The 72,089-nt window shown below is 42.0% G+C and overlaps 3 protein-coding genes across 3 annotated transcripts; 2 read left to right on the forward strand and 1 right to left on the reverse strand.

Annotated features, from left to right (window-relative positions):
* Nucleotides 1-28,324: 28,324 nt before the first annotated feature.
* On the forward strand, nt 28,325-29,714 carry NAP1L2 (nucleosome assembly protein 1 like 2). The gene is given in 2 exon segments (XM_037129556.2): nt 28,325-29,404; nt 29,406-29,714. Coding segments are annotated over 2 exon segments (1,389 nt in total).
* A 21,577-nt stretch (nt 29,715-51,291) lies between these two features.
* LOC128626933 (polyadenylate-binding protein 1-like 2) lies at nt 51,292-52,004 on the reverse strand. Its single transcript, XM_053662403.1, has one exon. It carries the CDS (start codon nt 51,892-51,894, stop codon nt 51,292-51,294), a length of 603 nt encoding a protein of 200 aa, XP_053518378.1. The 5' UTR covers nt 51,895-52,004.
* A 15,598-nt stretch (nt 52,005-67,602) lies between these two features.
* LOC119037371 (polyadenylate-binding protein 1-like 2) lies at nt 67,603-68,318 on the forward strand. The gene is given in 3 exon segments (XM_037129555.2): nt 67,603-68,088; nt 68,090-68,236; nt 68,238-68,318. Coding segments are annotated over 3 exon segments (603 nt in total). The 5' UTR covers nt 67,603-67,713.
* Nucleotides 68,319-72,089: the final 3,771 nt, after the last annotated feature.

A 72,089-nucleotide genomic window follows, 5' to 3' on the forward strand; every position in this document is an offset into this window, starting at 1 on the left:
GCCGCTTTATCTTTACTCCAGTCACCAAAACCCCACTGACCTTCCGCTTTCTGGTGTTTCAGTGTCTGTCAGAATCTCTGTTCTTTTAATTTCACAAATGCTGGATAACCAATGGATTAGTGTGCTGCTTCTCTATAGATCTGCCAGGATTTTCACCCACGAGTACAGGAGCTAGAATCCACTCCATCCTACTCCATCGCCATCTTTCCAGCTTCTTCTGGGTCTCTCTTTATGGCCCTTTTTTTAAATTCTATTTTGTGTATTATGAGTCTTGCTACCCCGGCTTTTTTTCCTGTCTGTTTTCTTGGAAAATTTGTTTCCAGCCTTTCACTTTCAGTCTGTGCAGGTCTATTGTCCTGAGGTGGGTCTCTTATAGGCAGCATATATGTGGTCGATGCTTTCTTATTCATTCAGCTATTCTATGTCTTTTGATTGGAGCATTTAATCCATTTACGTTTAAGGTTATTATTGATCGGTACATATTCATTGCCATTTTTGTACCTGTGTTCCTCTCTGTTTCTCTCTTTTCCTTTCTTTCCTTAAAGCAGTCCTTTTAGCATCTCTTGTAGGACTGGTTTGGTGGAGGCATATTCTTTTAGACTTCTTTTGTCTTGGAAGCTCTTTATTTGGCCTTCTATCTTGGTTGAGAGCCTTGCTGGGTAAAGTAACCTTGGCTGCAGGCCTCTGGTTCTCATTACTTGGAATATTTCTTGCCATTCTCTTCTGGCTTGGAGCATTCCCATTGAGAAGTGAGCTGCTAGCCTATCAGAGCTCCCTTGTAATTTCATGTTTCTCCCTTGCTGCCTTTAAGATTCTCTGTCTTGGAATTTTGCCATTTTAATGATGATGTGTCCTGAAGTGGGCCTGTTTGGGTTCCTCTTGATTGGGACTCTCTGTGTTTTCTGGACTTCTGTTGTTACAGAAAACAACTCAGCAGTTTTTGGTGTACGGAGTGGAAGTTTATTTTTACGCACGTTGACCCAGAGGAGTTAATTTCCAAATTCTGGGCTCTCAGCAGTGGGGAAGCAGTTATTTTTATAGAGCAAGGGAGGGCCCATCCTTTGGATCCTTACTTCTGTCACAAAAGCAGGAGGCAGTTTACAGAAGCAGAAGGAGCAGAGCATTATCTCTGGCATGTAGACGATAAATAGTCCGAGACCCCCAAAGAGGCTTTTGGTCTCTTTGGGCCAAAACAAGCCCCCGGGCTGCAAAAACAAATCACTCTCTAATCACTCTGTTGTGTCTTAAAATGGCTATCAATTTCCTCCAACACAGTGATTTTTTTCTCTCATCCAATTAGGGAAGTTTTTCATCATTACTATTACACATAAGTTTTCTATGCCTTGCTCTTCTTCTTCTCCTCCTGGTATCCCTATGATATGGAAATTATTACCTTACATATTGTCTTGCATTTCTGTTAATCCCTCTTCATTGTTTCTGAGTATTTTTTCCTTTTCTTGTTCTTTCTGGGTGTTTTTTCTAATTTTTCCTCCAGCTCACTGATCTGATCTTTTGCTTCATCGATCCTGCTTTTGATTCCTTCTACTGTGTTCTTCAGTTCAGAAATTGTATTCTTCATTTCGTCTTGTCTCTTGTTGATAGTTTCCATTTCTTTTTTCACGTTCATATAGTTTGCAATGAGTTCATTGTATTTTTCCTATAGTTTCTGGTAATTCACTGTGAGTTAATTGAGCTTCCTGGTAACCATTGCTTTGAACTCGATATCTGATAGTTGAGTTGCCTTTATTCATTTAGCATTCTTTCTAAGGCTTCCTCCTTTCCTTTTATTTGGGGATTGTTTCTTTGTCTTCCCATTGTTTGTGAGACTCTTCTTGTTAGCCCAGCTTCCTAAATTGTGTTCTGGTTCCCTGGGTTTATGGAGTGATCTTCTGTGTTATAATACCTGTGAGATTCAGTGGTGCAGTCTCCTTGATCTCCCAAGCTCGCTGGTGTTGGGCTGTTTTTTACATTGTCTGTGTGTTTGTCTTTGGGTTTTTATTGTTTTGGGGTCTTTCTTTGATGTGTCCTTCCCACCAGCTGATTAACTGAGGGCCACTCTGTCTACCACCTCCTGTATTTTGTTTTGCTGGCAAGGGCAGGTTATGTTGAAGCTGGTTCTGTGTGTACAAGACTTTGAGGATTATCTCTTGCTCTTGTTCAGTTGTTTGTTCTGGGTAATTTCTCCACTAGTTAGTTGTATGTCCAGATAGGTCCTGGACTGAGGTTAGTGTGGCTTCCACTTCCTCCTTTACCTTCTTCTGTTGTTATCTGTTGGTGGTTCATTTATTTGTTGGGTTTCCTCTTCCAGTGGGTATCCTGGTGTTCACTGCTTCCACCTACCTTTTTTTTGTGATTACTTGGAGGGGAAGGCAAAATTTTTAATTACAGTAGGAGAGTATTCTTTTCTTTTTTTCTGCTAAAAATTTTTTTAAAAAATTTTATTGATTATGCTGTTACAGTTGTTCTATTCCCCCTTTATTCCCCTCCACCCTACCCCCCATCCCCACCATTACCTCCCCTTTAGTTTATGACCATGTGTCTCAAGTCCTTTAGATTCTATATTTCCCATGCTATTCTTGCCCCCCCATCTATTTTCTATCTACTGTCTATGCTACTTATTTATTGTACCTTCTCCCCCTTCTCCTCCTCCCACTCCCCTATTGCTAACCCTCCTTGAGATCTTCATTTCTATGTTTCCACTCCTGATCTAGCTGTCCTTTTAGTTTGCTTTCGTTTTAGGTGTGGTTGTTAATAACTGTGAGTTTGTTGTCCTTTCACTGTTCATGTTTCTTTAACTTCTTTTTCTTAGATAAGTCCCTTTAACATTTCATATAATAAGGGCTTGGTGATGATGAACTCCTTGAATTTGATCTTATCTGAGAAGCACTTTATCTGTCCTTCCATTCTAAATGCAAGTTTTGCTGGATAGAGCAATCTTGGTTGTAGGTCTTTGGATTTCATGACTTGGAATACCTCTTTCCAGCCCCTTCTTGCCTGGAAGGTCTCTTTTGAGAAATCTGCTGACAGTCTGATGGGGACTCCTTTGTAGGTGACTGTCCCCTTAGCTCTTGCTGCTTCTAGGATTCTCTCCTTCATTTTAATTTTGGCTAATATAATTATGATGTGCCTTGGTGTGTTCCTTCTTGGGTCCAAATTCTTTGGGACTCTCTGAGCTTCCTGGATTTCCTGGAAGTCTATTTCCTTTGCCAGCTTGGGGAAATTCTCCTTTATTATTTGTTCAAATAAGTTTTCCACTGGTGGCTGTGCCTTTCCCCCTTCTGGTACCCCTATAATTCGGATGTTGGAGCATTTAAAGATGTCCTGGAGGTTCCTAAGACTCTCCTCATTTCTTTGAATTCTTGCTTCTTGACTCTTTTCTGTTTGGCCACTATTTGCTTTCTTCTGGTCCACTCCATTGATTTGAGTCCCAGTTTCCTTTTCATTGCTATTGGTGTCCTGTGCAATTCCATTCATTTCAATTAGTTTCGCCTTCATATATTTGTCTAATTTGTCAGTATAATCAACCAGTTCTGTGAGGATCCTGATGACCAGTGTTTTAAACTGTGCGTCTGAGAGTTTTGCTATTTCTTCATCACTTAGATCTATGGGCTGTGGGGCTTTGAGATCTTGCGACATTTTTGGTCTGTTCTGGTCCTTTAAGTGTGAGAAGCGGTGCCTTGGACTTCCAGGTCGCTGGGTTGTGACGGCGTGTATGTGAGGGCGTGGTCAGAGCGGGGAAATGGCGGCACCCTCTGCTGTTTCTCACAGCTGGGTGTGGATTAGCGTCTTAGGTGGTTTACCTGGGCCGGGCCACTCAGAGTCGCTGGGTTATGACGCTGTATGTGGAGGTGGGGTCAGAGCGGGGAAATGGCGGCGCCCTCCACTGCCGCTTGCCAGGGATCCGCCGGGCCCAGGTCCAACCGCCCACTCCCTCGCCTGTCCGCTCGCGCACAAATGCGTGACCTCAGTCAATACGCAGCCCCGCTGCCCCACTGTCTCCCCCGCGGTCACTCGCCTGGTCGCTCGCTCGGTCGCTCACTACGTCCAACCCAGAGCCTGGATTCCGCGCCTGAGTCCGGATGACCGAGACCTCCTGTGCAATCCCGCTTCCCTAGCCGCTGGTTTCGCCCCTTACCGGTCAGGCTGAAGAATTTGTTGTTAACGGACTTCCGAAAAGTTCAATTTTCCTTGTTCTGGCTGTGTTTTCTGTTGCTAATATTTAGTTGTCTCTACACTTGGTTGTGTGAGAAGGCACGGTACATCCACCTATGCCTCCATCTTGTCGGAAGTCTCGACCTGCCTTTTGACCCAGCAATTCCACTGCTAGGATTATATCCTAAGAATCCTAAAACATCAATTTCAAAGAACCCATGCACCCCAATGTTCATAGCAGCACAATTTACAATAGCCAAGAGTTGGAAGCACCCTAGGTGCCCGTCAGTAAATGAATGGATCAAAAAATTATGGTACATATACAGAATGGAATTCTAGGCAGCAGAGAGAAAGAAGGAGCTCCTACCCTTTGCAACAGCATGGATGGAACTGGAAAGCATTATGCTGAGTGAAATAGGCCAGGAGTTGAAACAAAAATACCATATGATCTCACCTTTAACAGGAAGCTAAACAACAAAACAAACAAGGAAGCAGAATAAAAACAAAGACACTGAAATAGCGAAGAAGGGGACAGTGACCAGAGGGGAGAGGGAAGGGAATTTAAGGGGAAAAAAGGGAGGAAGTTGGAGGAACAAATATGAAGGACACAGGGACGGGAACCAAGGGGGGTGGAAATGGGAGGGAGGTGGGGAGCACGTGGCGGGGGGGGGCTGGGATGGGAGAAATAGACAAAAAACTGTACTTGAAAAATAACTAAATAAAATTAAAAATTAAAAAAAGTGAAAAAGAAAAAAAGAAAAATTAAAATAATAGCTCCTAGACGTATTAGTATGCAGATAGATAAACTTCACATTAATATCTGGTATACAGTACTCACAAAATGAATGGTAGATTATATTGTTATGTCACGTACCAAGTGTTAATAAATTAGTAAAAGTTTTGAAAAAAATAAAAGAGGTAAGAATAATGAAAAAATAATAATACAGATATGCAATAACTTGCAGATTTTCTATAATAGCAAAGTGAAATTTGTCTCACTGTCTCAGCTTGTGAGATGCCCCTTCTTTGGGTCCAACTTTGTTGTTTTCACACTCCAGGGTTTTTTTTTTTTGTCTCACTTGTGGGTATTTAAAAAAAAGCAGGAGAAGAAAGAAAAAAGAGATAAAATTGGAAAGAAAGGAAGAAGGAATAAAATAAGAAATGTAGAGAGAGAGGAAAAAGGAATTGAGAAATGAAAAAATAATGAAAATTAAAAATGGCTTTAAAAAAAAGCCTCTTGCTAGTTTCAAACTGGCCACACCTGTTTTTCTGATCTTGGTGGCTGCAGCAGGTTGAGGGGCTTTTCTCCCTCCCGAGCTATTTCTTCCCAGGGCTAGCCTGCCACCTCTCCATGGGACCTTGGGTGTGGGCTCTGGGCCTTTCACAGAGCCCACTCTACCCGGGTTGCAGGCATGTGAAATCAGCCAGGCTGCCTCTGGCCTGTTGGTTTCAGGCGCACACCCTTCCCAGTGCTATGGGGGTGCGCAGGGCTCCTGTTACCTTGGGAGCACTGCCTGGCTGGGTGGGGAGGAGGCTGGATTAATTGGTGCAGGAGAATTCCCAAAACAGTGTCTTTCTTCACTTTTTGTTTTTGAGAAATTCCTCCTGCTCAAGCCTGCCACTCCACACAGTGGCCTGGCCTCTCGCACAGCCCAATTCCCCAGCCATACTGAGGACTATTGGGGTCAGGGATCGTCAGGGTTCCACTCTCAACTCTCGCACGCTGGTGTTCATCAACTCCACGGGTGCTCACAGCCCCTGTGTGTTTGTTACTCAGTCCTTATTCCCCTCTTTTCGACTTCAAGCAACCAGGTCTCTCCCAGTGCTGCTCAAACCCTGTTTGGCTGGGGAGAGAGCAGTTGACTCAGCTCTCTCCCAAGAACCCTGTGGCAGACCAGGTGCCAGGCCTGGCATCGCAGCTTCCCTGGCCTCCACGCTGGTCCCTGGGACCTTATTGTCCTGAAGCACTCTCCTTACCATCTGGTTCTTCAATGTCCACTACAATTTTTGGTTTCCTATTTTCATATATGCTTGGGTACTGTTGGCTGTTTGGTCTGTTCCTCTGTAGATTGGCTAGGTTTTTCTCCCATGTGTAAGGGAAAGTGTAATCTATTCCCTCCTACCTGGCTGCCATCTTCCTCTGTCTCTTCATTCTTTTTTTTTCTTTTTAAAAATATGTTTTATTGATTATGCCATTACAGTTGTCCCATTTCCCCCCTTCATTCCCCTCCACCCTGAACACCCACTCCCTCCATTCCCCCCCTTTAGTTCATGACCATGTGTCACAAGTTCTTTAGATTCTATATTTCCATACTATTCTTGTCCTCCCCTATCTATTTTCTACCTACCGTCTATGCTACTTATTTTCTGTACCTTCTCCCCCCTTCTCCTTCTCCCAATCCCCTGTTGCTAACCCTCCATGTGATCTTCATTTCTATGGTTCTGCTCCTGGTCTAGCTGTCCTCTTAGTTTGCTTTTGTTTTAGGTGTGGTTCTTAATAACTGTGAGTTTGCTGTCCTTTCACTGTTCATCTTTTTTATCTTCTTTTTTCTTAGGTAAGTCCCTTTAACATTTCATATAATAGGGGCTTGGTGATAATGAACTCCTTGAATTTGATCTTATCTGAGAAGCACTTTATCTGCCCTTCCATTCTAAATGAAAGCTTTGCTGGATAGAGCAGTCTTGGATGTAGGTCTTTGGATTTCATGAGTTGGAATACTTCTTTCTAGCCCCTTCTTGCCTGTAAGGTCTTTTTTGAGAAATCTGCTGACAGTTTGATGGAAACTCCTTTGTAGGTAACTGTCTCCTTTTCTCTTGCTGCTTTTAAGATTCTTTCCTTATCTTTAGTCTTGGCTAATGTAATGATGATGCGCCTTGGTGCGTTCCTCCTTGGGTCCAAGTTCTTTGGGACTCTCTGAGCTTTCTGGACTTCCTGGAAGTCTATTTCCTTTGCCAGATTGGGGAAGTTCTCCTGTATTATTTGTTCAGATAAGTTTTCCACTTGTTGCTCTTCCTCTTCCCCTTCTGGTGTCCCTGTAATTTGCATGTTGGAACTTTTGAAGGTGTCCTGGAGGTTCCTAAGCCTCTCCTCATTTTTGTGAATTTTTCTTTCTTCATGCTTTTCTGTTTGGTTGCTTCTTTCTTCCTTCTGGTCCACTCCATTGATTTGAGTCCTAGTTTTATTCCCATCACCATTGGTTCCCTGTACATTTTCCTGTAAAAAAATTTAATTATTGTTCAAGTACAATTTTCTGTCTTTTACTCCCATCCCAGCCCACCCCCCCAGTACTCCTCACCTCCCTCCCATTTCCACCCCTGTTAGTTTTTGTCCATGTGTCCTTTATACTTGTTCCTTGGAATCCTTCCCTTTTTCCCCTGAAATTCCTTCCCCTCTCCCCTCTGGTCCCTATCAGCCTGTTCTCTATTTCAGTGTCTTTGGTTATATTTTGCTTGCTTATTTGTTTTGTTTAGGTTCCTGTTAAAGGTGAGATCATATAGTATTTGTCTTTCACCGCCTGGCTTATTTCACTCAGCATAATGCTTTCCAGTTCCATCAATGCTGTTGCAAAGGGTAGGAGCTCCTTTTTTCTCTCTGCTGCATAGAATTTTATTGTGTAAATGTACCATAGTTTTAGGATCCATTCATTTACTGATGGGCACCTAGGTTGCTTCCAACTCTTGGCTATTGTAAATTGTGCTGCTATGAACATTGGGGTGTATGGGTTCTTTTGGATTGGTGTTACAGGGTTCTTAGGATATAATCCTAGCAGTGGAATTGCCAGGTCAAAAGGCAGTACCATTTTTAGTTTTCTGAGGAAGTTTCTTGCTGTTTTCTATAGTGGTTGTACCAGACTGCAATCCCAGCAACAGTGTAGTAGGGTTCCCTTTTCTTCACAACCTCTCCAACACTTGTTGTTTGTTGCTTTGTTTATGATGTCCATTCTCACTGGTGTGAAGTGGTATCTCATTGTTTGCTTTCCATTTTAATTGAGAGCCTTGCTGGGTAGAGTAGTCTTGGTTTGAGGCCTTTGTTGTTAAGTACTTGGAATATTTTTTGCCCTTGTAGTGTTTCTTTGAGAAGTCAGCTGCTAGCTCTCTTCCATGTTACTCCTTGTTTTCTCTTGGTGCTTTTAAGATCCTGTCTTTGTCTTTAAAACTTGGCATTTTCATTATGATGTGTCTTGGAGTAGGCCCGTTTAGGTTCATCTTGATCTGGAACCTCTGTGCTTCCTGAACTTGTGTGGCTTTCCCCTTCTCCACACTCAGAAGGTTTTCTGTCATTATTTTTTCAAATAGGATTTCTATCCCTTGTTCCTTTTCTTCTCCTTCTGGTATTGCTATGATTCAAATGCTGCTGCATTTCATGTTGTTTTGCAGTTCCCTTCACCCATCTTCATATTTTTTTAGTCTTTTTTCATGCAATTGCTCTAGTAGGGTATTTCTTTGTATGCTGTCTTTTAGTTCACTAATTTGGTCTTCTGCTTCATCCAGGCTGCTTGTAATTCCTTCTAGTGTGTTTTTTATTTCAGAAATTGTATTCTTCATTTCTTCCTGGTTCTTGGTTTTAGTTTCTATTTTCTTTTTCATACTATTGTAGTTCTTACTCAGTTCCTTATAATTGTCTCTGAGTTTCTTGAGCATCCTTATAATCATTCTTTTAAATTCTATATCTTATAATGTGCTTGCCTCAATTTCATTTAGCTCTTTTAGTGAAGAGTCTTACATTCCTTTTAATTGCAGGTTATTTCCTTGTCTCCTCATTTGAGGTGACTCTTTTTGTTTGTTTCTGTGATACCTGGTGCTCTGCTTTGCTAGCTGTCTCGTAGGGTGAACTTCTATGGTGGGAATTCTGTGGGACTCAGTGGTGTGGTCTCTTTGATATCCCTTTCTGGATATTCTAGAGTTGCTCTTTCTTCCATTTGTGTGGGCTCTCTAGTTGTACTTAGGTTTTACCTGCTGGTTGCTCCTTTGTTGTGGATTCTTTCCTTCAGCAGGTATACTGGTATTCACAACTCCCACCTTATCTTGTATGTAATCTGGGGCAAGGTGAAGGTGAAATACAGTAAGACAGCAGGAGAGTATTCTATAGGATTTAAAATACCAATGAATAGGGAACAGACAGCAGATCCTTTGGAGAAGTACAGCAGTAACAGATATTTCACCCAACTAGCCACTTTTTATAAAAAGTGAAGAAGAGATAAGACTCTTATTAGAGGGGGAAAAACTCTAAAAAGGAGCATGCTACACAAGGTTAGATGGTGTGATATAGTGAGAATAAAGTCTAGAAACTTGGTATAGTGTGCGAAAGAATAAAGTTAACCACAAGAGTAATAAAGCTCAGGAAGATAGTGAAATGGACCATGACCAGGGAAGGGTGTTGTGTGGAATTTGGAACAACAATAATATGACAAGAAATATGTGATCTGAGTAAAAGGAATAAAAAGTAAAAGACCAAGGGTAGTGTGTTTTAGGAATATGAGTGAAATGAAAGAAGAAAAATAAAATGCAATATAAAAAGGAGAACAAAGACAACCAGTCAAACAATGAAATGAAACAGTACAAAGAAAACTGAATGGAAATAAGAGAAATAAAAAATAAAAATTAAATGCAAATTCTGTAGTATAGCAAAGTGAATTTTGCCTCAGTTGTTGGTGTTAGCCCTCTGATTTCTCTCTGGATCTGTCTTTGGTCTTTTCACAGCTCCAGGTCTTATTGTCTCACACTTGGGTGAAAAAGCCTCCTGCTTACTTTAAACCCAACAAGTGGGCTCTACTGATCTTCCTGGATACTGCAGGCACAGTGGGGCTGGGCTCCAGGGTTTTTTTTCCCTTTCCTGAGGTTGTGGGAGGATAGGGCCTCAGTCTGGGCTACAATATTCACAGGTTCCCCGCCTCATGTCCTCAGAGTGCTGTGTGGCCCTCACTCTCTATATGCACCAGGCCAGCACCTTTAATCCACCTGTTGTGCCACCCTTTGATTAGTCTATGAGGCACACGGAGTGGGAGCAACTTTCACTCCTCTTCTTTCTTTACTGGCCTAAGCCCCTTCAAGGAAGATTAGTTCCCCTATTGAATTAACTCTCTCTGGATACTGCTACCCCTCTGAGTCCCTGCTGCCCCACTTTGATCAGTCCCTGAGTTGCCCTGGTTTGGAGCAAATCGTGCTCTTCCTCCTCCCTCTTCACTGACCCTCTGCTGCTCCTGAGAGGTCCTTGCACAGGAGCTGAGGGCCTTTTTTTTTTTTTTAAAGTGAATTCCCCTTGGCTGCAGGTGGACATTCCTAACAAGAGCCTGGCTTTTCACACAGCCCAACTCTGACCAGTCTCGACACTATGTGGGTCACAGTCAATCACAGCCCACCTTTTCTCCCATCTCTAGGTGTCACCTGGCTCCCCAATTTCTCTGGTACTGTCCCAACAGGTGTGCATAGTCCCCTCTGTGTTCTTATTCTTCCAGCAACTTAAGGTATCCAGGTCTCTCCAGCCTCCGGACTGGCTTCCCTGCTCCGGGAAGGGAGGGAGCTGAAAAGTTACAATTTCTGACCTGGTTCTCCTCCAAAGTTCCTGGGGCAGCCCCAGTTCCTGGGTGCTGGTGCAGGGCCTAAGGACCATCCCTTTGGCCTACAATATCTCCTTACTGTCTATTTTTAAACATCCTCTACAATCTTTGGCTTCCAAACTTCATATAATCTGGGATTCTGTTGGCTGCTCACTCTGTTCTTGAGAAGATTGGCCAGGTGTCCCAGTTGGGTGCAAGAGCAAGTGGGTTCAGCTCCCACCTACCTTGCCACCATCTTCAAAGTCCCAGAGAGTCTTTTATTGATTTAGCAGGGAGAAAAGAATATTCTTGGGTCTGGATAATTTGATTCCTTAGTGCTATTTGATTTCTTTTTGCTTCCATATGGTAGCTATAGAATGTCCTGGAATTTTGATAATTTTCAACTGTCTCAGTTGCTGTATGGCATCTAATAATTCTCCACCCAGTTCTGCATTCTTTATAAACTGCATTAAGAAAGTTAAGAAGCCTTGGTACTTTCATAACATTTCGAAGTCATGAATTACACCAAAGGCATAGCAACTATTAGTGTAAATATTGGCTATTTAATTTTTGGCCAGTTGACAAGCTTGAGTTAGAGCAATTAATTTGTCCTGCTGTGCATATCTTATTTCTGGTAAAAACTTTCAATTACATCCACCATGGTAGTTACTGAATATCCAGCTCAGCAATGTCCTTGTCTTTGAGATAAGGAGCAAGAAGTTTGTCAATAAGTAAAACACTATCATGGATGTCTATATCCTATAAAGAAGGTAGTAAAGTTGCTGGTTTAAGAGTGTCATGCTGCCTGGTGTGGCTCAGTGGATTGAGTGCCAGCCTGTGAATGGTCACACGTTCAATTCCCAGTCAGAGCACATGCCTGGATTACAGGCTGGGTCCCCAGTTAAGGGTGAGAGGTAGCTGATTGATGTATCTTTCCCACATGGATATTTCTCTTCTTTGCTTTCTCCCTCCCTTCCCCAGTCTCCAAAAAAAAATCTTTAAAAAAAACTGTCACACTTAGCTAAAGTAGTATTAGGCACAGGCAACAGTAGTAATGCTGAGGACAGTGAGAGTTTAACAAAGGTTCAACAGAATGAGGAACATAAGTGATTAGAGAAGAACCCAAAGCTATTTTTTCTGTCTGCACAACATGGTTATAGCAGAGATGGCCCTCATATAGAGAGGGAGTCCTTTTGCTCTACTGAGTCTAATTGCAGGCTACAATATCCTATAGGGCTATAATGACCTCTATGTTTCTGAGTTAGAACCCCTAGAGCATTTACTTTATATTTATGTGTGAAAAGAAAGAAGGAAAGTTTATAATTAGGGTGCTCCAAAGTGTGAGCTTTAGCTTCTTTAGAGCTTCTACATCTTGTTTCCGCTTCAGGGTTTTATGAGATTGGTACTTCTGGTTTGAATAAGGCATATAAAGTTTGAGCCATTAATAAAAAGTTTGGGACCTAGTTGCAACAGTATGCAGTCAGTCCCACAAGTACTCTAAGATGCTTCTTAGTTCTTGAAAGAAGAAAGGGTAGGATTCCTCTGAATCTTTCATAGCTAATTAGTAGCACATTTTTTAGATATAAGATGGTCAGGGTATTTTACTTGGGGCAAACAGACTTAAAGCTTGTCCTTTGCGACCCTATGTCCTTTTAGAGCTAGCTCTGGTAATAGGTAAATTCTGTAATTTTGAGAGTCTAGTTATGTTCTAGAGCATAAAAGTAAATTATCTATATATTTGATCAGAGTGGATGTCTAGGAAAATCAACATCATTTAAAACAGCCTTTTGCATATGATAGAAATAGTCGGGATTCTGTATATCCCTAGAGCATTACAGTCCAAGTAAATTGGCCCTATTCCCAGGTGAAGGCAAAGAGGTATTGATTGTCTTTTTCTATAGGAATGTTGAACATTACATAAATCTATTACTGAATAATATTGGTAGTCCACAGGAATGACTCATAATAGGGTATGTGGATTTGGAATGATAGAATGTCTGGGAATAACTGTTATATTTGTAAATTTGAGATTCTGTACAAATCTCCATCCTATTATATTCGGGTTTTTTTTTTTTTTTTTTTTTTACTGGAAGGATACGATTACAGGGGCTCATCTTTCAATACATGGAAATTATACCCCCCTTTAAGTAATCTTGTAAAATGGGATTAATTTTAACCAGTGCAGCAGGTCTTAAAGGATATTGGTGAATATTAGGTAGAGGCAAAGTGTTACCAATAGTTATTTTGATAAGAGTGGCTGACTTGATCTTTCAATATTTTTACTGGGAATAGCCCAGAGCTCTATAGAAACATGCTGCAGCAAATGTTCAGTTTCAATATTAGTTTTCTTTTTTATAATTTGCTTTAAAACCATGATTTTCTCAATTGGTTCAGTATCTGACCCATTTAGTTCTAAATACATTTCACCATTCTGAGAAAAAGAAGTATGAGTATCATGTCAGCTGAATTGGGGCAGATTTGACTAGCAAAAATGTATGTTGCTTCATAAGTGTCTCTAGTTAAAACAAAATAGGTTCTCATTTAAAAATGGACATTGGTTAATTATTTATACCTACCATTTTTTTTAATTGGGAGTTTTTATTTATTTTTATTTTTTTAACTTTTTTTATTGATTATGCCATTACATTTGCTCTACTCCCCCCTCCATTCCCCTCCACCCTGCACACCCCTCCCCCACCATTTCCCCCTTTAGTTCATGAACACGTGTCTCAAATTCCTTAGATTCTGTATTTCCCCTACTATTCTTACCCTCCCCCCCATCTATTTTCTATCTACTGTCTATGCTACTTATTTTCTGTACCTTCTCCCCCCTTCCCCTCCTCCCACTCCCCTGTTGCTAACCCTCCATGAGATCTTCATTTCTATGGGTCTGCTCCTGATCTAGCTGTCCTCTTAGTTTGCTTTTGTTTTAGGTGTGGTTCTTAATAACTGTGAGTTTGCTGTCCTTTCACTGTTCATCTTTTTTATCTTCTTTTTCTTAGGTAAGTCCCTTTAACATTTCATATAATAAGGGCCTGGTGATGATGAACTCCTTGAATTTGGTCTTATCTGAGAAGCACTTTATCTGTCCTTCCATTCTAAATGAAAGTTTTGCTGGGTAGAGCAATCTTGGTTGTAGTTCTTTGGTTTTCATGACTTGGAATACCTCTTTCCAGCCCCTTCTTGCCTGTAAGGTCTCTTTTGAGAAATCCGCTGACAGTTTGATGGGAACTCCTTTGTAGGTGACTGTCCCCTTAGCTCTTGCTGCTTCTAGGATTCTCTCCTTCATTTTAATCTTGGCTAATGTAATTATGATGTGCCTTGGTGTGTTCCTTCTTGAGTCCAACTTCTTTGGGACTCTCTGAGCTTCCTGGATTTCTTGGAAGTCTATTTCCTTTGCCAGATTGGGGAAATTCTCCTTTATTATTTGTTCAAATAAGTGTTCCAGTTGTGGCTGTTCCTTTCCCCCTTCTGGTACCCCTATAATTGGGATGTTGGAACGTTTAAAGATGTCCTGGAGGTTCCTAAGCTTCTCCTCATTTTTCTGAATTCTTATTTCTTCATTCCTTTCTGTTTGATCATTTTTTTCTTCCTTCTGGTCCACTCCCTTGATTTGAGTCCCAATTTTCTTTCCATTACTATTGGCATCCTTTGTATCACCATTTATTTCAATTAGTTTAGCTTCCATATGTTTCTCTAATTTGTGACTAAAATCAACCAGTTCTGTAAGAATCCTGATAACCAGTGTTTTGAACTGTGCATCTGAAAGACTGGCTATTTCTTCATCACTTAGGTCTATCGGTTCTGGGGCTCTGAGTTGTCCTAGAGCCATTTTTGGTCTATTCGTGCTGTTAAGTGAGCGGAGCGAAGCCAGTTGTTTACCAGGACGGGGGAGACCCAGGTCGCTGGTTTGTGACGCTGTGTGTGGGGGCGTGGTCAGAGAGGGAGCAATGGCGGTCCTCTCCGCTAGCCCAGCGCATGGGGCTTGTTTATCCGATTGGAATTGTGCGAGCCTGCTGCTCCGTGCCGGCTTCCCTTCTCACTGGTTTCTCCGCACATAGATGTGCGCGACCGACGGACCGACCCGCTGTACGCTCCGGCAGCCAGCTCGCTCGCGATCAACGCCCTCGGTTGCCTGCACGCACCGCGCACCGTGCACCGCCCCGGGAATTTTTTCTTGCTAACCTGCTCCGCTGCTGGCCTCGCTCCTCGTACCGGTCCAGCTGAGTATCTAGTTGTACTTTGGACTCCGTATTGTCGATTTTCCGTGTGGCTTGGTTGTGACTGCTGTTAAAAATAGTTGTTCTTAGATTTGGTTGTGCACAGGGGCGAGGTGTTTCCTCCACCTATGTCTCCATCTTGGCGGAAGTCCGTATACCTACCATTTTTACCAAAGTTTTAGTCCAAGGGAGAGGACAACCTATTGGGTAAGGTGTGGAACAGATACAGTAGCCCAGTGTCTATAAGGGCCTTAGCAGTTGCCCCTCTTATGGTAATTTCAATGTCTCCTAAAGTATTGGTAAGGAGGAGAAATGCCCCCTTGCAACCTTTGGAACAAATTTATGTTTGCTCCTATCTCCTTTCTTTATCTAAATCCCATTTCAGTTTTCCACAATCCTTCTTAAGGTGACTTAGTTTTGTATAGTAAAAGCAGATCTTCCTTTCACCTTGTCAAATAGGCCTGTGGGAAGATCTGACCTGATTGTTTAGTTCCTAAAGCTGTAAGTTCGTAGTTTTGTAGCTTTATCCTTGTGTTCTTTTTGAATAGTTTAAGTAATTGATCAGCCAGAGTTGCTAATTTATCAGTATTTGTGGTCAGCCAATTCAGTTCAAGTTGTTTAATGAGAGCTACAATCTTTTCATGTCATTCTTTCAGAAATGCCAAATTTAGCACTGGATCACTTGATCATCCTTAAAACTGTCTGAAGACATTCATGAATATTGTTTGAAAGTTTTTTCAAAACATTCAAATAAATAAAATACAGGTTCTTCAGATTTTTTTATGAAGCCAGTGGGCTAATTCCTTGTCTTTTGCAGGTCTCTTTTTCTTTGTTAAAAAAAATCTGTATAGGAGTTTTTCAGCAGACCTTATCTAGCCATTCTGGTGCTCTTCTCTCAGAAACCAATAGGTATATTTACTAGAATGGATCAGAGTAGCCAGGATCATATTGATTTAATTCTAACAATTAAATAACATTCCTTTGTAAATAGAACAGTGCCTTGGAGAGGATCAGAGAAATTTTAGTTAGATTCCTTAATTTTGCTTTATTCCAAAGTGAACAAATTACTAGTTGCTCTCCTTCTGAGACTGGCTTTTCTCTAAAAGGAGCTGCTACAATTTCTGTTTTTTTCCTATCCTATCCTGGTCTGGATTTCTATTCTTATTTTCCTCTAATTCAGTAGATAGTGATAATAGAGTAGGTAGAGAGGATGGAGGAGTGAAAGGGAGGAAAAAAAAAGGAAGAGCCTGGAAAATGGAGCTCAGAAAGTAGTGGAGTGATTAGAATAAGGGGAAAGTAGCTGTTGGCATTGAGTAGTTTCAGAAGCCTTCTTTAACTCAGAGACATCCCCTAAAAGTTTATTAACTTCCTGAAGAGAGGAAATTTTATCTGAGAGTTCACGGTGTTTAAAATGTTCTTATTAACTTCCTTAATAGAATAAATATTATTTGTGCTCCTTTTAGAAGCTTCTGTTTTCCAATCAAGGCAAGCATTCCATTTATTCAGTTTGATTTTACAGCCTACTTATTCCAACTGAAAATTTACTTAGCACAAAAAATTTACTTAGAGGTATCAAAAGAGCCCCTTTTCAGCCTTCTTAAGCTGATATTGTTACAGGAAAATGAAGCAACCAGACACTGAGGGATTCTGGAGTATGAGGTTTATTAATGTGCATGGGCCCAGAGGAGTCTGGGCCCCGAATTCTGAGCCCCGAACAAAGGATTCTTGGGGTTTATATAGTCTACGGGGTCTTCCTGTCTACGTAGCAAAGCGGGATATAGGAGCGGAATGCGGAAGTTAGTTCTAGCTATGCGGTAGAAGCAGAGTACAAAGGCTAAATGTGAAAATTAGTTCTATCTGGGGGGGTGCTAGCCCCAGTCCTTGTGAATATCCTGCTGTTTGCTTTTCCCAGACAGCCTTATCGTTCTCCTAGGGTGCCTGGGGTTTTGGGTGAACAAAGGCTTTCCAAAGCTTCCCACATCAATATCACTTTTATCCCATATTTTGCCATGTATAATGCAAACTCGGATTTTATACACATTGTACACAGGATTATTATACCCATGGTATGTAATCACTACACCCATGTATAATACACATCCTTTTTTCCCTCAAAAATTGAGCAAAAAAGTACACATTACACATGGCAAAATATGACAGTTAGATCTTCCCACTTCTTCTTTTAAAATTATTTTCTTGTTGTTCAATTACAGTTGTCTGCATTCCCCGTTTCTTTTTTTAATTATTGTATTGTTGTTCAAGTACAGTTGTCTGTATTTACCCCAAAATATAACCATAGACATTGATTAAGATCTTCCCATTTCTGTAGATATTTGATGGGAACAGCTCTGCCTGGTTTCAGGAGTTGTAACTGCCCCCCATGGCTAAGGCTGAGTGAGGGACCTCTGGAATGCGAGCCACTAAGGCGACAAAGCTTTTCTCTGGCAGCAACACTGCTTCTGCTTCACCCCCTGCCCCCAACGCTTGGTCGGTTAGTCAAAGACAGGTACCACCCCTCAGGGGGTGGGCAACCTAAGCTAGACACGATCACTTAGGAGGCCATCATGGAAGGACTTTGGGGGCTGTAACAAAGAGGGAGTGATGGACCCTCGCCCCCCAGCTATTCTGACATAGCCCTAGCCCCCATTTCCATTGGGAGAAGTGCTTCCTGGCTCTAATCCACTGAAGCCTGAAAACCTCTGATGGGGGAGGCAGTGCAGCCCCTTGCTGGCTAGAGCGGGATCTGGGGTGATTTGGCATAAGAAAGAGTTCCTAAAGTCCTGTGAAACTTGCTTTGCTAAGAGTGCTTTCATTCATATGATAAGAGTCTGAACAGGAAATTAGTGTGTCTCCCGAAGTTTTTGCAACCTTCTTACCTGACAGACACTGACTCAGACTAAGCCCTCAGATGTCTTTGAAATGTTATCTACTGTTTGATCCTTGCCACTTGACATTGATTGATGAGCTTTACCTGTATTCCTATGTATTACAACCCAATAAAAGCCATTGAGGAAGGGGCTCTTGGTCTTACTCCTCTGAGAGATTGACCTCCTCTCCTCCGCAAGCAGATCATGTGTTGGTAGTTTCATTTTCATCCATGGAAGATGGGGGGGGGACTTTGCGGGCAAAGTTGCCCCCACAGATATTTACAAGGTGAGGCTCCATACACATTGTATATAAAAATTGCCAGAGTACTAAAGAGAGTTTGACTGTTGTGGAACTTGTTGGCATGATTTCTCATGTTAATTTTAATGTGTTTTTTGAACCAATTAAAAAATTAAAAGCAGCCACATGAAAACAGGTCAAGTAAAGTCTGGTACCACTAAAGCAGGTAGGTTTGTGATTCTGAGAAAAGACTAACCCAAGTTCACCTGACACAAAGCAGGGAGCTGTTGGACTGGATACATAAGCAGGGGCACTCTGCATCTGGATCCACGCAGTGGTCCTGGGTGGGTTTCTTCAGAATCCTGCCATACTATGTCAAGTAAATACCAATGTAAGAATGTCTAAAACTGTACAGAATTTTTTGTAGAGAATTAAATTTTTTTTTACTTGAGCCAAATAGAGGATACACCTGAAAGCAAAATATCAACAGACTGAAGAAAATGCTTCTCACAATGGCAATTTACAGCTTATTTTACATATTTGAAATTAAGGAGGGAGCATAAGGAAAATTACAACAAAGTAGGAGAAAGCAAGACTATGAATGATTTACACGATACTTAACAAGATTACTGCTTTCTTTAGTGTGATTTTGCTTCTGAGGGATCAGAAAGGAGGCATTTCAAAGGTGTGTTAACCTAGATGCACAGAAACAAAGGACAGAGCTTACAAAAGGCAAAGATAAACATTTTACTAAAGCCCTGACTGGTGTGACTCAGTGGGTTGAGTGTTGTCCTGCAAACCTCAAAGCAGACAGGCTAACAACTGTGTTCCCTATTAGGGCACATGCCTGGGTTGCAGGCCCGGTCCACCATTGGGAGCGTGTGAGAGGCAACCACACATTGATGTTTCTCTCCCTCTCTTTCTCCTTCCCTTCCTCTCTCTGTAAAATAAATAAATGAAAGCATTTTACTAAAGAAGTTATATGCCTGGGGCATGACTACCCACCATGACCTGCCCAGTTAGGAATTTACAATCAGATAACTCTGTGAAATTACTTTTCATACAACCTCTTTTTCATCCACAGTGGAAAGAATAGCTTTTTAAACAAATCGTACTAAAACAAATAAATATCCATATGCAGAAAGCTTAACTCATACTATATGCAAAAATTAACTAAAAATGAATCACAGACCTAAGTAGAACAGCTAAAACTATAAAAATCTTTAGAGGAAAAGGAGATAGGCCAGGTGCTGAAAGACAAATACCATATGATCTCACCTTTAACAGGAAGCTAAACAACAAAACAAACAAGCAAGCAGAAAAAAAAAAAACAAAGACACTGAAATAGAGAACAAGGGGACAGTGACCAGAGGGGAGAAGGAAGGGAAGTTAAGGGGAAAAACGGGGAGGGATTTGGAGGAACAAATAGGAAGGACACAGGACACAGGGACGAGAACTAAGGGGGGTGGAAATGGGAGGGAGGTGGGGAGCAAGGGGTGGGGGAAGCTGGGATGGGAAAAATAGACAAAAAACTGTACTTGAAAAATAACTAAATAAAATTAATTAAAGAAAAAGTAAAAAAAAGAAGCAAAAGCAAAGGAAAAAAATTTTATTTTTTTATTTATCTTTAGAGGGGAAGGGAAGGAGAGAGGGAGAGAAACATCAATGTATGGTTGCTTTTCGTGCGTCCCCTGCTGGGAACTGGCCTGCAGGGAACTGGTCTGCAACCCAGGCATGTGCCCTGACCAGGAATCGAATCGCAATTGTCTGGTTTGCAGGCCTGCGCTCAATCCACTGGGCTACACTAGCCAGAGCTAAAATCTTTTTAATGTGATGTAGCTCCATTTGCTTATTTTTTGTTTTGTTTCCCTTGCTAGAAGAGCTATATCAGGAAAAAATATTGCTAAGAGCAATGTCAGAGAGTTTACTGCCTCTGCTTTCTTCTAGGAGTTTTATGGTTTTAAGTTTTACATTTAAGTCTTTAGTCCATTTAAGTTTACCTTGTATACGGTGTAAAGTGGTGGTCTACTTTTACTTTGTGCCTCTATCTGTCCAATTTTCCCAACACAATTTATTAAATAAACTGTCTTTAACCCATTAAAAAAAAGGAGAAAATCTTTGAGGCCTTGAGTTAAGTAGAAATTTCTTAGTTATGACACCAATCATAGTTCATTAAAATGATAAATTGAATTTCATCAAAATGCAAACCTCTTATACTTCAAAGACACTATGTTAATAGTTGTAAAAAGATACGTAACATACTAGTGAAGAATATTGCAAAATACATATATAATGAAGGACATTCAGAATATACATAGAACTTGTGTGTACCTCGGTAATAAAAAGCTATTCAAATCAATTAAAAATGGACAAAAGATTTGAAGACATTATACAAAAACACATATGAATAGCTAATAAGCACATGAGAAAATGGTCATTAGAAAAATGCAAATTAAGCCACAATAGGATATCATTTCATGCCCAACAGAGCAGCTGAAATAAAAAGAATTGCACACAAATGTTCATAATTTATAATGGCCAAAATTAGAAATAGTGTGTGTGTCTATCAACTGGTTAAAAAAGTGTCATAAATACATACACTTAAATACTATTCGGTGATAAAAGAAACCAACTATGAATAAATTCTATGGAATAAAGATTCTCCAAATCTTTATTTTCAGTGAAGTAAGCCAGACACACAAGTGTATATATTGTATAATTCCATTTATATTAAATATCCAGAAAATGTAAAACTACAAAGACAGAAAATAGATTGACAGTTGCCTATGATAGGAGTAGGAAGTATAATGGGAATTAACATTAAATGTTCATAAAATATCATATTGGAATGGTGAATATATTCTAAAACTGATCAATGGTGATGGTTGTATGACTTGGTAAATTTAATTAAATCATTAAGTTGTGCACTTGAAGAGGGTGCATTATATAATACACAAAGTATGACCAAATATAGTTACTTTAAAAATAAATAATTTTGACATGAACATTATTTTACATGCCTTTTTATGTATATGCCCAAATGTGAAATTGTTGGGTCCTAGAGGAGGTGTGTGATAGCACCAAATAGTTTTCCAAACTATTTATACCAAATTACACTCCTGATAGCAATATCTGAGAGTTCCATTTCTTTACATCCTTGCTAAAGTTTGGAGTTCTTAGTCATTTTTATTTTAGTCACCGTCAATTATCTTTATACGGTAATCATTCATTTGTTGTGTGTGTGTGTATATATATATATATATATATATATATATATATATATACACATACATATATAATACCTATTTTTTATTTTTAAAAGATTTTACTTATTTTTTTAGAGAGAGGAAATGGGAGGGAAAGAGATGGAGAGAAACACTGATCAGCTACCTCTCTTACATCCCAAGTTGGGACCTGGTCCACAGTCCAGGCATGCGCACCTGATCAGGAATCGAACAGGTGACTCTTTGTTTTGTACTCTGGTGCTCAACCCACTGAGCCACACCAGCCAGGGACATATTTCACCTATTTTTGCTCATCTTATAATATTGTTTATATTTTTGTTTGTTGGTTTGTTTTTTTCAACATTGTTATTGTGGGAAAATGTACAGAACATAAAACTGACCATTTTATTAACCTGTTTTAGATGTACAGTTCAGTTGCATTAAGTACAAATTATTGTGTGATCATCGTGAACATCCAGACTTTTTTTTGAAAAACCGAAACTCAGGCCCTGGCTTGTGTAGTTCAGTGGATTGAGCGCAAGCCTTCGAACCAAAGCAATGCTAGTTTGATTCCCAGTCAGGGTGCATGCCTGGGTTGCAGGCTATATCCCCAGTATGGGGTGTGCTAGAGGCAACCATACATTGATGTTTCACTCCTTCTCTTTCTCCCTCCCTTCCCCATCTCTCTAAAATAAATAAAATCTTTTAAAAAAGAAAGAAAAACCCAAACTCTGTACCCATTAAACAAAATCTATTGTTTTCATCTGCTTCCAGATTCTGGCAACCACCATTCTACATAGTGTCTCCATGAATTTGACTGCTCCAGGTATATCATATAAGTGGAATCATATAATATTTGCTTTTTTGTGTGTCTGGATTATTTGACTTAGCATAATGTCTTCAAAGTTCATTTATGTTGTAATGTATGTAAGAATTTATATGTATTTTATGCATATGTATACATAATATGTATATATTACATATCTGACTTATATGTAATATAAGTCAGAATTGGAAATTTCAGGGGGAACACTTTATAAAGTACATGGTTGTCTAACCACTGTGTTGTACACATGAAATTAATACAAAATAATATTGAATGTAAATTGTAATAAAAAAAAATAGGACTTTCGCCAAGATGGAGACATAGGTGGAGACGCTGTAACTTCTCACACAACCAAGTTTAAAGACAACAAAATTTTAGCAACAGAAAACACAGCCATAACACAGAAAATTGAACTTTTCAGAAGGATAACAGTGAATTCTTCAGCTGGACCGGTAAGAGGAGCAAAACCAGCAGCTGGCGGAGCAGGGTTGCACAGGAAAACTCGGTCAGATGGACTCAGGCATGCAGATCCCAGGTGTGGGGTTGTGACGGGCAGACCCAGTGAGCGACAGGCGGACCCAGCAAGGGCGCAGGGCCCAGGCTGACCATGGTCACACATTGGTGCACAGACAGACCAGTGAAAAAGTGAGCAGTGAGACAGACCAAGCAGTCCCCAGTGGCGGGAAGCAGAAGAGGGACCACTATTGCCCCTCTTTAACCCCGCCCCCACAAACAGCGTCACAAACCAGCGACCTGGACAGGCCCCACCCTGGTGAACACCTAGGGCTCCGCTCCTCATGCTTAATGGCGCGAACAGAACAAAAATGGCTCAAGAAGATCTCAAAGCCCTAGAGCCCATAACTCTAAGCGATGAAGAAATAGCCAAACTTTCAGATGCACAGTTCAAAACACTCATGATCAGGATGCTCACAGAACTGGTTGATTTTGGTCACAAATTAGAAGAACATATGAAGGCTAAACTAACAGAAATGAAGGGAATTGCAGAGGAAATCAATAGTGATGGAAAGGAAACTGGGACTCAAATTAAGGGAGTGGACCAAAAGGAAGAAAAAAATAACTGAACAGAAAAGAATGAAGAAACAAGAATTTTTTTTAAATGGGGAGACACTTAGGAATCTCTGGGACATCTTTAAAAGTTCCAACATCTGAATTATAGGGGTACCAGAAGGGGAAGAAGAATAGCCACCAGTGGAAAACTTATTTAAACAAATAATGAAGGAGAATTTCCCCAATCTGGCAAAGGAAATAGACTTCCAGGAAGTCCAGGAAGCTCAGAGAGTCCCAAAGAACTTGGACCCAAGGAGGAACACACCAAGGTGCATCATCATTACATTAGCCAAGATTCAAATGAAGGAGAGAATCCTAGAAGCAGCAAGAGCTAAGGGGACAGTCACCTACAAAGGAGTTCCCATCAGACTGTCAGCGGATTTCTCAAAAGAGACCTTACAGGCAAGAAGGGGCTGGAAAGAGGTATTCCAAGTCATGAAATCCAAAGACCTACATCCAAGATTACTCTATCCAGCAAAACTTTCATTTAGAATGGAAGGACAGATAAAGTGCTTCTCAGATAAGATCAAATTCAAGGAATTCATCATCACCAAGCCCTTATTATATGAAATGTTAAAGGGACTTATCTAATAAAAAGAAGATAAAAAAGATGAACAGTGAAAGGACAGCAAGCTCACAGTTATTAGCAACCACACCTAAAACAAAAGCAAACTAAGAGGACAGCTAGATCAGGAGCAGAACCATAGAAATTAAGATCTCATGGAAGGTTAGCAACAGGAGATTGGGAGGAGGAGAAGGGAGGAGAAGGTACAGAAAATAAGTAGCATAGACGGTAGGTAGAAAATAGATAGGGGGGAGGGCAATAATAGTATGGGAAATATAGAATCTAAAGAACTTGAGACACGTGATCATAAACTAAAGGGGAGGAATGGTGGGTGTGGGTGTGTGCAGAGTGGAGGGGAATGAAGGGGGGAATAGAACAACTGTAATGGCACAATCAATAAAATAAAATAAAATAAAATAATTAAAATTAAAATTAAAAAATAAACACAAAAATAATTTCTAAGGCTGAAAATGTTTTATTTTATATATTTTATATAATATATATAACATCTCATTTATTCATTTTTTGTCAATGGGCATTTGGATTGTTTCCACCTTTTGGCTATTAGAAAAATGCTGCTGTGAACATGGGTAGAAAAATATTTGTTTGAGACCCTGCCTTCAATTATTTTGTTTATATATTCAGAAGTGGAGTTGCTGGATCATATCATAATTCTATGCTCATTTATTTGTGTACCCATTAAACTATTTTCTATAGTGCCTCCATCATTTTACATTCCTTAAGAATGTATAATGTTTCAAATTTCTGCACATCCTGGCAGACATTTGTTATTTTTTTTGGTGGTAGCTATTTTAATGGGTGTGAAGTGACCTGTCACTGTGGTTTTGACTTGAATTTCCATAATTAGTGATGGCCAGCGTTTTTCACATGCCATTTGCATCTCTTCTTTGTAGAAATGTCTGCTCAAGTCCTTTGGGCATTTTTAAATTATTTGTTTTTTTCTTATTGCTGTTGAGTTGTGTCCTTAATACATTCTGGATATTAATCCTCTATAGAATATATGATTTGCAAATATTTTTATCCATTCCACAGGTTGCCTTTCAAATTTGTTGATAGAAACCTATGATGGAAAAAAATCTTTCTAATGTAAAGAAATTCTATTTATTTTTATTTCTATGTATGCATTTAGTGTCATATACTTTTGTTTTGTGTAATGAAACATAATTTTCTTTGTGGCTTCTGTAACTGCATTTATGACAATGAAAGATACTTTAGTCTTAAAATTTGGTGAACATAGTTTCCTTTGTCCTCTAATAGTTTAGTTTAACTACATAATATTTAAAAAAACAATGGATCTTTCTACCTTGACTGGTATGGCTCAGTTGGTTGGGAGTTATTCCACAAAGAGAAAGGTTGCTGGTTTGATTCTCTGTCAAAGAGAATCAAATAACTAGGATGAGGTTTTGGTCCTGGGTCAGGGTGCATGCCAGAGGCAACAATTGATGTTTCTTTCCCTCTCTTTTTCTTCCCCTTCTCCTCTCTCTAAAAATAAATAAATAAAATCTTAAAAAATAGATTTTCTTTTAAAATTACATTCTTGGAAAATATTTAAGGACATTGGAATATGTTTATGAGAGAAAAAAGTTTATAAAAGAGTCTATCCAGTTTTATTTTAAAAAAATTTAGCCTAAATATAACACATATAAACAAGTTAGACTAAAAGGACCAAAATGTACTTTGGTTCTCTCAGGGCTGTGAGATTGCTAGTGATTTCTATTATACTCTTAAGATTTTCTCATTTTCCAAATTAAAAAAGTGAGCATATATTGTATTTATTCTCAGAAAATTACAAGGAATGTTGTAACTATAACACCAGAAAAATAAAACTTGGAATGCAGGGAACTCAATTATGGAACTACCAGAAAGATATATTACCCTGAAAATTAAATTTTGTAATCCAATTTTCTCTATAATACAGAGATAAAATAGTTTAGAAAGGAAAATTTAGCCACATAATGAAATAATTTATAAAGATATACAATAATATCTAAACAGGATTGAGCCCTGCTATTGTAGCACAATACAGGTTGTTGTTTAAATATGAAAAATAGTTGAAATATTAAAAATTGTTCAATTAATCATCTCTCTGATAGCTAACAATATTGAGCATCTCTTCATGTGTCTCTGGATATTCTGTATGTCCTCTTTGGAGAAGTGTCTGTTCAAGTCCTTTTCCCATTTTTTAATTGGGATGCAAATTAAAACCACAATGAGATACCACTTTACACCAGTCAGGATGGCTATAATAGACAAAGCAACAAACAACAAATGTTGGAGAGGTTGTGGGGAAAAGGGGACCTTAATTCACTGTTGGTGGGATTGCAGACTGGTACAACCATTATGGAAAACAGTATGGAATTTTCTCAGAAAAATAAAAATCGACCTGCCTTTTGACCCAGCGATTCCACTGCTAGGATTATACCCCAAGAATCCTCAAACATCAATTTCAAAGAACCTATGCACCACAATGTTCATAGCAGCACAATTTACAATAGCCAAGAGTTGGAAGCAACCTAGGTGTCCATCAGTAAATGAGTGGATCAAAAAATGGTGGTACATATACACAATGGAATTCTATGCAGCAGAGAGAAAGAAGGAGCTACTACCCTTTGCAACAACATGGATGGAACTGGAAAACATTATGCTGAGTGAAATAGGCCAGGCATTGAAGGACAAATACCATATGATCTCACCTTTGAGAGGAAGCTAAAGAATAAAACAAACAAGCAAGCAGAATAAAAACAAAGACACTGAAATAGAGAACAAGTGGGCAGCAACCAGAGGGGAGAGAGAAGGGAATTTAAAGGGAAAAATGGGAAGGGATTTTGAGGAACAAGTATGAAAGACACAGGGATGAGGACTGGGGGGGGGGAATGGGAGAGAGGGGGGAGAAAGGGTGGGGGGCTGGGATGGGAGAAATAGACAAAAAATGTACTTGAAAAATAACTAAATAAAAATTAAAAAAAGAAAAAATTGTTCAATTAATCAATAACTGGCATTGCAAATGTAGACAAAATAATTATCACCAATGATTCCTACCCAGAGGAAATTCTGTAATGACTGCAGAGTAGTCCATCTTAGTAATACTGTATTGTATATTTAACCATGACTTTAAAGCTCATTTAGATTATTTTCAATAACTCAAAAGTGTCAAGCAAATGTTATGACTTAAAAAAATACTACTTTATATTTGAGCATTCCTTTAAAAATTCCTTAGAGCTTTAAAGCCAGCAATAAGAAAGAGTGACTGTCAAATCAGTACTGGTACTGAATTATTGATAAGCCAGGCAACTGGTTTATAGTCTTCACTTTTTATATTTTTAAGGTATATTTATTTTTGTTTGTTTCTTTATTATGTTCACTTGTCATACAGTTGTATACAGCACTTTGACTCTTATTTTTAATATTTTATTTATCTTTAGAGAGGAAGGGAAGGAGAGAGGGAGAGAAATATCAATGTATGGTTGCCTCCCATGTGGCCCCTGCTGGGAACTAGCCTGCAACCGAGGCATGTACCCTGACTGGGAATCGAACCATGGTTGCTTGGTTTCCAGGCCCGAGCTCAATCCACTGACCTACGCCATCCAGGGCTGACTCTTAATCACAGAACCTCTTTCACCCTAACCCTCACCTACCCTGGCACCAGCCACCAACCCAGAGAAATGTTTCAAGAATTTCCCATTCCAAATTACTGCTCACTTATCATAAAGGTTTTGAAAAATACAGAAAAACAGACTATAGGATATTTAAATCACTGGCAGTTACAGCACCCTGAGAGCAGCATTGCTAATTGTTTACTTTTTTCCTTCTAGCCTCTCTTTATAAGCTCCTCCACCACCTACCATTCCCCTTCCCAGAGCCTAGGACTAAAATCAAAGGGACAGAGTTAGGAGGGGTGGATGCCTTGTCATTTCCCCTTGTCCGAAATTTTAGTTACAATTTTCTTTTAGCTCTTTTAAAATTATAAAAGTATAATACCAGTTGAAAATTGAAAGGATAATCTAATAATATATGGGTTTCCAGGAAAATCGGGGTAGGGGTCAGGGAGTGTTGAGTGGTGGAGGATAAAGGGGAGGTGAATGAATCAGCCATATTCTGGGAAGGTGAGTGGAGTTTGAAACTTGATAGATCTAATACTTTATCGGCTCAGAGTGTGTGAATTACTACAGCCCAGCAAATGACGTTAGAGCAGAATTGGGGGGGGGGTGACGCAGCTAGCCATTGGCACTAAGAAAATCTAGCCAAGAGACAGCCGCGTTATTGTATTGCAGCACCATTTCTTTAAAAAATTGGAACCAGCTGCTACTTGCAGAGGTCCACCCACTGCAGCTCTCTCCAGTCTTTGTCCCACTCCTGCGGGGCCCATCTCAACTTTCTGCACCCCAGCCCAGGCCATCGCTGAATTTGTCTTGATCTCACAACCTCAGCAACGCTTTCATCACGGCAGCAGTCTCAACCGTTGCTTTTGCTTTCGCAGACCAGCTACCGCTAGTTCCACCTTTGCCAAAGGCACCACCGCTTCTGATATTCGGCGAGTCTTTCCCTGCAGAGGTCAGATCTCCCGATCTTGGAGATACCCACATTAGGCGTGTACTGTTCTTTGAAAAATGTCCAAGTCAGTCAACTACAAGGAATTTTTAGAGTCCAGGCAAGCAGAGGCTGGTAATAAGGTGATGGTGGAGGGGCTGGGGAAACTGCTGGAGAGCAGTGAAAATGCTGCAGCTTGGCCTGGAGATGATGGGGAGCGTGGTGAAGAATCAGCCTCTTGTCCTGGGGAAGAAGGGAGAAAATATGAAGATGCTGCTGGGTCTGGGGAAGGAGGGGTAAGAAGTGAAGATACTGATGAGGATTCAGATCCAGACCATCCAAAAAGACTTATTGGTTATCTTTTAGATACAGACTTTGTTGAAAGTCTACCTGTCAAAGTTAAGTACCGTGTGTTAGCCCTCGAAAAGCTTCAAACTAGAGTGGTGAATCTAGAAGCCAAATTCCTGAGGGAATTTCATGGAATTGAGAGAAAGTTTGCTGAAATGTATCAGCCCTTGTTGGAAAAAAGATGTCAGATCATCAATGCAATCTATGAGCCTACAGAAGAGGAATGTGAATATAAATCAGACTATGAGGACTATAATGATGAGGAGATGTATGATGAGGAAGAAATGTGTGGTAATGAAGAGGGTATGGTACATGAGTATATGGATGAGGATAATGGTTATGAGGAAGATTATTATGATTATGCTGTTGAGGAGGAGGAGGATGACGATGATGATGATGACGATGAGGATGACATCGAGGCTACTGGGGAAGATAATAAAGAAGATCCTAAAGGAATTCCTGATTTTTGGCTGACAGTCTTAAAAAATGTTGACACAGTCACTCCTTGGATTAAGAAATGTGATGAACCTATTCTGAAGCTCCTGACAGATATTAAAGTGAAGCTTTCAGATCCTGGCGAGCCTCTCAGTTTCACGCTAGAGTTTCACTTCAAACCTAATGAATATTTCAAAAATGCACTGCTGACAAAGACCTATGTGTTGAAGTCAAGGCTAGCATATTATGATCCCCATCCCTATAGGGGAACTGCGATTGAGTATTGCATAGGCTGTGAGATAGATTGGAATGAAGGAAAGAATGTCACTTTGAAAATCATCAAAAAGAAGCAAAAACATCGGATCTGGGGGACAATTCCGAACTGTCACCGAACATTTCCCCAAGGATTCATTCTTCAATTTCTTTACTCCTTGTAGAATCAGTTCAAATGGAAAGGATGGAAATGATGATTTTTTACTTGGTCACAATTTACGTACTTACATAATCCCAAGATCGGTATTATTTTTCTCAGGTGATGCACTTGAATCTCAGCAGGAGGGGGTAGTTAAGGAAGTTAATGATGAAATTTATAACAAAATTATTTATGATAATTGGATGGCTGCAATTGAGGAAGTTAAAACCTGTTGCAAAAATCTTGGGGCAATGGTAGGAGACATTGATCGCTAAGGCAGAGTCTACATGGTCCTGAAATTAACAGCCTTAGATATAGTTACTCAGAATAAAAGAATTTGTCTTGTGTTCTGAATTTTTCTTATAATGTTAGTTAAAAGCATATGTCTCAGAAATATAAAAGATGTTCAAATGCCGATTCATTTGACTTTGCATTTCAGTAGTAGAATGCTTTCAAGAAATGTACACTGTGGTAAAATGATTTAAGACATTAATATAGTGTGGTGTACTTTAATCCTTGTGAAGTCCTTTTGTTATGTAACTATTAATCTGTGGCTGTGAATAATGCCCAGACTGCTAAATGAGATCAATATTTATTTGGAAAGAAAATCTCGGAGAACCCACCAAGGTTTTTTTTTTTTTGCTATTGTTGTTATTTATGTATTATTGTTTTTTCAGTCTTTTAGCTAATAGATTTAATTCTGTTGTGCCTGTTTCATTTTAAAATAAAAATACAATAGAATTTAAAACTTAAGAACTTAAGAAGAAGCCTGAATATGGTTAAGAATTTCAGGCAAAAACCAACTTTATTGTTAATAACAGCTTGTTCATAGGCTCTTATATTATGTGATCATAATAAATAACGAAACTTAGTCATATTGAAGTTATTGTTTTTCAGTGAAGTGTTAATCACAGTATTTTTCAAAAGATTGCCGCATATTGTTCTCAGTGTGTAAACTATAATTGTGGTGTGTAATTTTTCTTTTCTTATAGTACATTTAATCATTCCTTGAAAGTGTTTAGAATTTTGAAAAGATTTTTTCATGTTCTTTCACTGGAAAATGAAATGAATAAAAATTTCAATGTTTTATGTTTTAAAACTGGTCTTTTTTTCTGATTATAAAAGTATTGTGTACATTGGACTGTATTTCAAAAATACAAAAATACACTAATTAAAACTAAAATGCATACTTCCATTCCTCAAAGATAAACACTTGTTAATGTTGTCATTTATTTTTTACTATGTGTATTTACTATGTGTATGTGTTATTTTCTATGAGTATATATGCAAGCAAATTTACTAACACTATACTTAGGTGTGCAAATAAGTAAGTTTTTATTGTTTATAACTGATGTAATCTTAATCCTGAGTCCACCTCTACCATTCAGGATTTTAGGAAAACAAAAATCTCAAATTTAACCAATCCAGTAAGTTCATTACTATTTAGTAATTTAAACACTCTGTATAAACAAAAAGGTCCCATGTGTTAGTCTATATATCAGATTTACCTACTCTTCCACCATGTTATCTGGATGCATAGGGTCTATATTGCTTAATGGCAGGGGGAGTGTACACTAAGGACAATAGGATGTGGTTGATCAGAGAGCTAACTATTTCAGAGCTTCTTTGCCTTCCTCAGATGTGAAAACCCATAGATTTGGGTTTCCCCTTTGGCAGACTCTGTGAAAGTCACATCTATCCCTTTGGGACAACAGGAAACATCTTTGTCCATTGGTGCATTTGCACACTTTTGATTATTTATTTTTCTTTAAAAAAATTGTCAATTACAGTTCACATTCAATGTTATATCAGTTTCTGGTGTACAGTATAGAGATTAGAAAATTACATACAGCCCTGGCTGGTGTAGCTCAGTGGATTGAGCGTGGGCCTGCGAACCAGACAATCGCGGTTCGATTCCCAGTCAGGGCACATACCGGGGTTGCAGGCCGGTTCCCTGCAGGCCAGTTCCCAGCAGGGGATGCACGAAAGGCAACCATACATTGATGTTTCTCTCCCTCTCTCCTTCCCTTCCCCTCTAAAGATAAATAAATAAAATTTAAAAAAAGAAAATTACATACAAAGTGGTCCCCCCAATATTTTCAGTACCTACCTGGCACCATACATTGTTATTATAATATTATTGTTATTATTACTAAGTTTGTTTATTTATTTATTTATGTGTGTGTGTATATATATGTATATATATGTATGTATTTGAGAAAGAGAAAGGAAGGAAGGGAGAAAGAGAGAGAGAGAAAAACATCATTGTTTTATTGTGTCTTTGTGAGACAATGCCCAACCAACAGAGACAACACTGGTCTGGACACTTACTATGATATTATTGACTATATTCCCTAATTGTACTTTTACATCCTCATGAGTATTTTGTAACTACAAATAAATACTTGTTAATCCAACAGGGAACTTACTTATATTTTAATTTTTTATTGTTGACACTATTACAGATGTCCTCCATTCCCTCCACTTTGCCCCGGCACCATCCTGTCCTTCATATTGTTGTCTTTGTCTTATGGGCTATACATATATGCACATATATTCTTTGGCTAATCTCTTCCACTCCTCCCCTCCCCTCTGAGATCTGTCAGTCTGGTCCATGTATCCATACCTTTGATTTTATATTGTTCATCAGTTTATTTCATTCATTAGATTCCATATACGAGTGAGATTAAATGGTATTTCTGTTTCTTTGACTGGCTTATTTTGCTTAGCATAATATTCTATAGGTCCATCCATGCTGTCTCAAAGGGTAAGAGTTCCTTCTTCCTTTTTTACAGTTGCATAGTATTCCACTGTGTAAATGTACCACAGCTTTTTTATCCACTCATTGACTGATGGGCACTTGGGCTGTTCCCAGATCTTGGCTATTGTAAATAATGCTGCTATGAACATAGGAGTGCATCTATTCTGATTGGTGTTTCAAGATTTTTAGAATATATTCCTATAAGTGAGATAACTGGGTCAAATGGCAGTTCCATTTTAGTTTTTGGAGGAAACTCCATAATGATTTCCACAGTGACTGCATCAGTCTGTATTTCCACCAACGGTGCCCTAGGCTTCCCTTTTCTTCACATCCTTGCCAGCACTTGTTGTTTCTTGACTCATTAATGATAGCCATTTTGGTGGGTGTGAAGTAATATCTCATTATAGTTTTAATTTGCATCTTTCTGAGAGGTAGTGATGTCGAGCATATGTCTATTGGCCATCTGTATGTCCTCTTTGGAGAAGTGTCTATTCAGGCCCTTTGCCCATTTTTTTAATTGGGTAGTTTGTCTTTCTGGCATTGTGTTGTGTAAGTTCTTTACATGTTTTGGAAATTAATCTCTTCTCAAATGTATTATTGATGAATATGTCCTCCCATACAGAAACTATCATTTTGTTGATAGTTTCTTCAGTTGCAGAGAAGCTTTTTAGTTTGATGTAGTCCCATTTGTTTAATTTTTTGTTTCTCTTGCCCTAGGAGATATATTGGCAAAAATATAGCTAATGTGAGATGTCTGAGATTTTACTCCCTATATTTTCTTCTACAATTTTTATGATTTGGGGACTTATATTTAAGTCTTTTATACATTTTGAGTTTATTGTCATGTGTGGTATAAGTTGATGGTCTAATATTTGCATGTATCAGTCCAATTTTCCCAAAATCATTTGTTAGAGAAACTGTTTTTACTCATATGTTCTTGCCTTCTTTGTCAAATATTACTTGACCATAAAGGCATGGTATTATTTCCGGGCTGTCTGTTCTGTTCTGTTGATATATATGCCTGTTCTCATGCCAGTACCAAGCTGTTTTGATTACAATGGCTTTTTACTATAGTTTGATAACTGGTATTATGATCCCTCCAACTTTGTTCTTCTTTTTCAGGATTGCTGAGGCTATTCAGGGCCTTATGTGGTAGCAGTTAAATTTTTGAAATATTTGTTCTAAATGTGTGAGATCCGCCATTGTTTTTAAATAAAAATTGTGTTGAATCTGTAGATCGCTGTGGGTAGTATGGACACTTTAACAATGTTAACTTTTTTTAATTTAATTATTTTTCAAGTACAGTTTGCAGTCTATTTCTCCCATCCCAGCCCACCCTGCCCCATGCTCCCCACCTCCCTCCCATTTCTACCCCCCTTAGTTATTGTCCCTGTGTCCTTTATACTTGTTCCTCTAAATCCCTCCCCTTTATCCCCTTAAATTCCCTCCCCTCTCCCCTCTAGTTGTTGTCCCCCTGTTCTCTATTTCAGTGTCTTTGTTTTTATTTTGCTTGCTTGTTTGTTTTGTTGTTTAGCTTCCTGTTAAAGGTGAGATCATATGGTATTTTTCTTTCAACACCTGGCCTATTTCACTCAGCATAATGCTTTCCAGTTCCATCCATGCTGTTGCAAAGGGTAGTAGCTCCTTCTTTCTCTCTGCTGCCTAGAATTCCATTGTGTATATGTACCATAATTTTTTGATCCATTCATTTACTGACGGGCACCTAGGGTGCTTCCAACTCTTGGCTATTGTAAATTGTGCTGCTATGAACATTGTGGTGCATAGGTTCTTTGAGATTGGTGTTTTAGGATTCTTAGGATATAATCCTAGCAGTGGAATTGCTGGGTCAAAAGGTAGGTCCATTTTTAGTTTTCTTAGAAAATTCCATACTGTTTTCCATAGTGGTTGTACCAGTCTGCAATCCCACCAACAGTGAGCTAGGGTCCCCTTTTCCCCACAACCTCTCCAACATTTGTTGTTTGTTGCTTTGTTTATGATAGCCATCCTGACTGGTGTAAAGTGGTATCTTATTGTGGTTTTAATTGCATCTCTCTGATGGCCAGTGATAACAATGTTATCTTTTCTTATCAATGAACAAATTATGTGCTTCCACTTAACTGTATCATCCTCAATTTCTTTCTTTAGTATCTCTTTATTTTTCTAAAAGACTTTTATTATCTACTTGGATAAATGTATAACTAGACGCCTTATTTTTTTGTTGCAATACTGAATAAGATCGTCGTCTTAATTTCTCTCTGGGAGAATTCATTATTGGTGTATAAAAATGCCACTGATTTCTGAGTACTGATTTTGTATCCTGCTATGTAACTGAAATTATATCAGTTCTAGTACTTTTTTATTGGAATTTTTAGGGTTTTCTATATGGAGTATCATGTCTTCTGCAAATGACAGTTTTACTTACACTTTCCAATTTGGATGCCTTTTATTTCTTCTTCTTGCCTGATTGATGTGGATAAAACTTCCAGTACTATGTTGAATAAGACTGGTGAAAGAAGACACACCTGTCTTGTTTCTGTCGTTAAAGTAAATGCTTTTAGTTTTTCTCCATTGAGTATGGTGTTGGCTGTGCGTTTTTCATATATGACCTTTATTATGTTGAGATATGATTCCTCTACTCCCACTTTGCTGGAAGGTTTTTTACATCATAAATGGGAACTGAATTTTATTAAATGCTTTTTCTGCATCTATTAATATTCCTCCCCAGAATAAATCACACTAGATAATGGTGTATGATCTTTTCATTGTTTTGCTAGATCTGATTTTATAATATATGGTTAAGGATTGCAGCATTTATGTTCATCAGAGATATTGGCATATAATTTTCTTTCTTTGTAATGTTTTTATCTGGTATTGGATTAGGATTATGCTGGTCTCGTAAAAGAGCTTGGAAATCTTTCCTCCTCTTGAATTTTTTGGAATAGTTGAGGATAGGTTTTAGTTCCTTAAATGATTCGTAAAATTCTCCTGTGAAGTCATTCAGTCCAGGACTTCTCTTTGTTGCTATTTTTTTCTAATAGTGCTCTGATTTCATCCGTTGTAATGGGTCTATTTAAATGTTGTGATTTTTTCCTTACCCACTTTTATAAGATTGTATGTCTCTAGGATTTCATCTCTTTCACCTAGGTTGCCCAATTTTTTGGCCTATGTTTGTTCATAGTGTTTACTTACAATCATATTTCCGTGGTGTTGTTACTTCTCCCTTTTTATTTCACATTTATTTATTTAGTCCTCTCTCTTTTATTCTTTTTTTAGTTTTATTTTTTGAAATACATTTTATTGATTTGCTATTACAGTCGTCCCATTTTCTCCTCTTCACTCCCCTCCACCCTGCACACCCTCTCCCACCGACATTCCCCCCTTTATTTCATGTCCCTTTAGTCGTGTCTTAAGTTCTTTAGCTTCTGCATCTCCCATACTATTCTTTCCCTCCTCCTGTCTATTTTCTACCTACCATCTATGCTACTTATTCTCTGTACCTTTTCCCCATCTCTCCTCCTCCCACTCTCCTGTTGCTAACCCTCCATGTGTTCTTCATTTATGTGGTTCTGTTCCTGTTCTAGTTGTTTCTGTTTTTGTTTTAGGTGTGGTTGTTAAAATTGTGAGTTTGCTGTCATTTTACTGTACATGTTTTTTATCTTCTTCTTCTTAGATAAGTCCTTTTAACATTTCCTATAATAAGGGCTTGGTGATGATGAACTCCTTGAATTTGATCTTATCTGAGAAGCACTTTATCTGTCCTTCCATTCTAAATGAAAGCTTTGCTGGATAGAGCAATCTTAGATGTAGGTCCTTGCCTTTCATGACTTGGAATACTTATTTCCAGCCCCTTCTTGCCTGCAAGGTCTCTTTTGAGAAATCCGCTGACAGTCTGATGGCAACTCCTTTGTAGGTGACTGTCTCTTTATCTCTTGCTGCTTCTAGGATTCTCTCCTTCATTTTAATCTTGGCTAATGTAATGATGATGCACCTTGGTGTGTTCCTCCTTGGGTCCAAGTTCTTTGGGACTCTCTGAGCTTCCTGGACTTCCTGGAAGTCTATTTCCTTTGCCAGATTGGGGAAGTTCTCCTTCATTATTTGTTCAAATAAGTTTTCCACTTGTTGCTGTTCTTCTTCCCCTTCTGGTACTCCTATAATTAGGATGTTGGAACTTTTAAAGATGTCCCAGAGATTCCTAAGTGTCTCCCCATTTTTAAAAAAATCTTGTTTCTTCATTCTTTTCTGTTCAGTTATTTTTTTCTTCCTTTTGGTCCACTCCATTGATTTGAGTTCCAGTTTCCTTCCCATCACTATTGGTTGCCTGTACATTTTCCTTTATTTCACTTAGCATAGCCCTCATTTTCTCATATAACTTGCAGCCAAATTCAACCAATTCTGTGAGCATCCTGATCACCAGTGCCTTGAACTGTGCATCTGATAGGTTGGCTATCTCTTCATCACTTAGTTGTATTTTTTCTGGAGCTTCGATCTGTTCTTTCATTTGGGCCATTTTTTTCTTCTTGATGTGCCTGTTATGTAGTGAGGGGTGGAGCCTTAGGTGTTCACCAGGGCAGGGCAACCCAAGTTACTGGGTTGTGGCACAGTATGTGGGGCATCCCAAGAGGGATGAATGGCACTTGCTCTGCTCTCTGCTGGATTTCAGTTACTTCCATCGCTTCCCCCAAGCAAACTGGGCCTTTCTGGTGCTGATTCCCATGTGGGTGGGCTTGTGTATGTTCTAGGACCCTGTGGGTCTCTCCAACAAACTCTCCTGTGAGCCTGGGAGTCTCTCCCAGCACCTCAACCCCCACAGGTATTTTGAATTGGTGTTTTGAGGCTTCATTTTCCTGCACTGGGACCCTGGATTGCGCAGTCTGTCTCTCACTCCCCAGTTTCACCTGGTTTATCTGTGCGTGAATGTGGGACTGCTCTGTCTGCCTGCCACCGCTTTTGCACCTGGGGTCCACCAGCCACTGCTTCTTTGTAGCAACCCCTCTCCACCCGGCAGCCCAACTCCCCCTCTCCTACCGGTTTGGATGAATGTGTCCACTTTAACTCCTTCGTTTTCGGATTTCCATACAGTTCAATTTTCTGTCAGTACTGGTTGTTTTTTGTTTCTAAATTTTTTGTTGTCCATATTCTGGTTGTATGAAGAAGCACAGTGTGTCTGCTTATGCCTCCATCTTTGCCAGAAGTCTTTCTTTTATTCTTGATGAGTCTAGCTAAAGGTTTGTCAATATTGTTTATTTTTTCAAAGAACCAGCTCTGGTTTTACTGATCTTTTGTATTGCTTCTTTAGTCTTAAGGTGATTTATTTTTGTATAATCTTTATTATTTATTTCTATCTACTTACTCTGAGCTTTGTTTCTTGTAGCTTTTCTAGTTCTTTCATGCATGATGTTAGCTTGTTTATTTGAGTTTTTTCTTGTTTCTTGAAGTAGACTTGGAGTGCTATGAACTTCTTTCTCTGGACTCCTTTCACTGTGTCCCATAGATTTTGGGTAGTTGAGTGTTCATTTTTACTTGTTTCCAGGTAAATTTTTATTTTTTTTCTTGATCTCATGATAACTCAGTCATTATTTAATAATATGCTATTTAGTCTCCATGTATTTGAATTCTTTTCTGTCTTTTTATTCAGATTGATTTCTAGTTTCAGGCCATTGTGATCTGCAAAAATGTTTAATATTTTTAAGTTTTCTTAATTTGTTAAGATTTATTTTGTGTCCTCACAGGTGTTGTATCTTTAAGAATGATGCATGTGCACTGGAGAAGAATATATATTCTGCTGCTTTGTGATAAAATGTTCTGTAAATATCAGTTAAATTCATTTGATCTAGTGTGTCATTTAATGTAACTATTTCCTTGTTGATTTTTTCCTAGAAAATCTATCCAATGATGACAGTGGGGTGTTAAAACCCCCTACTATGATGTATTAATATCAATCTCTTCCTTAAAGTCCACCAAGATTTTCTTTATATATTCAGGTGCTTCTATGTTGGGTTCATATATGTTTACAGGGTTATATTTCCTTTTTAAATTAATCCCTTTAGTATTATGCAGTGACCTTTTTTGTCTCCTGTTATGGCCTTTGATTTGAATTCTATTTTGTCACATTTAAGTACTGCTACCCCGGATTTTTTATTATATACATTTGCATGAAAATGTATTTTCTTCATCCCTTCACTTTCAGCCTGTATCAATCTGTTGTTCTGAGGTGAATCTCTTGTCTACAAGACAAGACACAATACATGTGTCATTTTAAAACTCCATTCAGCCACTTTATGTCTTTTGATTGAAACATTTAATCTATTTACATTTAAGGTTGTCATTGATAGGCTCTTATTTATTGCCATTTTTTCTTCATGCTTATGATTCTCTCCCTCTGCTCTCTCTTCTTCTTAAAGGAGACTCTTTAAAATTTCTTGCAGTAGTGGTTTGGAGCTAATGAGCTCCTTTATCCTTTGTTTGTTTGTTTGGGAAACCCTTCATTTCACCTTGAATTATACATGATAGCCTTGCTGCATAGAGTAGTCTTTGTTGCACATCTTTGGTTTTCATTGCTTTAAATACATCATGACCATCCCTTATGGCCTGAAGTGTTTCTGATTAGAGATCATCTGACAGCATTATGGGAATTCCCTTTTAGGCAAGTAACTGTCTCTCCTTTGTTGCCTTTAAGATTGTCTTTGTCTTTAAACTTTGACATTTTAATTATGATTTGTCTTGGTGTGGGTCTCTTTGGGTTCACTTTGATTGGGGCTTTCTGTGCTTTCTGAACATATGTGGCTTTTTCCTTTACCTGATTAGAGAAGTTTTCTGCCATTATATCTTAAAATAAGTTCTCTCTTCCTTGCTTACTTCTTCTTCTGGTACCCCTATGTTGCAAATATTTTTAGATTTCATGGTGTTCCAAAGTTCTCTTAAAGTATCTTCATTTTTTAAAATCCATTTTTTTTGCTACTTTCATTGAGTGTTTTTCTCTACCTCATCTTCAAAATCACTGATAAGGTCTTCTGCTTCATTTGCCTACTTTTTATTTTTTCCAGTGTTTTCTTGATGTCAGATATGCTATTCTTCATTTGCAACTTGTTCTTTTTTCATGGTCTATATGGCTTTTTATGTTGTTGTAGTTCTCAGTCAGTTCTTTGAGCACCCTATACCATTACTTTGAACTCTATATCTGATCAATTGTTTGCCTCCATTTCATTTAGCTCTGTTTCTGGAGATTTCTCCTTTGCTTTTATTTGTGGCCTGTTTCTTTGTCTTACCATATTGGGTGTCTATTTGTGTTTCTTTGTATGTATTAGATAGATATTCTATGATCCCCAGTCTTCATGGGTAGGCTTTACATAGTAGGTATCTTGTGGGCCCCAGTGGTGTGATCTCCTGGGTACACTGGGAATATCCCTTGTTTGTGCTTTGTGGGCCCTCCTATTTTATAATTGAGTCTTGATTACTGTTTTCCCATTTGTGCATGGGATCACCCCTCAGGCCGGCTGACTGTGAGGTTACTGCATGTAAGCTGCTGTGTGGGTGCTGATCTAAGAAAGAAAAGAAAAGAATAAATAAAGAACAGAAGCCAACAAAAATAGTATAGTGTATATAAAACATGCAAAAATAAAAATAAAAAATGGAAAAAAGAATGGGAATATCAGAAAGAAAAAGCAAAAGCCAAATAAGAAAAGAAAAAGGAAATAAAAAGTAAAAATAAAAATGAAAATAATACAAAATGAAAAAGAAAGAAACAAAAAAAATTAAAAAGTAAAAAATTGAAAAAAAAGGAAAAATGGAATTATTTTCTGTAGAATTTAGTGCTTTCTGTGACCTCCTTTTGATATTCTGTTTTTGAAGTTTGATGGGTCCCATTCAGTCCTTGTTTAGTGTTTGCCATTTGGCCTGTTGGTTTTGTGCCCCTAGGGAGTGAGTCTGGCTCAGGCCAATGACAGATGTGTTGTCTGTGCCTTGCCCTTGGCAAATTGCTTGAAACTATAAGTGATCCACAGTTTGTGGCTGCCTCTGCTGGACCTGGCTGCACCTAGGAAGGACCAGAGTACTCTACAAGGCTGGTCTTTATCACCATTGGTTCCAGGGTTGGGCCAGCAAACATTCCAAGCCCAGATTCTGTCCCTGTCTGCCTCTGAGGGTCCACCAGCTAGGTGCCTGCTAGGCTTAGTCACTGAGAGAGCCTCTGGAAGAATTAAGAGGATGGAGCTAATGGGTCTTTGGTGAGGGGGTTGTGCCATTCAGGCTTCAAGGAAGATGTGGCCCCTGACCCAGAACCAGTGAGTCTGTTCTGGATCTAGCCCTGACTTTGGCCTGACAGAGCCCCTAGTATTCAGGTAGATGGGGGTCTCTGGAGCTCAGAGGTTGAGTCTGCTGGAAGCCAGGAGAGTGTTTCTATCTATCTCCTATGAGGTGGGTAGCACCAGTCAGGTTCGTGGCAGAGTTGGAAGAATGACCCCTCCCCATAACAAGCCACTAATCCCCCCTCAGTCTGCCAGCATTGTTTCACCTCCACCCCAGGCTATGCCTGTGGCTCCTCCAGTGAGGTGACAGAAATTCCTAAGGATGAAGCACGAGAAATTCCTAAGGGAATTTTTAAGGGTGGGATAATTGCTTTTCTCCAGGCTGCTTGCAGGGCATTGCTCTACCCAGAAAAGACGTGTGTACTGAGATTGACTTAGCACTGGAACCCAGGCAGTTGTCCCCCTGTGTTTCTCCCCAGAGCCACAGACCCCAGACTTTCTTCAAGAGACTCCAGAGTACACTACCCTTCCTCTGTGGATGCCAGGGTAAGTGCCTGTGAATGCAGTTTCGCATATTGTTCTTTTAACAGTGTGTCTATGCCTCCAGTGGATTCTGCCTGTCCTTGTTGGGCAGGAAACCAGCACCACTGCCAATCCCATTTTCCACCCCCCTATTCTATGTGTGCATCTCTTCCTGGCTGTGGTACTCTGAGCTTGGGAGCTGGGCCTGGAGTTTAGAACCTGCACCTCTCCAGGGGAACCCCCTGCAGCTGAGATCTACCTCTAACGCATTGCCCGTAGGAGCAGGGACAGCCTCTTCCTCTTCTCTGCCCTTCCTACCAGCCTTGACATGGCTTCTTTTACAGCTCCTTGATTATATACCTCCTCTTCAGCCAGTCTTCAGTTGGCCAGGGTATTTCCTTACCCAACTTTGTTGAATTTCCATTTGGGTACTGGGATGAGGTGAACACAAGATCTACCTACTCCATTGCCAACTTGAAAACCACTGGGTGGTTTTCTTGAGTACAGAGAATGGCATGGTTTCAACTGTTGATTTGCAAGATCTGTGTGCTACAGAGAGATCTGATCAGATCATTGGCAAGGAGTGGGGAGGGGCCTTAGGAGGAGGTGGAGGCAACAGTAAACAGTCTGAGACCAGACTGGCTGAGAAGCTGAATGCCCTACAGCACATGGAATTATGGGCCAGAAGATTTAAGATAAAAGGAGGCCAGAGATTGGCTTTCAGGCTCTCTTTCTTGGAGATGCCTGGATGATTGTGCTGCAACTGCTTGCAGATGGCATTTTGGATGGTAGAAGGAAATCCCAACACAGTCTAGCATTGAGCTGCCTTGGCAGGGGGGTGGCAGGGTTATTCTTCTTTGGGTGTTCTAGAGGAGCTGGGCTCTGAGACAGAAACCTGCTATTCTTCTAAAATTGTGTAGCGTTTGTATCTTATGTTGTTTTAGTTTCTAAGCTAATCCTATAGAAATAAGATAGTTAAAAACTAACAGGGGGAATGATAGGGGAACTCTCAAGTTAAAGATTTTAACCTTAACCCATAGGTCCTGAGTGACTAATGCATGTGGAAAGCTGTTCTTCCAAAATTGTGTAGCTTTTGAATAAAGACTCTCTTCCTTTTTCGTTAAACCTCTGCCTCCGGAACTTAGCCCAGGGTGGGGGGTGGTGGGCAGCAGGACCCCACTTGCTGTTCAGTAACACTTGGACCTCAAAGAAAATACATAAATAGATCATGAAAATGTTCTAAGATCAAGAGAACTAAAGAAAAGCTGAATGAGGGTATAAGTTATGTGAATTCAGGCTGGGATGTAACTCAGGAGGTTGGACTCCCTGATCCTCCCAAAAGTGAACTGACACTTTACTCCTGGTTAGAGAGAAAATGCCCAGTGTCCTTGGGCACCAGATAGGAAAGAAGCTAGGCCTTCAAAAACCAGTCAAAAAGTGTATCCTCAGGATGGAAGGAAATGACATTAATAAGGAATCTCTTGTATTGGGTACTGAATGCATGCCAGGCACTGTGGAAAACATTTACTATACAGTCTCACTTCTTTTCATGTTTACAAATGTCCCTTTGTATACATGAGGACTCCAAAGCTAAGGACACAAACAAAAAAGGTAAAGTAACTTAACCAAGGTAAGCACAGCTAAGTCATGGACTGAGGTATCTTTATAGGCATATTTGTATGAGATCATGCCTGTAACTTGCCTCAGATTGTGACAAAGAAGGGTGGCAGTTAAAATTTTAAGTATAAGTTGGAAGAGAATTGATTCCCAGAGAGAAAAACATCTGAAATGCCATGTAAAAATTGTCAGTCGAGACAGCCCTTTGTCCTTGGTTCCTAAGCAGGGCTGGGGCAAAGTACTTGTTATAAAGAAATTTCTTATATTTGACCCCCTTTACCTTTTATTAGGAATTTGTTACAGAAGAAGTTTTGACTGTGGGGGGGGGTACACAATACAATATGCAGATAATGTCTCATGGAATTGTATATTTGAAACCTATATAACCTTATTAACCAATGTCACCCCAATACATTTAATTAAAAAATAAAATTCCCAAGAACCTTAGTAGGGTTTCTGAAATTCAAACTCAAAACATATCCTGAGTCTCAGAGTAGAGGAGTGTTTTGCTCTGGAATTCTGTCTACATATTAGTTTAACTCCAAGGTCCATATCCTTTGAGGAATTTAGTCCCAGCAATTTAGGAATATGCGAGAACTCCTGGGAGAATAACGTCTTCATTCCTCATACCCATCCTAAGCACAAATATCACCAATTACGTTCTCTTTTGGGGGCCCTCTCTGCTTCTGAGAGACGGATGGACAGCAAAGGGTCAGAGAAATTCTCAAGCTCAGAGAAGGAGTAAGGGGAAAGAGACAGAGAGAGAAAAGGATATTAGAGAGACAAGTCAAGGTCTTGTTTGTCTTCTGCCCTCAGTCACACCCAGAAGTAGCCTAGGGGTGTGCCCTATGGAGGTGAAGAGAGAAGGAAATGGGGTCATGGAGGGCTCCATCGGGGATGGTAGCTCTATTTTGCATTGTTTTGTCATCATAAATATCTAAACATCTGAAACAAAAATAAGACAAATGCTATTTTTTGTTCATTCTGAGTGATGTGTACTGGGGTGCACGTTCTCTGACTCACTGTAATTTTCTGTGTGCTTTAAAATCTGTTCATGATTTTAAAAGAATGGAGAAAGAGGTCCTTTTTGGAAGACCCTGAGGCTTGAGCTTGGGTCCTGGAGTATTCAGAGAAGGCCCAATGACCAGGATATAGAAAGGTGACAATGGCCAGGTTGACAAGGGACAAATCATCCAGCTCATTACAATTAGGCCATGTTGAGGTGTTTTCACTCTACTGGAAGTGAAATGGGGAGCCCTTCTGGGTTTTCATGTGAGGGAAGAGAAAGGAACCATTCATTTCTCAGAAAAACAGTCTGACTACTGGCTGGAGAAGGAAGGGGGTTTGGTCGAAGTGGGTGACCAGTTAGGAAGCTATGGCAGGAACCCATGAGAGACATAATGGTGGATGATTCCAGTGGAGTTGGAGAGATTCCAGTGGTGTTTGGGAGGTGGAGGGGATAAGGGTTACTGAAAGATGAGATAGTGGCTGGAGGAGGATATGGGACTGTGAGAGGAAGGAATAAATGTGCTCCTCCATTTTTATTTCACTTGAATACCTGGATAGATGGTGATGCTATTCATTGAGAAGGGGAAGACTTCTGTGGGAGGAGCAAAGTTAGGGAGTGTAGAGGGCAGTAGGTGAAAGAAGTTCAGGAGTTCCAATTTTGCCGTTTAAGGACAAATGTCTGAGACATCCAGGTGGAGATATCAAACAGGCAGGCAAAATGTATGAGATCACAACTTCATAACTTTTTCCACTTCTCCCAAAGGTAGGATCTTACACTGTTTCCTGCTCTGCAATCTGCTGTTCTCACTTAATAATAGCGTATTTGGAGGTTTCCCCCAAATCAACCCATATGGACTTAATTCATACTTGTTAATGGTTGCACAATAATCCATGAAATGTCTGCCCTATAGACTTCTTCATCTATTCCTCAACTGATGAGTGCTTGTTCTGTGTCCTACTCAGCCCAGTAGGAACCCTGTGATAAACATGCTTGAGCGTATGTCCTGATGTTCTGGGCTCTCATGTCTATAGGCTCAATTTCCATTCCTTTTCTGCCCCACATATCAGTCCCCAAAGTACCACTTGCTAAATGTGTTGTATTTAATCAATACAATTTACTAATGATTGTTATTATTTGTCAAATAACAGAGGCACACCCCAGCACTTTCCCATTCTTTCTAAATAAATGCCTAAGGTTGCTTTTTTGTTGGACTGTATCCCATGATTATTTTCTTTCAGGAGAATTTGTAGGCACAGTGTGAATTGACAATTTCCCCACTCTAAAATAGTTATGCTTTCATGCTCTATTCCCCTGAGCATGCTTCCTACAACTATGTCAATGGGAAACTCATGGAAAGAGTCTTCTTTGTGCAGACCCCCGTTTTCAGTGTTTTGATTCATTTTTGCATGTAGAGTGGATCTATCCCTCTGCCCACAGGTACTCCCCACCCCTTACCTCCTTCCATTCTTTTGTACTCTTTTCACCCTGCTCTCTGAATGGCATCTCCACACCTTTTTATTTCTCCCTCTTGGTAGGAAGAAGGAGGTGGGCCATATGAAATGGAAGAGGAGTGTTGGCTCCAAACACTCTTTCAGCGTCTCAGTATCTGAACCTATCTTTTTTTAAAGCTCTGCTGAGAAGTGAAAAGAAAGAGGAGTCCAAACCCCAGCACACAGTCTTTGTTGTCCTGTGTTAAACCACTTCCATGCATGTGCATCCAGGAGCACTGAAAGCAGGACTGAGCAAGGACATTGACACTGGACCCCACAAGCCTAGGAGAGAAGTCACATTTGAGGTGGGTCTGTTCAACTGCCCAGTCCTTCTCAATGTCTTCTGATGGCTCGTCATTTTCTCAGGGCTTATTTCAGATTCATGGCAGACAGGAGGAATTATGCAGATGGAGTTCCTCCCACACCAAAACACTAATTCAAAGCAAGCTAAGCATCCCTACGTTCATTGCAGTGTTATTTACAATTGCCAAGATATAAAAGCAGCCCAAGTGTCCATCAGTAGATGAGTGGATAAAGCAACTATGGGATATTTACACAATGGAATAGTACTCAGCTATAAAAAAGAAGAAAGTTTTACTCTGTGTGATTGTATTGATGAACCTGGAGAAAATTATGCTAGGTGAAATAAGCCAGTCAGAGAAAGACAAATACCATAAGATATCACTCGTATGCACAATCTAATGAACAAACATAACTAACAAGGGAAATGGTGATAGACTCGTAGATGGAGAGCAGGATGACAACTAGTGGGGGGGTGGTTAGGGGGCAGAGATATTGAGTTAAAAGAAAAAGGACTCATGGACACAGACAACAGTCTGGTGATTGCTGGGGGAGTAGGGTAAATGGGGCTAAATGGAAATAAATATGATAAGAATTAAATTAAAAAATGAATCTCATAGAAAAGAAAAAACTAGAGTTCATCACCACCAACCAGTATTACATGAAAAGTTAAAGGGTATTCTTTAAGAAGGGTAAAAAATGGAGATAAAAACATGAAGAATAAGTTGGCAGTAAATAGATACCTATTAACAATTGAATCTAAAAAAAGAAAAACAAATCAACAAGGAAAGCAGAAAGAGAATCATAGATACAGATAATATTTTGACAAGTTGCCAGATGGGATAGGGGCTGGGGTCATGGGTGAAAAACGTAGAGGGATTAAGAAGTAGAAATTGGCCCTGGCTGGTGTAGCTCAGTGGATTGAGTGCGGGCCTTCGAACCACATAATCACGGTTTGATTCCCAGTCCGGGCACATGCCTGGGTTGCAGACCAGTTCCCTGCAGGCCAGTTCCCAGCAGGGTACTCACGAGAGGCAACCATACATTGATATTTCTCTTTCTCTCCTTCCCTTCCCCTCTAAAGACAAATAATTAAAAAGATAAAATCTGACTTCCGCCAAGATGGAGGCATAGGTGGATGTGCCGTGCCTTCTCACACAACCAAGATTAGAGAAAACTAAATATTAGCAACAGAAAACACAGCCAGAACACGGAAAATTGAACTTTTCGGAAGTCCGTTAACAACAAATTCTTCAGCCTGACCGGTAAGGGGCGAAACCAGAGGCTGGCGGAGCAGGGTTGCACAGGAGGTCTTGGTCAGACGGACTCAGGCCTGCAGAATCCAGGCGCAGGGTCGGACCTAGTGAGCGACCGAGCGAGCGACCAGGCGAGTGACCGCGGGGGAGACAGTGGGGCAGCCGGGCTGCGTATTGACTGAGGTCGCGCATTTGTGCACGGGTGGACAGGCGAGGGAGTGGGCAGTTGGACTGAGCCGGCAGGTCCCCACGGCAAGCGGCAGTGGAGGGCGCCGCCATTTCCCTGCTCTGACCCCACCTCCACATACAGTGTCATAACCCAGCGACTCTGAGTGGCCCGGCCCAGGTGAACCACCTAAGGCACTGCTCCTCTGCACCCAGCCGTGAGAAACAGCAGAGGGGGCCGCCATTTCCCAGCTCTGACCATGCCCCCACATACAGCGTCACAACCCAGCGACCTGGGAATCCAAGGCGCCGCTTCTCACACTTAAAGGGCCCGAACAGACCAAGAATGGCACAGGAGGATCTCAGAGCCCCAGAGCCAATAGATCTAAGCGATGAAGAAATAGCAAAACTCACAGACGCACAGTTTAAAACATCGGTGATCAGGATCCTCACAGAACTGGTTGATTATACCGACAAATTAGACAAATATATGAAGGCGAAACTAATTGAAATGAATGGAATTGCACAGGACACCAATAGCAATGAAAAGGAAACTGGGACTCAAATCAATGGAGTGGACCAGAAGAAAGCAAATAATGGCCAAACAGAAAAGAGTAAAGAAGCAAGAATTCAAAGAAATGAGGAGAGTCTTAGGAACCTCCAGGACATCTTTAAATGCTCCAACATCCGAACTATAGGGGTACCAGAAGGGGGAAAGGAACAGCCACCAGTGGAAAACTTATTTAAACAAATAATAAAGGAGAATTTCCCCAATCTGGCAAAGCAAATAGACTTCCAGGAAATCCAGGAAGCTCAGAGAGTCCCAAAGAAGTTGGACCCAAGAAGGAACACACCAAGGCACATCATAATTACATTAGCCAAGATTAAAATGAAGGAGAGAATCCTAGAAGCAGCAAGAGCTAAGGGGACAATCGCCTATAAAGGAGTCCCCATCAGACTGTCAGCAGATTTCTCAAAAGAGACCTTACAGGCAAGAAGGGGCTGGAAAGAGGTATTCCAAGTCATGAAATCTAAAGACCTACATCCAAGATTGCTCTATCCAGCAAAACTTTCATTTAAAATGGAAGGACAGATAAAGTGCTTCTCAGATAAGATCAAATTGAAGGAGTTCATCATCACCAAGCTCTTATTATATGAAATGTTAAAGGGACTTATCTAAGAAAAAGAAGTTAAAGAAACATGAACAGTGAAAGGTCAACAAACTCACAGTTATTAACAACCACACCTAAAACGAAAGCAAACTAAAAGGACAGCTAGATCAGGAGTGGAAACATAGAAATGAAGATCTCAAGGAGGGTTAGCAACAGGGGAGTGGGAGGAGGAGAAGGGAGGAGAAGGTACAGAAAATAAGTAACATAGACAGTAGATAGAAAATAGATGGGGGGCAAGAATAGCATGGGAAATATAGAATCTAAAGGACTTGAGACACATGGTCATAAACTAAAGGGGGGTAATGGTGGGGATGAGGGGTAGGGTGGAGGGGAATAAAGGGGGAATAGAACAACTGTAACAGCATAATCAATAAAAATATTTTAAAAAAAGATAAAATCTTTAAAAAAAGAAGTAGAAATTGGTAGTTAAATAATAGTCATGGGGATATAAAGGTAAAGTTAGGAAATATAGTTAATAATAATGTTCTAGGGCGGGGGAGGCAGGGATGGGAGAAATAGACAAAAAACTGTACTTGAAAAATAACTAAATAAAATTAATTAAAAATTTAAAAAAATAATGTTCTAATAACTATGTATGGTGTCAGATGGATATGGGATTTATCAGGATGATGACTAACTAAGTTATATATTGTCTAATCACTAGGGTGTACACCTGAAGCTACTATAATATGGTATGTCCACTATAATTGAAAAGTGAAAAATGATTTAGAAAAAAGTTTTGTAGAAATAAAAAGTACTAAAAAATGTGTTGACCAATTTAAAAGCTGAGCAGGGATATATGCACTCTTTCATAGTACAGGTTGGTATAAACTTTAAAGGAGAAACATTTGGAAATATACATAGAAAAATATTTGACACATCCATATTTCTATCATTCTGATATTACAATAGTAAGGAATAGAGAGCAGTAAAACATCCTAAGACATTCAGGTTCAAAGTTTTTCACTATATAATTTAACTTACGTGCAAAAAAAAATCAGAACCATTTTAAACATATCCAAAGGAATCTTGGTTGTAGAAATTATTTACCCTGTGATGAAATTTATGAAACAAAATAATGAAAAGAAGATATATAATGATTTAGAAATGAGGCCCCAGGATACAGTTATAGTGATAGTACCCCTCAATGAAACAATACATAGTTTATTATAAATATAAAAGTAAGTAGATCTAATTGACATGTATGAGTGTGTGTGTGAATGAGTGTGCATGTACTGCTCACCTTGTTGAGCTGCAAATTGTATTTTGTCAATTACTGTTATTAGGTTTAATACTGGATTTTGACTTTCTTTGGTTATATCATGAATTTCTTAAAATATTTTCTATTAGTCATATATAATTTGTATGCAAGATTTAAAATAAAAACAAAAACTCCTGTTTCCAAAAAAATTTTAGAAAATGTAGAAATAATTGTAATACCAAGTGAAGAAAGTAATGCAGGTATCCAGATTTTGTTAAAATACTGCTCCGCCTTAAAAAAATAAACTTATCCTTTATATTTATGACCATTTAATAATGCACGTCCCAGCAAACTATCAATACTTTGACACTTAAAATTTTCTTTTAGCAATGTTTGTTCAGAAAGTGATCTTGAAACTCAGCAAGATTTGTGCCCAGTGATGCAATTGCGCAGCTTTTTTTAGATAAACAAAAATCTAGTTATCACCTAGATGTAGGAAGTAATTGATAATATATACACACATACAAACACAGATATATGGACATGGATATACATATGTATATACATTTATCCATGAACTGAACCATCAATTCAATGGAATACTAACAGACTAAGTATTTTAAAATATTTAATGACATAAAATGAAGTTCAAGAGTGTGTATGTGCATGTATATGTACATACAGTGATTTATACATGAACAGCAGGTATAAAACATTATATACATTATTATATACATATATGATTTTGCATAAGAAAAATACTAGAGAGGTACAGCCAAAAATGTTTCAGGTAGTTCTTGGAAAATATTGGGGAGGTGCAGCTGAAAATGATTCAGGAAGACATGGGTGGTCATAAGGATTGATTACTAACTAGTGACATCAATGTCCTTCTGCTAACTAGTCTGCTTTGTGATTTTTTTCTGCAATGAAGCTGAGTTGTTATTATTTACCTTTTTTTTGACAATGGGAAAATGGCAGGAAGTAGGCACAGGGGAAGGAGGTGGGTGATACACAGTACTTAAATCCAGGAAAACAACCAAGGACAGCAAAATGCCACTTGCAGCTCATCCAGCTGGCCAACACACACGCACTCCCACACATCAATTATAGTTACCAGGAGACTATGCAGGGGAAATGGGCATACTGTTTTTTACTAGCTGTGCTGGTGGGCATGAATGCAAATCGGTTCAATACTCATGAAGGGGTCTTTTGGCAACAGACAGGAAATGTGTCTAAAATGTCCATGGGTAGATCCTGCAAGTCCAAGATTTGGCTTGACAAGGAGGGAGTCACTCATCAGTGTATGCAGTGTTGGGTTCCAACATAGGGAAAGAGCTAGGCACCACCTGAATGTCCAGCAATGCGGAAATGGTCACAGAAATGTCAAGATCCATCGATACACTCTGCAGGCACTGAATATGACATTTCGGGGAGCCTGTTGAATGGCATGGAAAGAAGTTCAGTGGGTCGATTTTTGTTTGGTTTTAGTTTGTGAAAATGCATGTTGAGAAACACCACATAATGAACCGGTCTATAACAGTGTGTTAAAAGGGAAGGGAGCAGTGGGGGGTGAGAACGGGGAGGGGAGGGAGGGAGAGAAGACAGCCTGGAAAAACAGTACACCGAAAAGGTACAAGTAGTTGTCTCTGGGTAGCTGAATAAGGGGCAGTAAGTACTCTCTTGGCTTCCCCTCATCTGATTTCCTTCTGCTTTCTGATGTTTCTACCATGAAATGGTATCACCTGTGCAGTAAACAAAGCGAGAAGGTGCTTTCTAAAACCAAACCAGGAGGAGAGGAGGCAGCGTCTAATTTATCAAATGGCACAGAGTAGCAAGATTATTCACAACGCCCTTGGTGGGTGTGGGGGAGAAGGAAAGGAAAGAGAAAAGAAGATAGAGGGTGAAAGGGAGGGCAGGAGAAGGAGGGAGGAAGGAGGGGAGAGAGAGGGAGAGACGGGGGGGGGGGGGAGAGAGAGAGAGAGAGAGAGAGAGAGAGAGAGAGAGCTGCCCTCTCAATACAATACATTGCTGGTGGGTTAGGGGGACAAAGAGCGGGTTGTAAACCGGGTCGGAGCCAAGGTTTGGCTCTGCTGGCTGGCTCGCTCCTGGGATGTCTTCATCGCAGGGTGGCCTCCTCGTCGGTGTCTTCCTCGAAATCTTTGACGTCAGCACTGGTGGACTGCCTGGCCCAAGCCCCCCTTTCAGCCTCTCGTTCTTTATGGGACTTGAATCTCCCAACGAAAATTTTCCGGTAGTTCAGGAACATGCCATTCATTGCATCAATGGCCCGCTCAGCGGACTCCTGCTTCTGGAAGTGCACGAAACCGTAGCCCTTGGGCCCCTTTTCGTCGCAGGCCACTTTGCAGGAGAGGATGTTGCCGAACGCCGAGAAGATGTTGTACAGAGCCTTATTGTCGATGGTCTTGCCCAGGTTCTTGATGAAGACGTTGCCCACCCCGCTTTTGCGCAGCGAGGGGTCCCGCTGGGACCACATGATGCGCACTGGCCTGCCCTTGATGACATCAAAGTTCAGGGTCTCCAGGGCCCGCTTGGCATCCACCGGTTGCTGGTAGTTGACATATGCGTAACCCAAGGAGCGGCGGGTGATCTTGTCTCTGCAAATTCGGATAGAGAGGATAGGCCCCGCGGGGCTGAACTTCTCGTACAGCATCGCCTCTGTCACCTCAGGGTGCAGGTCTCCCACGTACAATGAGGCCATAGGGAAGTCTGAGTCTCTTCAGAGCCCCCGCCGGTCTCCGCATCCGCGGTGGCTGCAGCTGCCGCCGCCGCAGCCGCCACGGCCGCCGCCACCGCCTCCGCCTCCGCGTCCGAATCCTCAGCAGCATCCTTCTCGTCCAGCACGGGCGCCTCAGCCTCTGCTGCTGCAGAGGCTTCGTGGGCACTGGCCTTCGCCACCGCCACCGCCAGGGCTGCTGCCGCCAGAGCGGCCTCCGCCTCCTCCCCGGCCAGGGCGGCTGCTGCCTCCCCCAGGGTGGCCTCTGCCACTGCCTCCTCCTCTACTGAGGCTTCGGCCTCCACCTCAGTCTCCACTTCTGTTTCCGTCTCTGCTACCGAGGCCTCCGCCACCGCCTCTGCCACGGTCGCTGCCGCAGCCTCCGCCGCCGCTGCAGCCGCTGCCGCCGCCGCCACTGTCGTAGCTGTCGCCACGGTCGCCGGTGCTGCCGGGCCGCTGCCGCGACCTCCCTTCCCGCAATCTGGTGGGGGGTATGGAGAGGCGGGAGAGGGCAGCAGGGCTGGTGGGCACTGGAGCCCGGGACGGGAGCGTGCTGGGGCAGGGGACCCTGGACCAGCAGACCTGGCGAGACCAAGTCACCTGGGATGGCAAGCACTGCCAGGAGTGCGCCTTTGCGAGTCGCCGCTGCCTCCAGTTTACTGCTGCCGCTGCTCAGTCGTGGGCAAGCGTGCAGGGCTCGGGAGGGCGGCGCGTGGTGGGGGGCAGGGGGTGTTGGCGTCTGCGGTCCGGGCAGCTGGGAAGGCTTCTGTCTCTTTGGTTCCCCCTGTGGCTGCCGCGGGGCTGCGGGCGGTGGGAGGGGGCAGGACCGGGAAGCTTGGGTTGGGGGTGACGTGGGTGGGAGTCCTCAGCCTCTCAGGTCGCCTGAATATTATAAAGAAGCAGCAGGGAAAGGGCTCCACGGTGCGCTGAGGGAATACAGGTTCGGTTTAGGGTGTTTTGTGTTATCCCTCCTGACCCCATAGAACATTTAAGTGATTGGATCCCACGTTGTACAGGGGAGTGGGGGTGGCATTGTGAATACACTTGCCTGGCCTGAACAAAGCCAAGCAAAACGTTTTTCTCACATTCAGGTGGACTCTTCCCACCTCAAAGTGCATACACACTCTCCAACATCACTGCCACAAGGAAACAACTCCTTTTTGGAGTGGGAGCTGGAGCAAATGGGGCAAGCTGTCCTGCAGTCTGCTGACCCATTTTCTCAAAGATCCCTCCCGCTTTCCAAGCTCTTTGCCTCCTCTGCAACACTTGCAAAAGAGGCAATAGAGAACACAAGAACACATATTCATATATTCATAATGCCACGCCACAAGTATCCATGGAGCAGGTTGCATGTCAGTCCTTGACAATACAGGGCCCTGGGAGGCAGAAGGACATAGTCTGGTTTTGAGCTTGTCCTTGGGAGCACACAATCTGGACTGGAAACCCTGCCCTTGCTCCACACTATGAGAGACCTGGGGACCTAGGTCCTTCAGCCCCCCAACTCCTCCCACTCCCCCCGTTTCAACAAATGCTGCCCTGAACGGGAGGAAGCAGGAGCCCCCCTGGACACACTGCTATCTTCACTGATACCCTGGAGAAAGATGAACCAAGGAATGGGGACATGGCTTGGTCCACGGCAGGTGCTTCTTTGCTCTTGGCTCTGTCCTCAAGGTGCTGAGGTTCCCAACACAAACCAGGGAATGCACATCCATGTTCAAAGTGAAACTCAACCCCTGCTCTAGAATGGGATGTACCTTGCTCTAGAATGGGATGCCTGGTCGCAGTTCACCAACTTGTATTTATGGAAGCCTTATCAAGTACTTGGCACTGGGGACTAGGGGACGAGCCATGTGATAAGTGAGCACTGTGCGTCGCTGTGTTGGAGCTGTGGGTGGGGTAAGAGAAGGTGAGCAGTGTGTGCTGTTGGGGCACAGACACCACACAGGGTCAAATGCTGAGGGGACAAGCAAGTGGGCAACCATTAGAGTAGCATGTAACAGAGACTAGAGTCCTACTTCCTCTAGAAAGGAGAACCCAGCCACTAACTCTTCCTGGTAGGAACCAAGCGAGGCTTCACAGAAGGTGAAACCCCAAAGGTGAGCGCTGAAAGATAAGTAGCAGTCTACCATGTTGAGGCAGGAGGGAAGGCATTCCAGACAGACAGATCACTCTGTGTCCAAGACCCTGTGGCATGCTGGCACACACATGGTCATTTATGTTCATGCCTAAAATCTGCACTGGACAGAGCTCATGGTCTCCAGGGGCCCTGTGGTATGAGATGGAGCTGAAGGTGGGGGCCCTGAAAAGCAAGGGACAGTGCTTGGACTCCATACCCAAGCCAACGGGCACCACCTAGCATGTTCAAGGAGGGATTCAGTGTGATCACACCTTCAGAAAGGGTGCAAATTGAATATCAATGCAGAAAGTAGCTAAGACAGCAGATCTTAAAAGTTCTCATCACAAGGGGGAAAATGTGTAACTATGTGAGGTGATGAATAAACTGATACTGGTAGACATTTCACAGCATATATGTGTGTATATGTGTATATCTATATCTATATATCTATCATCGAATCATTATATAATGATATAACCATGACTCTTCAAGCCATGACGAAGAGTTTGGTTTTTACTCAAAGTGCTCTGGGGAGCCAGAGAGAGAGGATGGAATCAAGGAGAGCCACGATCTAATTATAGTCAATAATTTCCTCCAGCCGCTCTCTGTGGATCATATTACCAGTGGGCAGGATGCAAAGGAAAGGAGGGAGACGGTTTGGTTTTATTTGAAGGACTTGCCGAGCCCTTCTCCCAAATGGCTTTTATTCGAATGGTATATATATATAGGTGTATACATCATACATGTATAGCTCGCCAACGATATCAAAAGGCTATAGTCACACAAAAACAGTACTATCTATAGATAACAAGAAGGAACACAGAGATTTGTCAGAGGTCAGGGTCTGCAGTCATGCTGACTCCAGAGGGTCTTTAAGGCGTGTTTCAGGAAATAAGGAGTTTACCCTTTTGCCTTGAACTTAACTAAACATCCAGTTTATATTAACAGCGTTTATCACTGGGCAAAGCAGGCTTCACAGGAAAAATGTACATTTCAAGTCTGATTCCCACAGAAACCGGTGTTAGAGTCGAGTATGCTGCCACTGCTTTTTACCTGGTTTCCCAGGGAGACTTAGTAGCCCCTTCAAGGCTTGCTCTTGTGAGGCTACCATCTCTGAAACCACACAGTGTGGTCCCCAACATCTCTTCCTTTTTGTTTGTTATGGCAGATATGGTTGGAAGTCCAATGAAACTACTTGCTCGTGTGTATACAATCCCTGGAAATCAACTTGTATATACATTTCAAGGCACAAAAGACCACAAAATTAGGGAGGCATCCCATGGCTCCCATGACCCAGAATGTAAAGTTAGTCCTTCAAACCAAGTCTTTGGATTGAGCCATTGTAGGTTGTCATGCAGGGTCTGAAAGACCTCCTTCTCAGTGAGTTGCTTCATGTCCTGAAGCTGTTGACGTAGCTCAAGCAGGAGCTGTTCGGTTTGTCCCTTGATATTGGGGGAAAAGGCCCCTCACGGTGATGTTGGATCCTCCCATGAGTGCTGACTGGAGTTCCACTTCAGGGGGTGCACACAGCTCAGAGCAGCATGGATCACAAGTGAGTTGTTGGCGAGTGACAAGGGCATCTTCGTCATCCATGCTATTTCTTCCGGATTGGGGGAGTCCACTGGAATGGAGGTGGGTCACGAGTGGGTAGCCTTTTCTATGAATGTCTTCGCCTCTGCACTGGCAGCTCTAAGGATCCCTCCGAGAGGAGACACAAGCATATCCTCTTCCCCGTTGTAAATCAACAGTTTCTTTGTGGCTGGTGAGGGAGGAAAAGTATGCTATGATTTCAAATTTGGGGGTTAACTGTCTAGTTTGAATCGCTTGAGAGAGCCCCAGTGAGGTTAGTTGGGCATCTCCTCTTCTTTTTTTTTTTTAAATTTTTTTTATTGATTATGCTGTTACAGTTGTTCTATTCCCCCTTTATTCCCCTCCACTACCCCTCATCCCCACATTACCCCCCCTAGTTTATGACATGTGTCTCAAGTCCTTTAGATTCTATATTTCCCATGCTATTCTTGCCCCCCCCCCATCTATTTTCTATCTACTGTCTATGCTACTTATTTTCTGTACCTCTCCCCCTCTCCTCCTCCCACTCCCCTGTTGCTAACCCTCCTTGAGATCTTCATTTCTATGTTTCCACTCCTGATCTAGCTGTCCTTTTACTTTGCTTTTGTTTTAGGTGTGGTTGTTAATAACTGTGAGTTTGTTGTCCTTTCACTGTTCATGTTTCTTTAACCTTTTTCTTAGATAAGTCCCTTTAACATTTCTAATAAGGGCTTGGTGATGATGAACTCCTCAATTTGATCTTATCTGAGAAGCACTTATCTGTCCTTCCATTTTAAATGAAAGTTTTGCTGGATAGAGCAATCTTGGATGTAGGTCTTTAGATTTCATGACTTGAATACCTCTTTCCAGCCCTTTCTTGCCTGTAAGGTCTCTTTGAGAAATCTGCTGACAGTCTGATGGGAACTCCTTATAGGTGACTGTCCCCTTAGCTCTTGCTGCTTCTAGGATTCTCTCCTTCATTTTAATTTTGGCTAATGTAATTATGATGTGCCTTGGTGTGTTCCTTTGGGTCCAACTTTGGGACTCTCTGAGCTTCCTGGATTTCCTGGAAGTCTATTTGCTTTGCCAGATTGGGGAAATTCTCCTTTATTATTTGTTTAAATAAGTTTTCCACTGGTGGCTGTTCCTTTCCCCCTTCTGTACCCCATAATTCGGATGTTGGAGCGTTTAAAGATGTCCTGGAGGTTCCTAAGACTCTCCTCATTTCTTTGAATTCTTGCTTCTTTACTCTTTTCTGTTTGGCCATTATTTGCTTTCTTCTGGTCCACTCCATTGATTTGAGTCCCAGTTTCCTTTCATTGCTATTGGTGTCCTGTGCAATTCCATTCATTTCAATTAGTTTCGCCTTCATATTTGTCTAATTTGTCGGTATAATCAACCAGTTCTGTGAGGATCCTGATCACCGATGTTTTAAACTGTGCGTCTGTGAGTTTTGCTATTTCTTCATCGCTTAGATCTATTGGCTCTGGGGCTCTGAGATCCTCCTGTGCCATTCTTGGTCTGTTCGGGCCCCTTTAAGTGTGAGAAGCGGCGCCTTGGATTCCCAGGTCGCTGGGTTGTGACGCTGTATGTGGGGGCGTGGTCAGAGCTGGGAAATGGCGGCCCCCTCTGCTGTTTCTCACAGCTGGGTGCGGAGGAGCAGTGCCTTACGTGGTTCACCTGGGCCGGGCCACTCAGAGTCGCTGGGTTATGATACTGTATGTGGAGGTGGGGTCAGAGCAGGAAATGGCGGCGCCCTCCACTGCCGCTTGCCGTGGGGACCTGCCGGCCCGGTCCAACTGCCCACTCCCTTGCCTGTCCACCCCTGCACAAATGCGCCACCTCAGTCAACACGCAGCCCCGCTGCCCGCTGTCTCCCCCGCGGTCGCTCGCTTGGTCGCTCACTAGGTCCAACCCTGCGCCTGGATTCCGAGCATCTGACCGAAGTTTTCCCTGTGCAACCCTGCTTCACCAGCCGCTGGTTTCGCCCCTTACCGGTCAGGCTGAAGAATTTGTTGTTAACGGACTTCCGAAAAGTTCAATTTTCCGTGTTCTGGCTGTGTTTTCTGTTGCTAATATTTAGTTTTCTCTAATCTTGGTTGTGTGAGAAGGCACGGCACATCCACCTATGCCTCCATCTTGGCGGAAGTCCGCATCTCCTCTTCTATCAGCTTTAAGCCCTTAACCAAGAGATTAGGCAGGGCCGTTCCCAACACTTGGCTGCCAGCAGACAGGGAGCAGTGCAAAGAGGCTCCAAGGGCTGACTGAAAATCGGCCTGAGTTTCAAAAGTGTCCATTTTTTTCCCCTCTGCTTGGAAAGACAGGCCCCTGCTGTTTCTGCAAGTTGTAATGAGTTTGAGCAGCGAGTTAATTGCCCTGTTGTTCTCAGGACCTGGTAGCTCCCAGGTCTAGAATGTGCAGTGTTTCAAAAACTTAGATGCTTATTTTCCTCCTTGTTTCTTTTCTACTTCTAATTCCCTCTTTAGTCATTTACCCCAATATCCTTTCTTCCCATGCTACACATGAGCGTGGCATATATCCTTTTCCTTTATTCCTTCTTACCCTTCTCCTTCACAATCTGTCACTTTCTTCATTCCTTCTTTCTTTTCTTTTTGCTTTCTTAATTCCTTCTTTTTTTCTTCCTTCTACACAATCCTCCTTCAACTTGCACAGACCGTATTTGATGTACACAGACCCTCGTTAACTTCCACAACCTTCTTCAACTCTTCCAGCCCATTTTAGTTTGCCCTTTTAACTCATCCAGACATAACCAACTTTAGAATAACCCACATTCAATTCTATTTTTTCAAGATACAATGCCATAATTTATACTTTTCATTAACGAAACCATATATTTTCCCCAGTTTAATTAGAATTCTCAACTTTTAGCGATAACCAAAAGTAAGTAATTAGCATGCTTTAGATGGAAAAATTTATAAACACATTTTGTAACTTCCAGAAACAGTTTTTTTTCTCTACTGGCAAATATATTTACATTTTTTTAATTCTTGTGATTACTGCATTCTTTGAGTGTGTCAAAAGTGAACTGTGTCATTATCTAGTGCCCTTGACAACTTTAGGGAGGCTGGAGAAGAGGGAGGGAGGAGACACCAGGCATAGCACGGCCTGTTCCCAGGACTGAAGCAGTTCCTGGGCCTCCAGAAGGGAGGATTCAGAGTGTTAAAAAGACACATTTTCTCATTGTTGTTCTTCCTGAGCTTTTTACTGTCTGAAAGGGGAACAAGATCTTTTCCCCCTCTTTCAACAATCTATTTAAATTCTTTCTGAGCAGAATCCTACGATGTAGCAACATTAGAGATCTCATGCCATTTACCAGAGGTTTAGCAAAACATTTAGAGACTGGGAACTGAGCCATTCCCTTCAAAACAGACACAAAAATAAAACCTAAAGCAAAGACAAAATTCAAGCAAGCCAGTATCTTCAAATTAAATCCTCTAAAAGGAGGGAATGAGACACTAGCCTTAGACTCTTACCTCACGCTACCTGGTACTACAACTGACCCTGACAAGATCTAAATACCATGAAGCCCAAATAGCAGAGACATTACTTGACGCCGACCAGTGGAGCTCTCTTGACACCGATTCCATGGAGCTCTCTTGGCTGCCGCGGGTGAGAATAAATGGTCCTAGACACAATCTCGCGGTTGTGGCAGGAAAGGGGATGGTGATTCCCTCTAGTGGAGAATGCCCTGAACCCTTCTCCTAAATGGCTTTTATTGGGAATGATATGTGTAGGTGTGATATGTGTATTGATTGGTACATGCATAGCTCATCAATCAATATCAAAAGGCTATAGTCACACAAAAACAAGTACTATCTATAGATAACAATTGAAGGAACACAGATTTGTCATAGGTCAGGGTCTGCTAGTCATGCTGACTCCAGAGGGTCTTTAAGGCGTGTTTCATGAAATAAGGAGTTTATTCCTTATGCCTTGAACTTAATTAAACATTTGGTTTATATTAACAGGGTTTATCACTGGGCAAAGCAGGCTTTGCAGGATAAAATATACATTTCAGGCCTGATTCCCACAGGTAACCTCGGTGTTAGAGTTGGGTCATATCTGCCACCTGCGTTTTTACCTGGTTTTCCAGGGAGACTTACTAGCGCCTTGCAGGGCTTGCTCTCACGGGGCTACAGTTTCCGAAACCACACAGAGCAGAGCCCCAACATTTTGGGTTTCTTTGGATGTATTCCCAGAAGTGGGATTGCTGGGTCAAAAGGCAAATCTATTTTTTAATTTTTTGAGTTATCTCCACACTGCTTTCCACAGTGGCTGCACCAACCTACATTCCCACCAACAGTGGAAAAGGGTTCCCTTTATTCCACATTCTTGCCTGCCCTTGTTTGTTGGTTTATTGATGATAGCCACTTTGACAGATGTGAGATAATATCTCATTGTGGTTTTAATTCACATTTCTCTGGTGATTAATGGTGTTGAACATCTTTTCATTTGTCTATTGGCCATCTGTATGTCCTCTTTGGAGAAGTGTCTATTCTACTTCTTTGCCCATTTTTTAATTGGGATGTTCATTGTTTCTGGCATTGAGTTTTATAAGTTCTTTATAAATTTTGGATATTCACCCCTTATCAGATGTACCAGCAAATCTTTTTTATGATGCTGAGGTCCACTGAAGTCCTAACAAAGTTCCTTGAGCATCCTCTCTTAAAGATTTTATTTATTTATTTATCTATTTATTTATCTATTTATAGATAGAGGGAAGCATTTATTTATAAATAAATAAAAACGGCTTTGCCTTTTGGGCCTTTAAAGGCTATTCAGTGCATTGGTCGGCGTCAAGTAATGTCTCTGCTATTTGGGCTTCATGGTATTTAGATCTTGTCAGGGTCAGTTGTAGTACCAGGTAGCGTGAGGTAAGAGTCTAAGGCTAGTGTCTCATTCCCTCCTTTTAGAGGATTTAATTTGAAGATACTGGCTTGCTTGAATTTTGTCTTTGCTTTAGGTTTTATTTTTGTGTCTGTTTTGAAGGGAATGGCTCAGTTCCAGTCTCTAAATGTTTTGCTAAACCTCTGGTAAATGGCATGAGATCTCTAATGTTGCTACATCGTAAGGATTCTGCTCAGAAAGAATTTAAATAGATTGTTGAAAGAGGGAAAAAGATCTTGTTCCCCTTTCAGACAGTAAAAAGCTCAGGAAGAACAACAATGAGAAAATGTGTCTTTTTAACACTCTGAATCCTCCTTCTGGAGGCCCAGGAACTGCTTCAGTCCTGGGAACAGGCCGTGCTATGCCTGGTGTCTCCTCCCTCCCTCTTCTCCAGCCTCCCTAAAGTTGTCAAGGGCACTAGATAATGACACAGTTCACTTTTGACACACTCAAAGAATGCAGTAATCACAAGAATTAAAAAAAATGTAAATATATTTGCCAGTAGAGAAAAAAAACTGTTTCTGGAAGTTACAAAATGTGTTTATAAATTTTTCCATCTAAAGCATGCTAATTACTTACTTTTGGTTATCGCTAAAAGTTGAGAATTCTAATTAAACTGGGGAAAATATATGGTTTCGTTAATGAAAAGTATAAATTATGGCATTGTATCTTGAAAAAATAGAATTGAATGTGGGTTATTCTAAAGTTGGTTATGTCTGGATGAGTTAAAAGGGCAAACTAAAATGGGCTGGAAGAGTTGAAGAAGGTTGTGGAAGTTAACGAGGGTCTGTGTACATCAAATACGGTCTGTGCAAGTTGAAGGAGGATTGTGTAGAAGGAAGAAAAAAAGAAGGAATTAAGAAAGCAAAAGAAAAGAAAGAAGGAATGAAGAAAGTGACAGATTGTGAAGGAGAAGGGTAAGAAGGAATAAAGGAAAAGGATATATGCCACGCTCATGTGTAGCATGGGAAGAAAGGATATTGGGGTAAATGACTAAAGAAGGGAATTAGAAGTAGAAAAGAAACAAGGAGGAAAATAAGCATCTAAGTTTTTGAAACACTGCACATTCTAGACCTGGGAGCTACCAGGTCCTGAGAACAACAGGGCAATTAACTCGCTGCTCAAACTCATTACAACTTGCAGAAACAGCAGGGGGCCTGTCTTTCCAAGCAGAGGGGAAAAAATGGACACTTTTGAAACTCAGGCCGATTTTCAGTCAGCCCTTGGAGCCTCTTTGCACTGCTCCCTGTCTGCTGGCAGCCAAGTGTTGGGAACGGCCCTGCCTAATCTCTTGGTTAAGGGCTTAAAGCTGATAGAAGAGGAGATGCGGACTTCCGCCAAGATGGAGGCATAGGTGGATGTGCCGTGCCTTCTCACACAACCAAGATTAGAGAAAACTAAATATTAGCAACAGAAAACACAGCCAGAACACGGAAAATTGAACTTTTCGGAAGTCCGTTAACAACAAATTCTTCAGCCTGACCGGTAAGGGGCGAAACCAGCGGCTGGTGAAGCAGGGTTGCACAGGAAAACTCGGTCAGATGCGCGGAATCCAGGCGCAGGGTTGGACCTAGTGAGCGACCAAGCGAGCGACCGCGGGGGAGACAGCGGGCAGCGGGGCTGCGTGTTGACTGAGGTGGCGCATTTGTGCAGGGGTGGACAGGCAAGGGAGTGGGCAGTTGGACCGGGCCGGCAGGTCCCCACGGCAAGCGGCAGTGGAGGGCGCCGCCATTTCCCTGCTCTGACCCCACCTCCACATACAGTATCATAACCCAGCGACTCTGAGTGGCCCGGCCCAGGTGAACCACGTAAGGCACTGCTCCTCCGCACCCAGCTGTGAGAAACAGCAGAGGGGGCCGCCATTTCCCAGCTCTGACCACGCCCCCACATACAGCGTCACAACCCAGCGACCTGGGAATCCAAGGCGCCGCTTCTCACACTTAAAGGGCCCGAACAGACCAAGAATGGCACAGGAGGATCTCAGAGCCCCAGAGCCAATAGATCTAAGCGATGAAGAAATAGCAAAACTCACAGACGCACAGTTTAAAACATCGGTGATCAGGATCCTCACAGAACTGGTTGATTATACCGACAAATTAGACAAATATATGAAGGCGAAACTAATTGAAATGAATGGAATTGCACAGGACACCAATAGCAATGAAAAGGAAACTGGGACTCAAATCAATGGAGTGGACCAGAAGAAAGCAAATAATGGCCAAACAGAAAAGAGTAAAGAAGCAAGAATTCAAAGAAATGAGGAGAGTCTTAGGAACCTCCAGGACATCTTTAAACGCTCCAACATCCGAATTATAGGGGTACCAGAAGGGGGAAAGGAACAGCCACCAGTGGAAAACTTATTTAAACAAATAATAAAGGAGAATTTCCCCAATCTGGCAAAGCAAATAGACTTCCAGGAAATCCAGGAAGCTCAGAGAGTCCCAAAGAAGTTGGACCCAAGAAGGAACACACCAAGGCACATCATAATTACATTAGCCAAAATTAAAATGAAGGAGAGAATCCTAGAAGCAGCAAGAGCTAAGGGGACAGTCACCTATAAAGGAGTTCCCATCAGACTGTCAGCAGATTTCTCAAAAGAGACCTTACAGGCAAGAAAGGGCTGGAAAGAGGTATTCCAAGTCATGAAATCTAAAGACCTACATCCAAGATTGCTCTATCCAGCAAAACTTTCATTTAAAATGGAAGGACAGATAAAGTGCTTCTCAGATAAGATCAAATTGAAGGAGTTCATCATCACCAAGCCCTTATTATATGAAATGTTAAAGGGACTTATCTAAGAAAAAGAAGTTAAAGAAACATGAACAGTGAAAGGACAACAAACTCACAGTTATTAACAACCACACCTAAAACAAAAGCAAAGTAAAAGGACAGCTAGATCAGGAGTGGAAACATAGAAATGAAGATCTCAAGGAGGGTTAGCAACAGGGGGAGTGGGAGGAGGGAGAAGGGGGGAGAAGGTACAGAAAATAAGTAGCATAGACAGTAGATAGAAAATAGATGGGGGGGGGCAAGAATAGCATGGGAAATATAGAATCTAAAGGACTTGAGACACATGGTCATAAACTAAAGGGGGGGTAATGGTGGGGATGAGGGGTAGGGTGGAGGGGAATAAAGGGGGAATAGAACAACTGTAACAGCATAATCAATAAAAAAATTTAAAAAAAAAAAAGAAGAGGAGATGCCCAACTAACCTCACTGAGGCATCTCTCAAGCGATTCAAACTAGACAGTTAACCCCCAAATTTGAAATCATAGCATGACTTTTCCTCCCTCACCAGCCACAAAGAAACTGTTGATTTACTAACTTGGGGAAGAGGATATGCTTGTGTCTCCTCTCCGGAGGGATCCTTAGAGCTGCCAGTGCAGAGGGCGAAGACATGTCATAGAAAAGGCTACCCAGCTCCGTGACCCACCTCCATTCCATTGGACTCCCCCAATCCGGGAAGAAATAGCATGGATGACGAAGATGCCCTTGTCACTCGCCAACAACTCACTTGTGATCCATGCTGCTCTGAGCTGTGTGTCACCCCCCTGAAGTGGAACTCCAGTCAGCACTCATGGGAGGAAGTCCAACATCACCTGTGAGGGGCCTTTTCCCCCAATATCAAGGGACAAACCGAACAACTCCTGCTTGAGCTACGTCAACAGCTTCAGGACATGAAGCAACTCACTGAGAAGGAGGTCTTTCAGACCCTGCATGACAACCTACAATGGCTCAATCCAAAGACTTGGTTTGAAGGACTAAATTTACATGTCTGGGTCATGGGAGCCATGGGATGCCTCCTAATTATTGTGGTCTTTTGTGCCTTGAAATGTATATACAAGTTGATTTCCAGGGATTGTATACACAACGAGCAAGTAGTTTCATTGGACTTCCAACCATATCTGCCATAACAAACAAAAAAGGAAGAGATGTTGGGGACCACACTGTGTGGTTTCAGAGATGGTAGCCTCACAAGAGCAAGCCTTGAAGGGGGCTACTAAGTCTCCCTGGGAAACCAGGTAAAAACGCAGGTGGCAGGCATGACTCGACTCTAACACCCAGGGTTCCTGTGGGAATCAGACTTGAAATGTACATTTTATCCTGTGAAGCCTGCTTTGCCCAGTGATAAACGCTGTTAATATAAACTGGATGTTTAGTTAAGTTCAAGGCAAAAGGAGTAAACTCCTTATTTCATGAAACACGCCTTAAAGACCCTCTGGAGTCAGCATGACTAGCAGACCCTGACCTCTGACAAATCTCTGTGTTCCTTCAATTGTTATCTATAGATAGTAGCTGTTTTTGTGTGACTATAGCCTTTTGATATCGATTGACGAGCTATGCATGTATGATGTATACACCTATATATAATATACCATTCCGAATAAAAGCCATTTGGGAGAAGGGCTCGGGCATAGTCCTTCAAATAAAACCAAACCGGTCTCCCTCCTTTCCTTTGCATCCTGCCCACTGGTAATATGATCCACAGAGAGCGGCTGGAGGAAATTATTGACTATAATTAGATCGTGGCTCTCCCTTGATTCCATCCTCTCTCTCTGGCTCCCCAGAGCACTTTGAGTAAAAACCAAACTCTTCGTCATGGCTTGAAGAGTCATGGTTATATCATTATATAATGATTCGATGATAGATATATAGATATAGATATACACATATACACACATATATGCTGTGAAATGACTACCAGTATCAGTTTATTCATCACCTCACATAGTTACACATTTTCCCCCTTGTGATGAGAACTTTTAAGATCTGCTGTCTTAGCTACTTTCTGCATTGATATTCAATTTGCACCCTTTCTGAAGGTGTGATCACACTGAATCCCTCCTTGAACATGCTAGGTGGTGCCCGTTGGCTTGGGTATGGAGTCCAAGCACTGTCCCTTGCTTTTCAGGGCCCCACACCTTCCAGCTCCATCTCATACCACAGGGCCCCTGGAGACCATGAGCTCTGTCCAGTGCAGATTTTAGGCATGAACATAAATGACCATGTGTGTGCCAGCATGCCACAGGGTCTTGGACACAGAGTGATCTGTCTGTCTGGAATGCCTTCCCCTCCTGCCTCAACATGGTAGACTGCTACTTATCTTTCAGCGCTCACCTTTGGGGTTTCACCTTCTGTGAAGCCTCGCTTGGTTCCTACCAGGAAGAGTTAGTGGCTGGGTTCTCCTTTCTAGAGGAAGTAGGACTCTAGTCTCTGTTACATGCTACTCTAATGGTTGCCCACTTGCTTGTCCCCTCAGCATTTGACCCTGTGTGGTGTCTGTGCCCCAACAGCACACACTGCTCACCTTCTCTTACCCCACCCACAGCTCCAACACAGCGACGCACAGTGCTCACTTATCACATGGCTCGTCCCCTAGTCCCCAGTGCCAAGTACTTGATAAGGCTTCCATAAATACAAGTTGGTGAACTGCGACCAGGCATCCCATTCTAGAGCAAGGTACATCCCATTCTAGAGCAGGGTTGAGTTTCACTTTGAACATGGATGTGCATTCCCTGGTTTGTGTTGGGAACCTCAGCACCTTGAGGACAGAGCCAAGAGCAAAGAAGCACCTGCCGTGGACCAAGCCATGTCCCCATTCCTTGGTTCATCTTTCTCCAGGGTATCAGTGAAGATAGCAGTGTGTCCAGGGGGCTCCTGCTTCCTCCCGTTCAGGGCAGCATTTGTTGAAACGGGGGAGTGGGAGGAGTTGGGGGGGCTGAAGAACCTAGGTCCCCAGGTCTCTCATAGTGTGGAGCAAGGGCAGGGTTTCCAGTCCAGATTGTGTGCTCCCAAGGACAAGCTCAAAACCAGACTATGTCCTTCTGCCTCCCAGGGCCCTGTATTGTCAAGGACTGACATGCAACCTGCTCCATGGATACTTGTGGCGTGGCATTATGAATATATGAATATGTGTTCTTGTGTTCTCTATTGCCTCTTTTGCAAGTGTTGCAGAGGAGGCAAAGAGCTTGGAAAGCGGGAGGGATCTTTGAGAAAATGGGTCAGCAGACTGCAGGACAGCTTGCCCCATTTGCTCCAGCTCCCACTCCAAAAAAGGAGTTGTTTCCCTTGTGGCAGTGATGTTGGAGAGTGTGTATGCACTTTGAGGTGGGAAGAGTCCACCTGAATGTGAGAAAAACGTTTTGCTTGGCTTTGTTCAGGCCAGGCAAGTGTATTCACAATGCCACCCCCACTCCCCTGTACAACGTGGGATCCAATCACTTAAATGTTCTATGGGGTCAGGAGGGATAACACAAAACACCCTAAACCGAACCTGTATTCCCTCAGCGCACCGTGGAGCCCTTTCCCTGCTGCTTCTTTATAATATTCAGGCGACCTGAGAGGCTGAGGACTCCCACCCACGTCACCCCCAACCCAAGCTTCCCGGTCCTGCCCCCTCCCACCGCCCGCAGCCCCGCGGCAGCCACAGGGGGGAACCAAAGAGACAGAAGCCTTCCCAGCTGCCCGGACCGCAGACGCCAACACCCCCCTGCCCCCCACCACGCGCCGCCCTCCCGAGCCCTGCACGCTTGCCCACGACTGAGCAGCGGCAGCAGTAAACTGGAGGCAGCGGCGACTCGCAAAGGCGCACTCCCTGGCAGTGCTTGCCATCCCAGGTGACTTGGTCTCGCCAGGTCTGCTGGTCCAGGGTCCCCTGCCCCAGCACGCTCCCGTCCCGGGCTCCAGTGCCCACCAGCCCTGCTGCCCTCTCCCGCCTCTCCATACCCCCACCAGATTGCGGGAAGGGAGGTCGCGGCAGCGGCCCGGCAGCACCGGCGACCGTGGCGACAGCTACGACAGTGGCGGCGGCGGCAGCGGCTGCAGCGGCGGCGGAGGCTGCGGCAGCGACCGTGGCAGAGGCGGTGGCGGAGGCCTCGGTAGCAGAGACGGAAACAGAAGTGGAGACTGAGGTGGAGGCCGAAGCCTCAGTAGAGGAGGAGGCAGTGGCAGAGGCCACCCTGGGGGAGGCAGCAGCCGCCCTGGCCGGGGAGGAGGCGGAGGCCGCTCTGGCGGCAGCAGCCCTGGCGGTGGCGGTGGCGAAGGCCAGTGCCCACGAAGCCTCTGCAGCAGCAGAGGCTGAGGCGCCCGTGCTGGACGAGAAGGATGCTGCTGAGGATTCGGACGCGGAGGCGGAGGCGGTGGCGGCGGCCGTGGCGGCTGCGGCGGCGGCAGCTGCAGCCACCGCGGATGCGGAGACCGGCGGGGGCTCTGAAGAGAGCTCAGACTTCCCTATGGCCTCATTGTACGTGGGAGACCTGCACCCTGAGGTGACAGAGGCGATGCTGTACGAGAAGTTCAGCCCCGCGGGGCCTATCCTCTCTATCCGAATTTGCAGAGACAAGATCACCCGCCGCTCCTTGGGTTACGCATATGTCAACTACCAGCAACCGGTGGATGCCAAGCGGGCCCTGGAGACCCTGAACTTTGATGTCATCAAGGGCAGGCCAGTGCGCATCATGTGGTCCCAGCGGGACCCCTCGCTGCGCAAAAGCGGGGTGGGCAACGTCTTCATCAAGAACCTGGGCAAGACCATCGACAATAAGGCTCTGTACAACATCTTCTCGGCGTTCGGCAACATCCTCTCCTGCAAAGTGGCCTGCGACGAAAAAGGGGCCCAAGGGCTACGGTTTCGTGCACTTCCAGAAGCAGGAGTCCGCTGAGCGGGCCATTGATGCAATGAATGGCATGTTCCTGAACTACCGGAAAATTTTCGTTGGGAGATTCAAGTCCCATAAAGAACGAGAGGCTGAAAGGGGGGGCTTGGGCCAGGCAGTCCACCAGTGCTGACGTCAAAGATTTCGAGGAAGACACCGACGAGGAGGCCACCCTGCGATGAAGACATCCCAGGAGCGAGCCAGCCAGCAGAGCCAAACCTTGGCTCCGACCCGGTTTACAACCCGCTCTTTGTCCCCCTAACCCACCAGCAATGTATTGTATTGAGAGGGCAGCTCTCTCTCTCTCTCTCTCTCTCTCTCTCTCTCCCCCCCCCCCCCGTCTCTCCCTCTCTCTCCCCTCCTTCCTCCCTCCTTCTCCTGCCCTCCCTTTCACCCTCTATCTTCTTTTCTCTTTCCTTTCCTTCTCCCCCACACCCACCAAGGGCGTTGTGAATAATCTTGCTACTCTGTGCCATTTGATAAATTAGACGCTGCCTCCTCTCCTCCTGGTTTGGTTTTAGAAAGCACCTTCTCGCTTTGTTTACTGCACAGGTGATACCATTTCATGGTAGAAACATCAGAAAGCAGAAGGAAATCAGATGAGGGGAAGCCAAGAGAGTACTTACTGCCCCTTATTCAGCTACCCAGAGACAACTACTTGTACCTTTTCGGTGTACTGTTTTTCCAGGCTGTCTTCTCTCCCTCCCTCCCCTCCCCGTTCTCACCCCCCACTGCTCCTTCCCTTTTAACACACTGTTATAGACCGGTTCATTATGTGGTGTTTCTCAACATGCATTTTCACAAACTAAAACCAAACAAAAATCGACCCACTGAACTTCTTTCCATGCCATTCAACAGGCTCCCCGAAATGTCATATTCAGTGCCTGCAGAGTGTATCGATGGATCTTGACATTTCTGTGACCATTTCCGCATTGCTGGACATTCAGGTGGTGCCTAGCTCTTTCCCTATGTTGGAACCCAACACTGCATACACTGATGAGTGACTCCCTCCTTGTCAAGCCAAATCTTGGACTTGCAGGATCTACCCATGGACATTTTAGACACATTTCCTGTCTGTTGCCAAAAGACCCCTTCATGAGTATTGAACCGATTTGCATTCATGCCCACCAGCACAGCTAGTAAAAAACAGTATGCCCATTTCCCCTGCATAGTCTCCTGGTAACTATAATTGATGTGTGGGAGTGCGTGTGTGTTGGCCAGCTGGATGAGCTGCAAGTGGCATTTTGCTGTCCTTGGTTGTTTTCCTGGATTTAAGTACTGTGTATCACCCACCTCCTTCCCCTGTGCCTACTTCCTGCCATTTTCCCATTGTCAAAAAAAGGTAAATAATAACAACTCAGCTTCATTGCAGAAAAAAATCACAAAGCAGACTAGTTAGCAGAAGGACATTGATGTCACTAGTTAGTAATCAATCCTTATGACCACCCATGTCTTCCTGAATCATTTTCAGCTGCACCTGCCCAATATTTTTCACGTGATATATATGTGAATTTTAATGCATATACTGTTTCAATATCTGCTTTTTCATACATAAATATATAATGTAGATATATATATAGATGTATAGTTAGATATTCTCAAACTACTTTCATGTCATTAAATATTCTTCTAAAATACTTTCCATGGTTGTTTAGTGTTCTAGTCTATGGGTTAGATAGAGGAATAGATAGATGCATGTATGCATCTAGTTCCATATTTAGATGTAGGTATGTGGTTTTTTCACTGTCTTATTTTTTTATTATTTATTATTTTTATTGATTATGCCATTACATTTGTTCTATTTCCCCCATTCCCCTCCACCCTGCACACCCCTCCTCCACCATTCCCCCCTTTAGTTCATGAACACCTGTCTCAAGTTCTTTAGATTCTGTATTTCCCCTACTATTCTTACCCTCTCCCTATCTATTTTCTATCTACTGTCTATGCTACTTATTTTCTGTACCTTCTCCCCCCTTCTCCTCCCACTCCCCTGTTGCTAATCCTCCACGTGATCTTCATTTCTGTGGTTCACTCCTGATCTAGCTGTCCTCTTAATTTGCTTTTGTTTTTGTTTTAGGTATGGTTGTTGATAACTGCGAGTTTGCTGTCCTTTCACTGTTCATCTTTAACTTCTTTTTCTTAGGTAAGTCCCTTTAACATTTCATATAATAAAGGCTTGGTGATGATGAACTCCTTCAATTTGATCTTATCTGAGAAACACTTTATCTGTCCTTCCATTCTAAATGAAAACTTTGCATGATAGAACAATCTTGGTTGTAGTTCTTTGGTTTTCATGACTTGGAATACCTCTTTCCAGCCCCTTCTTGCCTGTAAGGTCTCTTTTGAGAAATCTGCTGACAGTCTGATGGGAACTCCTTTGTAGGTGACAGTCTCTTTATCTCTTGCTGCTTCTAGGATTCTCTCCTTCATTTTAATCTTGGCTAATCTAATGATGTTGTGCCTTGGTGTGTTCCTTCTTGGGTCCAACTTCTTTGGGACTCTCTTTTGAGCTTCCTGGATTTCCTGGAAGTCTATTTCCTTTGCCAGAACAGGGAAGTTCTGTTTTATTATTTGTTCAAATAAGTGTTCTACTCGTGGCTGTTCCTCTTCCCCTTCTGGTACCCCTATAATTCAGATGTTGGAACATTTAAAGATGTCCAGGAGGTTCCTAAGCCTCTCCTCATTTTTTGGAATTCTTGTTTCTTCATTCTTTTCTGTTTGGTCATTTTCTTCTTCCTTCTGGTCCACTCCCTTGAATTGAGTCCCAGTTTCCTTTTCATTACTATTGATTTCCTGTGCATTACCTTTCATTTCAATTAGTTTAGCCTTCATATGTTCTTCTAATTTGTGACTAAAATCAACCAATTCTGTGAGAATCCTGATCACCAGTGGTTTGAACTGTGCATCTGAAAATTTGGCTATTTCTTCATCACTTAGATTTATCGGCTCTGGAGCTCTGAGTTGTTCTTTAGCCTTGTTTTGATCTGTTTGTACCTGTTATGTATGAGGAGGGGAGCCTTAGTTGTTTACCAGGGCGGGGCCACCCAGGTTGCTGGTTTGTGATGCTGTATGTGGGGGCGAGGTCAGAGCGGGAGTAATGGCGGTCCTCTCTGCTCACCCAGTGCATCCCACCGCTTGCCCCCGCCTGTTTATCTGAGTGGAAATGTGCGAGCCCGCCGCCCTGCACCATGCGGTCTCAATGCTCGCCTCTTCACTGGTTTATCTGCATGGAAATGCTTAACCAACTGCAGACAGACAGCCCGCCTCTTCCCTGTGTCCACCCATAGCCCACACCTGGGATCCGTGCCTTCGGCTGCTGGTGCACTACCCCGGTCGGGGATCTTTTTGGCCAACCCGCTCTGCTGCTGGCTTCGTCCCTCTTACTGGTTTAGCTGAGGATTTCGTTGTTTTCGGACTCCGTATTGTCGATTTTCTGTGTGGTTTGGTTGCGTTTATTGTTGTTAAAACTTTGTTGCTTTTAGATTTGGTTGTGTGCAGACGCAAGGCATTTCCTCCTACGCCTCCATCTTGGCGGAAGTCCTCACTGCCTTATTATTGTTGAACATTTGAGTGGTTTTTTCTGAAGCTAAACTCAAACTGCTAGCAATATCATAGTGCACATACCTTGTGTACATTCAAGATTATTTCCTGAACAAACATTGCTAAAAGAAGAGTTAAAGGCTCAAACAAAATGGAAGGTTCAAAATATTTTCATTTTTTGCTCTAGTAGTGCACTATTGATGAGAATGCAGACTGGTGCAGCCACTGTAGGAAACAGTATAGAGTGTCCTTAAAAAAGAGAAATCTCTTTTACCCAGTAATTCCACTTCTGGGAATATATCTTAAAAATCCTGAAGCACCAGTACAAAAAATATATACACCTGTATGTCCATAGCAGTGCTATTTATAATAGGGAAGATTTGGAAGCAGCCCAAGTACCCATCAGTGAATGA

Source organism: Artibeus jamaicensis, unplaced genomic scaffold, assembly GCF_021234435.1.
Source record: "Artibeus jamaicensis isolate MK-2021 breed Jamaican fruit bat unplaced genomic scaffold, CSHL_Jam_final contig_240, whole genome shotgun sequence".
NCBI lineage: Eukaryota > Metazoa > Chordata > Mammalia > Chiroptera > Phyllostomidae > Artibeus > Artibeus jamaicensis.

Coding starts and splice junctions, on each gene's coding strand:
- LOC128626933 (XM_053662403.1), bottom strand. CDS start 51,894: ATGGCCTCATTGTACGTGGGAGACCTGCACCCTGAGGTGACAGAGGCG.